Source organism: Jaculus jaculus, chromosome 1, assembly GCF_020740685.1.
Source record: "Jaculus jaculus isolate mJacJac1 chromosome 1, mJacJac1.mat.Y.cur, whole genome shotgun sequence".
NCBI lineage: Eukaryota > Metazoa > Chordata > Mammalia > Rodentia > Dipodidae > Jaculus > Jaculus jaculus.
The window spans coordinates 341,279,062-341,351,150 of record NC_059102.1 but is presented as its reverse complement, the minus strand read 5'-3'; positions in this window follow the sequence as shown (position 1 = coordinate 341,351,150).

Genomic DNA, 72,089 nt, shown 5'->3' with positions numbered 1-72,089 from the left:
TGCTGAGCCATCTCTCCAGCCCAGTTTCATTTTTTTTAAATGTGTGAATATCCAGTTTCCTTATAACCATTACTTGAGGAGGCTGTCTCTCCTCTAATGTATAGTTTGGGCATGTTTACCAAAAATCAAGTGACTGTAGCATGTAGGTTTATTTATGGTCTTCCATTCCATTGGCTAATGTGACTTTTTGTGCTAGTACCATGCTGCATTAGTTAGTCCAGTCTGGCAGTATAATTTGAAGTCAGGTATTGAGATACCTCCAGCACTGTTCTTCCAGTTTACGCTTGCTTTGATTATTTGAATCTTTTTTTTTAACTTTAATGTGACATTTAACATTAAAACATTTTTTTTGAAGAATGTCACTGGAATCTTGGTGAGATTTTATTGAATCTGTAGATTACTTTTGGTAAAAAAGCCATTTTCACAGTTTTAATTCTACCAATCCATGAACAAGAGAGTTCTTTCCATCTTTTGTATTTTCTTCAACTTCTTTCTTTAATGTTTTAATTGTAAAAGCCTTTTACTTCCTTGGTTCATTTTATTCCTAGGTATCATGAGTGGAATTTTTCTCCTTATTTCTTTTTCACAAAGTTTCTTTTTCTTTTCTTTTCTTTTCTTTTCTTTTTTTTTTTTTTTTTCGAGGTAGGGTCTCACTCTAGCCCAGGCTGACCTAGAATTCACTATGTAGTCTCAGGGTGGCCTCGAACTCACGGTGATGCTCCTACCTCTGCCTCCCAAGTGCTGGGATTAAAGGCATGTGCCACCACACCCGGCTCCAAGTTTCATTATTGATACTATATTGTAGAAAAGCTAATGATTTCCACATGTTGGTTTTGTATCCTGTACTTGATTGAAAGTGTTTTTCAGATCTAAGAGCTTTATGGTGGAGACTTTAGAATCTTTTTAAGTAAAGGGTCACATCTGCAAATAGGGATAATCTGATTTGTTCCTCTTGTATTTATATATCATTCATATTTATTTCTTTTATTCCATTTATTTCCTTTTTATAACACATAGTAATCACTATTGTTTCTGAGGTTAGGGAAGCAACAGAAAATAAAAAGCAAAATAATGAAAGGCTGAGACAAGCTTAAAACAGTTGAAGAGGGTGATTTTTATATGAAATTCTCAATCCTGTGCCCGAGCTGCTTCAGGTTGAAATAAAGACACAAGGCCAATAATGGTCCTTTGTTGTAAATACCAATGGAAAATAGAAAGATTGTCTATCTATCTATCTATCTATCTATCTATCTATCTATCTATCTATCTATCATCTCTCTCCCATCAATTTTTCTAGCATCTATCTTTCTATGTGCCTGTTATCATCCATATATCTTCCATATATCTGTTTCTATCTCTCTATATATCTATCCAGCCATCCATCCATAGATTGCTCTTTCATTCTCACTTCATTTAATCTATATTTATTGATGGCTTATGTGGCTGGTGCTGTACCATAGGTGGGATACATTGAGGAATAAGGTATATCCTCTGTTTGCAAGAGGCCCACAATTTAGCTGGTGACTCAGATTCTCAAACAGATGAAACAGCCTGTTGCTCCACAGGCATGGGGCTGAAGGCATGGTACTCAGAGAATCCGGCTGTACGAGGAGGCAATAGGAACCAGACACCTCTCCCCTGGACTTCCTACATGGGACACAGCTCCCCCATCACCACCTGCTACCCCACTCACAAGGGAGAAGCAGGAGAGAAGAATCGGAAATGTGGGGAATGAAGAGAGTACTCAGGGAACTTTTGTGTTACCATCTTGCAGGAAGGGCAGTGTTTACAGTTTATGGAGACTGCTCATCTGCCCCAGGAGTGGCACAGAGGTATATGTTTTCCCCCAGTGCCAAACAAAGGAATCTTCAAGACTGTCATTTGTACCTGTTATAAGGCAGGGATACTGGCACCTCGGAGTTGAAGGGCAACCCTGGGACAATGAGAGGTGGCAATCCACATACTGCAACCTGAAAGGACACTTGCTGGCCTGCTGGGATTCAGAGAGGTCTAAGTGAGTGGAACACAACCTGTGGAAGGTGCTTGGGCTCCAGGTTTTGCTTACACTCCATCTAAGACAGCTGTCCATAGGATGAGGGGACTCTCTGTCAGCAAGGGGACATGAAGACCGTAAGTGCTATAGTGACATGGACCATAAGTGGTAATAGTGGGAGGATAGAAGCGTGGATCCAGAGTGGGATTTCCCACAATCAACTGAAGTGGTCCCTATGGGGTCCTCAAGTCACCATGTCCATAAGCTTCACCAAAGAATAATCTTTGGACATTTTCAAACACGTCTAGTCTTTGTGGATGGTCAGGATTAGCTAGAAAGAAAATTGAAATGATCCCAATTAAATAAGGAGGTGCTCATTACTCACCAGTACTTCTAACCCCCTTCTATGTTTCCATCCCCAGAGAATCCGAACCCAATGAGAAGGGTGGTGTCGGAAGGAAGATGGCTCTTCTTTTCCACTCCAAGGCCCTCCAGCCATAGCTCTCACCTGCAGTGAGGGAGATTTGAATCAGACACATGCCTCGCCTTATTAACAGGACTGAAAGTAGCTGGAAAGTCATGGCACTTGCCTGAGGTGTCACAGGATTTACTATTGAGCAGGGAGGGAAGATTTGACAGAATGTGAATGAAAATAGTAATTGTAAAAAAAAAAAGTTCATTCCTCACTGATTTGTAATTCTAGCTCTTCAATGCAATGGTTGCAAAACAAATGCTGAACAGAATGACTGCATCTATACTGGTGGTGGAGACAAGTACTTTTCCTTTTGTACACAATATCATTTTCTCCCTAATTTTCTCTAGACTTAATAAAATGGTCTTAATTTTTGGTTTGCTCAAGTTTATACTTACATCTTATCAAGTCCAACCCCAGCCATTTCCTTGAATTGCCATAATCTCCTCTCTGTGTGTTGGAAGACTGTGATGGCCCTCTTCCAGAGTCTTTCCAACATGCTCCACTTGGTATCGCTTCCCCTGGTGTGTGCATCTCACAGCTGTCTTCTTGTGTTCATCCTGAGACATTTTTTTCTATAAATTTTCTTTGTGAATGATCCCCTGTTTTATGGATTCTAGATCTTATTTTCTTCCCAATTTACTATTTTGTCTTAAAACTTCTGAATGATACTGTTATGGGTTTTGTTTTTAAATTTTCAAGGTGTGAATCTGGGACAGATGGCTCAGCACTTAATGGCTCTTGTTTTCAAAGCTTGTTGGCCTGGATTCAATTCCCCAGTACTTATGTAAAGCTTGAGGTACAAAATGGCACATGTCTGGAGTTTGTTTATAGTAGCAAGAGGCCCTGGCATGTCTGTTCATTCTTTCTCTCTCTTTATGCAAATAAATAAATATAAAATATTTTAAAGAAGAGTATGCATGTAAACATATTTTTATTTTGTTTGTTTGCATATTAATTCCCTTTCCTGTGTTTACCCTTTAGATGGTCTCTAACCATGCTGACTCTGGCTTATGGTCATCAAACAAGAAGGAACCAGAGCCGGGCGTGGTGGTGCTCATCTTTAATCTCAGCACTCAGGAGGCAGAGGTAGGAGGATCGCCAAGAGCTTGAGGCCACCCTGAGGTTAGAGAGTGAATTCCAGGTCAGCCTGAACTAGAGTGAGACCTCACCTCAAAAACACGAACAAACAAACAAACAAAAAAACAACCCTAAGAAACAAACAAACAACCATGAAAGAAACAACAACTGAAAGTGCTTGCCAATTGGGGTGCATCCTCTTGAGGTACTCTTTGGAACCCTCTAAACGCCATAGGAAGGCTAGTCGGCTGCTGGATGAGAGACTGTGGAGCAGAGACTAGTCGAGTAAGGGAGGCCTCCCGTCGCATGCTCCACTGAGCAGCTTTAGGGCATGGGTACGAGGCCATCCTGTGTCACCCGGCCCCAGCTGGACTGTCACATAACTGTCAAGATTTATTAAGACAAATAGAACCACTCTGCTCATCTATGACCTTCGGATAAATTGTACATGTTTTAAGGTGACTCATTTCAAAGCAAAGGCTTGTTAATACCTGGCTTGACAGGTGATAGTTTAGCTCGGTATTGGCTTGTACATTATAGATCAGTTTTTCTTCAGAAGTTTGAAGGCATTGTGCTACTGTTTTCTTGTCTCTTGTGTAGACAATGAGAATGTTAAGTCATAGGATTCCTGATTTATTTATTTTTTATTTATTTGAGAGAGATAGAGATAGAGAGAATGGGCATTTGTTTATTTGAGAGTGACAGACAGAGAGAGAAGGGGGAGAGAGAGAAAGAGAGAGAGAGAGAGAGAAAGAGGGAGGGAGAGGATGGGTGTGCTAGGGCCTCCAGCCATTGCAAAGGAACTCCAGACGTGTGTGCCCCCTTGTGCAACTGACTAATATGGGTCCTGGGGAATCAAGCCTTGACCTGGGGTCCTTAGGCTTCACAGGCAAGCGCTTAACTGCTAAGCTATCTCTCCAGCCACTGATTCTGATTTTTGCATGTGTTTTTTTCTTTTTTCCTGCTGAATGGCTTCTGTCTCTCTCTCTCTCTTTTTCTTTTCTTGGTGTTTCGAGGTAAGGTCTTGCTCTAGCTCGGGCTGACTATGTAGTCTCAGGGTGGCCTCAAACTCATAGCAATCCTCCTACCTCTGCCTCCTGAGTACTGGGATTAAAGGCATGTGCCACCATGCCTGGCTTTCTGTGTCTTTTTATTTACACTGTTTTTACAGAGATGTGCTTTGGTTTGGTCACTTTTCATTGCTTAGCTGGACCCTGCTTGGAAATGGGAACTTTCAGTCTGAAAGTTCTAATTCTGAAGGTTTCAAGATTTTTTTTCATCATGAATTATTAGTTTGATGATTTCCATCTACCTGACTTCTGTTTTCTCTCTGGTCTTACCTCTTTCAGGATTCTGAGCCCCACTGACCACACCTCAAATTTTCTGATGTATCTTATTTTGTTTTTCATGGCTCTGTTTTTTTGCTCTATTTTCTAGATCTCATTTCTTTTCTCATTCTTTATTGAGTTTATCATTCTGATATCATAGTTTCAACCATTAAGAGTTCTTTCTTGTTTTATTCTAAGTATTTATTTGAAGAACATGGTTTTACATTCCAAGAGGAAATGTCTTTTATTTCTTTGAGAATATTGGGTATTGATTTTGGAGTTTTGCTTCCCTGTGTAGTTTCTGTTTCCTTCAGACTATTCTCTGTTGGCTCATTTTGACTTGGCTCTTGCTTGGAATGAAGCTGTAGAATTTACAGGTGCCTTGAAGCTGGGAGTGATCTCAGATGAGTCAGATCACAGAAGAAAATTCTAAACAATCTTAGAGGAAAAGAGGATATAAATGACAATATAACAAAGTTCTGTAACACTTTCCTTTGAGATCATGTATGTATATATATATATATATATATATATATATATATATATATATATATATTCCTTTGGAGAATATAAGTATAAGCTTGGTTTAGCCTACTCAAGTACAGTATGAGAGAAGTATGGCTGAGAAGTAGGATACATGAAAATGATTTAGAAAATTTAATTGATAATTGACTTAACTCATGGGAAATTCATAGTTTTTTCTCATGCACCACGAGTCTCTTTACATGTACACTAAACACCTGATTATTAAAGTATCATTAATAGAGACATAATGTTTAGAATGAGGGAGGTCATTGCCCATTCTCCTCTGTGAAGCCATATTTTAGTAATAGCAATAATAGCTATGAGTTGATGAGCACTTCCTTTCATTGTGCTTGACACTATTTTAATAAGCTTTGTGGTTACTAACTCAGCTAACCCATATTTTATGGTAAGAAAAAGAAGAAAAAAGGGTCACTTCCTGCCCAAGGTTACAGAAATAGTTATGTGTTCAAGGTCAGGCACATTTTAACTAGGAGTATTTGCATCTGGATGCAAGTGGTATGGCTCCACAATCTATGCCTTTGACCAGCCACCTTCATAGTCTCTCTAATTTCTGTGCTTAAACACTCAAAAAAAAAAAAATCTGGACAGAAGAGAATTCTCAGGCTGGTAAAAGACATAATGCCAAACAGGGCAGGGATTACTGGAAGGACTGTAGGTACTAGACCCAAAGGAGGCTGATAAATTCTCTTAAATATTTGAAAAGTCTTCACTGGAAAGAGAAATTAAATTTATTTTCTCTAATCCTGACATCATAACTCAAATCAATGAGTGGCAACTAGGATGAGGGAGATGTGTAAATATGACAACAAGATTTCTAGTAACCAATATTCAGAGATGACATGGTTTGCCTTGAAAGGAAAGAGATATTCTAGGAAGAGGAGACATGATGCCATAACATTCATACTTGGTTCAGGGACCTGCGAGAGGTCATTTTTTTTTTCTCCCATTTCCAAGTATGTCTTTGTCCAAGCAAATGGAAACCATTTGGAATATTCTCTTAGTCTCTGGCGGTCTCCACAGGGAAGTGTCATAGGACCTTGGCTGTATAAGCATTTAGGGTTGAACAGACAGTTGGGAATTTAGTGTGATCCTCTTTGCTAGTTGAAGGGACTGAGATCCTGAATGGTGACATGATCTTCTAAAGGTCGTACTGCTAATTTGTGACAGAGCAGGAACTAAACTTTACTCTCCTAGCTTTTAAGTTCAACTTTCTTTGCAACACACCACATTATCATTTATAGTCTGCAATTTCTTTCTTGCATTGGAGCTTCAGTTCTTCAGTGTGCATTTGAACCCCACTTTCCTGAGATTCTTTAAAAGGAGTGATGAGGGTTGGAGAGATGGCTTAGCTGTTAAGCACTTGCCTGTGAAGCCTAAGGACCCCGGTTCAAGGCTCAGTTCCCCAGGACCCATGTAAGCCAGATGCACAAGGGGGCGCACGCATCTGGAGTTCATTTGCAGGGGATGGAGGCCCTGGTGTGCCAATTCTCTCTCTCTCTTTCTTTCCCTCTTTCTCTCTCTGTTGCTCTCAAATAAATAAAAACAAAAAAAAATAAAAAAAGAAGAGTGATGAGTGGTGGTTTTTCTGGCAGTGAGAAGTCTTTTGCTCCTCTGAGCTGTTCTCTGCTGCAACAGGACCACGTTCACTTCAGGCTTGCACTCATTTGAAGTCAGCAGCAGTCTGAAGGGTAAAAGACAACATTAGCAGTTAGCACTGTTTGGAGCCATTTCTCAAATATTTGCTTTAAGATCAAGGCTGAGGTCTGACAGGGACAGATGAGTGATCATTTCGTGGCTGACTGAAGGCACTGCGGCAAGACGGTAGCCAGGTGGACAAGTCACAGGGGTCTAGAGCTAAATGGCAGCTTTGTCCTGGTCATTTTTACCACCACTCTGTGCCTTACGTTTCAGGACGTGTATTGACATTCTGCTCCCCTGCAGCTGCACTTTCTAAACAGGCATGTGTATCTCTGTGTGTGCAACCAGACGTCAGTACCTTCAAACTTCTTCCTTCCCCTTCCATATGTAGTTGGACAGATCTTTTTTTCTATTTAAAATATGCAGGATAAATGTGAACCATGATTTACTCTGACTATTCTGAGACCAAGAGTTATTTTGCCTTGCTTTTGAACAAGGAAGGAGGCAGGCTGCAGTTCAGCGTACATTTACCGCGACATAGGAGACTCGTCCATGTGGTAAAACCCTACACAACCGCCAGAGGGCAGGAGAGTCTAAAGAATGGAAAGAGGGCCAGCCAGGAAAACAAACCCGTCTTTGTTCACCTAGAGGCCAAGTGATCTGCAGACCTGGCTACTCCGGAACAATAGAGGCGGGTTGTACAAAATGTGGCAAGAGCTAGCCAGACCATCTGTGGGAAGGCAGCGGGTGGACTCCTGGGCCTGAGATTTACAAGTTGTGATCTTTGGCAAGTCCATTCATCTCTCTTTCAGTTTTCTCCTCTGAGAAAGTGGGCCTGGTCTTGTCCATCACTCAGGCATGCCGGAGACTTAAACAAAACAACACCTGTCGGTCTCCCTCCAGCAGCCTCGGATCAGTGCCCGTGTCACTCTCCCTTCACGCCAACACGAATGTCCGCCTCTGGCTCGTGTGCTACTTTGCCTGACCTCCCAGATAACCTCCTCTTTCTGTGCGCGATTTCTTTCCAAGTTTACTTCCTCATTTGACCAGAGCAATTTGAGAAAAGCTGCTGTGTATCTTTCCAAGGAGTGGGGGCATTTTAGGCATATTTTCCCTTTATTCATTTATATAGGTTATTGAACCAAGCATCAGGGCAGCCATGAGTTTGCAATTTAATAATACAGTGGTCAAAACTAGTAGCATGGGCTGAGTGTGGCGATGGGCATGTGTTGTCCCAGCTACTCAGGAGGATAACTTCAGCCTAGAAGTTTGAGCAAGATTTTCTTTTCTTTTTTTTAAAAAAAATTATTTATTTATCTGAGAGCAGCAACAGACAGAGAAAGAGAGAGAGAGAGACAGAGAGAGAGAGAGAGAGAGAGAGAGAGAGGGAGGGAGAATGGGTGCTCCAGGGCCTTCACAGCCACTGCAAACAAACTCCAGATGCATGCGCCACCTTGTGCATCTGGCTTATGTGGGTCCTGGGGAATCGAGCCTCGAACTGGGGTCCTTAGGGTTCACAGGCAAGCGCTTAACTGCTAAACCATCTCTCCAGCCCGAGCAAGATTTTCTCAACTAACTAACCAGCCCACCCACATACTCACTAACTAACCCACCAACTGACCCATCCTACGATCAGCATGAGAGTCACCTGATAAACACCTGTCCTTGCTGAAATAAGCCAATGGCCCGGGCTGGAAAAGGGGAAGAAAAGGCAGGCCTCATGGGTACATGTTGGAATTCAAATAGCTTTTGGCAATAAGTATTAAAAAGGCTTTTAAAAGAAATACATAAAGAATCTTACTTTTCACTTAATTGAGGATGAGGGAATGAAAGAGATTTCAAAGTTGTGATAAAATTACAGGAAAATTAGAGAAAGGTGGAACTGTGTTAGCCCAGTTGTATGAGAAACATGCAGCAGTGCCAAGAGCCGGTCTGTGGCCAAGGCTGAGCTGGCTTCTTCTCTCGCGTGGATGGCAGGGCACCACACTGTGCTGTGGTATGCTGCAGGAAATGGCTGGTCACAGGTTAAGGGCAGTGGCGGTCATGCCAGGTAGCCCAGGAAACAGCAGCCTTTACTCAGGTTGTGCCATCCTGGTTTGGGTTTGGTTTCATCGCTTCCACTGGCTTTCCACATAGAGAGCAAGCCTTCAAGGAAGGGCCTGGGGACCCCAGGAGTGGCGGCAGTTGTCTCTCTGTTTGCTTAGGCACCTGCAACTATGGCCCTGCACCCTAATGCAACAGCAGCCTTGGTGTCTCAGAGCGAAAGCAGGCTGCCACTGCAGGTGACCTCGTTGCCACCAAGGTCTTCCCACTGAGTCCTCACCCTCTGACTTAAGAAAAGTAGCAAGTCTTCATGAGCTTCACGAGGCGACGTGCACTCGTACGCTACGCAAGGCAGGAGGATCAAGCGTTCAAGGCCAGGGCTGGCTGATGGCTCAGGGATTAGCAGCTTGGGTTCAACTCTCCCCAGTACCTGCATAAAGCCAGATGCGCAAAGTGGAGTTTGCAATGCCAAGAGGCCCTGGTGCACCCATACTCTTTCTCTCTCTTCCTCATATACTTTCTCTCTCTCTTTGAAAATAAATAAATAAAATACTTAAAAAAGAAGAGTTTAAGGCCAGCCTGGGCCACATATAAAGAGCCTATATCAGCAAACTAAAGCCAAGCCCCAACACTCATCATGTGTCTCCGTCATGTTGTCTGAGCAGATCTGCTCTTCCTGATGTTCATTTTGAGAGGAGGCAAAGCCCCCCAGCTGCGTCCCCAGGGGTCATCAGAGCTCCTGGAAACAAACACAACAAAGACGTTCAGATGTTGGTACCACCTCGATTCACTGTCCACATGTTGAAACGCAGCAACAGGTCCGCCAGCCTGGAGGGACAGCCATTGTCACCGCTGTGTGGGACAGGCATGGCAAGTGTCTCTGCGTGGAGGCAGTTCAGAAGGATGTGAAGGTTAAGTCCAACTTCTACCCTCCAGGGGCCAATTCCCGGGAGGAGCGGAGGTTTGCACGCCTGCTCTGGTCTTCTTGGTGTGAGCACACGTCTCACCACACTATGACCTTCGAGGTGGAAGTTTCTGGATGATCGCGGTAGTAGCCAGTAGTTGGTCTGGGTCACCTGAGGAAGGGGAGGCAGTTTACTCTTTTCTGCGTCTTCTAGTACGTGGCAGAGCTGGGTGTCGCTTTCTCTGCCCACTGGAGAGCGAGCTCTCTTTGTGACAGGGACTCCTGTATGCAGGAGGTCCAGTGATTGCTTTGTTCCTGGAGGAAAGACTTAGCTCTCAGGATGAGGAATTCAGCTGAGCTGGGCAGGATGGGCTCCCTTGAGAGTTTGTGGGAGAGAGCGAGGGACTGAAGCAGGAGACTGGGGCACTAGTGAAGTGGGTGAATGTTGGAATCTAATGAGGGCACCCAGGGTTTAATTTTCTCACTGGTGTGTCTGCACCAGGTGACGGCCAACTGACACCTCAGAATGCTTTGGGGTGACTGAAATATTAAAAATGCCAGAAGTCTTTCTATTTTATTTTTCATTGATGAATAATAATTGTATGCATTTCTGGTATTTAATGTGATATTTTGATATCAAGTCATCATGTGGCAGTCTGTGGACAAAGGAACCTGGACTGTACATTCATTTGTAACATAATTTCAGCAGAATGACATTATCAGGCACACCAATTTAATTTAATTGACTTGAATTTTACTGGTTTTAAATTTTATTTGTATTTAAAATTTATTTATATGTATAGTCAATATCTATTTAGATAAGGTCATAATAAAAGTAATTTGAGTCATCACCATGAAGTTGCAAGGTTTTTTTTTATGAGCATGAGTGTGTGTTCATATGTATGTGGGAACATGTATGTGTGTGCGTGTGTGTATGGGTATCTTTCTTGATCACTCTCCACTTTACTTTTTTTTTTAACCCTTAAAAAGTGTATTCACTTTATTTATGAGAGAGAGAGAGAGAGGCAGATGGGGAGAATGGGTGCACCAGGGCTTTCAGGCACTGTAAATGAACTTCAGATGCATGTGCCACCTTGTGCATATGGCTTATGTGGGTCCTGGGGAATTGAACCTGGGTCATCTGGCTTTGCAGGCAAACACCTTAACCACTAAACAATCTCTCCAGCCCTCCACCTTACTTTTTGAGACATGGCCTCTCACTGAACCCAGAGCTCACTGGGACAGTTAGACTAGCCACTCAGCAAGCACAAGGGATCCTCTTGTCTCTGCCTTCTCCGTGCAGGGATTACAGGTACCTGACTCTTCACCCGGCATTTCACAGGGGCACTGGGGATCTGAACTCAGCCCCTCATGCTTTCATAACAAGCACTTTACCTGCTGAGCCATCTCCCCAGCCTGCAAGTTTATTTTTAAGAGTTCCTATGTTATCTGTTGTATTACGTTTGTCAACACTGTAGCTTAACACCTGGTGGAAGAGACTTAAGGGAGGAAGGATTTATTTCGGCTCACAGTTCTCAGGGCCACAGTCCACAATGCCAGACAAGGCTAAGAGGAGTGACTTGGTTTGGTTGTGAGGGCAAGGGTGTGAGGCAGCGGCTTGCTCACTGTCAGCTGATCAGGAAGCAAATATAGCAGGGTGTTCCAGAAATGTGCAGAGCCTTCAAAGTCCCTCTCCTAGGAAACTACTTCCGTCATCCAAACCACACTTCCTACAGGCTCCACAACCTTCAAACAGTGCCCATCTGGGGCCAGAGGGCTTAAAACATAAGCCTGTATGTATGGGGGAATTCCAGGCTCAAACCATCACACCTATAATTTATAAATACTACGTTATGGGATGTTTGAGCATGCCTCATTTATAATTATCATTTTTTTAAAATTTATTTATTTGAGAGCAACAGACACAGAGAGAAAGACAGATAGAGGGAGAGAGAGAGAATGGGCGCGCCAGGGCTTCCAGCCTCTGCAAACGAAGTCCAGACGCGTGCGCCCCCTTGTGCATCTGGCTAACGTGGGACCTGGGGAACCGAGCCTTGAACCGGGGTCCTTAGGCTTCACAGGCAAGCGCTTAACCGCTAAGCCATCTCTCCAGCCCCATTTTTGATATTTGAGACAGCATCTTGATATGTGTCCCAGACCGACCTTGAACTCATGATCCCCTTACCTCAGCTGCCAGAGTGCTGGGAGTCTAGCTGTGGGCTCCCATGCTCAGCTAAGGGTATCTCAGCTCAACCAGGGCAGGAACACCACTAACAGCGACACGGAAGAGGGGAGTCGTTGTCGAGAGTGCACTTATACGGCCGTGGGAGGTGGCCCAGAAGCCTGAAGAAGGCTGCGATCTCTGTCTTATCTGGCCATCCCAACGTTGCTGAATCTTTTCAGAGCCAGTGGTGGATATGGGCATGAAATGGCATGGAAGAACAGGGGCAAAAGCAACCTGAGAGGCAAATCTAGAACCTAACGTTGCTTCCTGCCGCTGCTGAACTTGGCCTGTGTAGCAGGAGGAGCTCTGCTGAGGGGGTCACTGCAGGCCCGCCGTGCCCTCCAGCCATCAGCAGAGCGGCGACACTGGCCCTGGATGCCCATCCCTGCCTGCAGAACATGACCACGTTGCTTCTCTTCTGCTCTCTGAGTCCTGGGCAAATTTCTGCCGAGGTCAACCTTCACCCGCCTCAGATGGAGGAGGGAGCTCCAGGAAACAGTCTTTTGAGTTGCTGTAGCACAAAGCCATTCTAATGACTGAATTTCAGTTGTTCCTTGGATGAATATTTAAGTAGAACCTGTCACATAGTGTATACTGAGCTACTATTGGGTGAGCAAATGGTTTTAAAAAATAAGATGGAGCTTTTAGAAAGTGCTAGCAACATACAGATAATGAGGTTTTATTATGGTGTTTTCAAATAATATTTTTGTTTCCCTTCTCCTTTTCCCTCCCCCATTGTGTCCTCCCAACTTAGCTTCCTTTCTGCTTTCTTACGACATGTTTCCTTTTGTCCTACCCCTTATCCTCACCTCTTGCTTCCCTCTCGTGGTCCTCTATTTTTAATCATAGCCCAGGCTTAGCCTTATAACCCCATATTTCCATACGTACAAACAGTCAAAGTTCGGATCCTTGTAGGAAAGAGAACATATGATCTTTATCTTTCTGGACTTGGATTACGGAATTGGAAAAAATATACTAAGTGAATATTGAGTTTTGATTGGTTTCCAACGTCTTGGTGATCTCGTTTATGCAGATTTGCATGCGTGTGGACCCCAGCAAGTATTTGTCAGTAAGTTATGGAATGTTCATAACTGAAAGAGAAATAGGCTGCTTGCCAGGCAGGAGGTTTTGGGGATGTCCCTGGTCTGGCATGACTCCAGGTACGTCTGGTTGGCTCAGAGGAAGCATCTGTAGGTAGGCTTTTCCTCATGGTTCTATGAGTTCATTGGATTGCTTTCCAGAGATAGGGAGAAAGACTGGCTCATAAACTGGGTGCTTGATACACGGAGTGAAGCTACAGACTGGAGAGACCATTAAGCTGAACAGGACTGGGTAGGGCAGAGTGGACAGCCCTAGAATCCCACTTGACAAAGGCTCGGGTTGCTTGATAAGAAAGGAAGACACAGGTATAGGAAGGGGCACTTCTGGGGAGCTCAGGACCAACTTTGCCTGTTTGATAATCGGGCCTCAGGCTCGGTCTGTTCAATAAAGCCCTGCCTGACTGGTTTCCATCTGGCTTCTGGTGAGTCTGGTTTTCAAAGGAACTAATTCTCCCCTACAGCTGAGCTCTCTGTACCATAGCAAGTGGCAGCGACACTCCCTCGCCTTGAAAATCCTTCTCTCTGCTGGTCTCTCATCATAGGTGTCTTGGTTGATACTGATTATCACCTTGACAGGACTTAGAATCACCCAGGAAGCCTCTGGGCACCCCCCGGCAGGCATCGTCTAGATCAGATTAGCTCCTGGGCACCCTGTGAAGGACTAGTTAGATGATTAACTGTGTGTGGCTGCACCATTTAATGGGCTTGGGTCCCGGACTGTGTAACAGGGAGAGCGCTGGCTAAGCACCGGCATCCAGAGCCGTCTTTTTGTTCCTGCCCTGAATGTGACGAGCTGCCCCAGGCTTCTGCCGCCCCACCCTCTCTGCCACCACGGACCGGAATCTGCAACTACAAGCTGAAATAAACCCTGTTGCCCTTACGCTTAATTTTTTTTTTTTTTGTCAAGTATTTTGTCCCAGCAATGAGAAAGATAACTACAACAGCATCTATGAATGTGACATGCCTTTAGGAAAGAGTGTTCTGAACCTGTGCCATTTGCAGGAAAGTTTTCTTAGGAGTGTCAGGCACGGCAACGAGCCTTCACGGTCAGATAAAAGAAGACATTTACAGTTAGAGGTGTGAGTGACATAGAAATGATAAAAACAACATGAAGTGGAGAGAGAAAGCAAGAGTGTGAGAGAGTATTGAACATGTATGGAGTTGGACTTCTATAATTTTAAACTTATAAATGATCAATACTTTATTTTTAGAGCAGAAAGTTTATAGCAATTGAACAGCAAGTACAGTCCATGCCCAGCCATGACCACCCACTGTTGACATATGCTAACACATGTTTTTAGACTGCTTTTCATGGATATTACTAGACTCTTTTAAAGCAAAACACTGAGAGTAGTATTGGAGCTATATCACACAACCTTTTAAAAATATTTTATTTATTTATTTGAGAGAGGTGGGGGGAGAGAGGAAATGGGCACACCAGGGCCTCCAGCCATTGCAAACTCCAGGCACATATTCTAGCTTGTGCATCTGGAATACATGGGTTCTGGGGAATTGAACTAAGGTCCTCTGGCTTTGCAGGCAAACACCTTAACCACTAAGCCATCTCTGTAGCCCACCACAATCTTGATCTTTATGGAGTGATACAGACAAGTTATTGGAGACTGTATATATTTGGGTATCTATGTGTGACTTTTATTATCAATCCAGTATATTTGAACTATAAGAAGATCTGGAAAATAATTGTTTTGGTCATGTGTATGTGTGTGTGTGTGTTATGTGTGATGTGTGCATATGTGTAATGTATGAACATGTTGGTATAGATGTGAGCATCCCGTGTGCATGGATGTGGAGGTCAGAGGAGAACCTTGGGTGTCCTGGATCGCTTTTCCGCATTGCTTCCTTGGGACAGAGGCTCTCGTTGAAGACAGAGCTTTTTGCTTTTGGTCAGATTGGCTGACCAGTGAGTCCCAGTGATGGCCCTGCCTTTGCCCCTCACAGGACTGGAGTCGCCAGTGTGTGTGGCCACATCTGGCTTTCTACGTGTGTGCTGGGGCCTGAAGTGGGGCCCTCTCAAGCTCTCACGCATGGGCAGCAAGCACTCTTACCTGCTGAGCCGTCTCCCCACCTCAAAAACGTCTTCCTTAAAAGAACGATGGTCTGAATTAACCCACTTGGGTCTCCGGGTCTTGAATCAGACCCCTAGCGCCCTTCTCATTCCTGCTGTGCGGCCCTGCTTCTCGGTCCCTTTGAGTGATTCCACGTCTCCTGGTTGGGGCTCTGAAAGGGCTTTGCAGGTGGCAGGACTGAAAAAAAAAAGTAATGCTCCCTTTTCCCCCTATAAAATACCACTTTAATTTATGCCTTTCCACCATCTTATATAGCTTTCCAAAGTATGAAACACTCACATAAAGACAAGCTACACTCGATATACCGAGTGGGTCAGGGAGCGATGGAGATCTTGATCATTATCCAGGGCTCTGTGGAGGAATTAAGTTGTTTAACTCATAGCTCCAGGCCTGGTGAAATAGGTAGTATTTCATCTCGGTCCTCTGTGGGCTTCAGGCTGCCAATATCTAGGCTTTGAAGTGGTTTCCCCTCCTGTGATGTAACTGGATTCTCCTGCTGGGCCTGAGGGGGCATTTCTCATCCTCTTTCCCTCCTGCGTGCCTTAGGTGATATGGCACTTGTGGGTTTGACTGCATTGCACCCCCAGATTTCATCCATCCTTTCACCTAATGCGCGCTCCCTCAGTAGATAAGCTGAGAAATGAAGATTTTAATCCCTTCTGCCTGTGCGTGTGCTTGTGTGTATGAGGGGCAGGTGTGGGGGTTGAGTTGTGTTGCTGTTAGCTTTTTAAAAATGTTTTTATTTATTTATTTATTTGAGAGAGAGAGAGAGAGGGAGAGAGAGAGAGAGAGAGAGAGAGAGAGAGAGAGAGAGGGGGGGGGGGGGGGGGGAGAATGGGCATGCCAGGGCCTCCAGCCAGTGCAAACCAACTCCAGATGCATGTGCCACCTTGTGCATCTGGCTTACGTGGTCCTGAGGAAGCTAGCCTCAAACCGGGGTCCTTAGGCAAGCACTTAATCACTAAGCCACCTCTCCAGCCCAGTTAGTTTTGTTGTTGTTGTTTCTTTTCTTTCTGCTTCTTATTTTGTGTGTGTGTGTGTGTGTGTGTGTGTGTGTGTGTGTGTCTTCCCATGCACATGGTTGTGGAAGCCAGAAGTGGACACTGGATGCGCTCCTCTCTCACCCTTCTGCTCCCTTATTTCCTTGACAGAGTCTCTGACTGAACCCAGAGCTCTCACAGCCAGAGTCCCTGTGATCCTCCTGTCTCCCCCGCTCAGGGCTGGGGTTTTCCAGGCACGCGGAGGCGTGGCCACGTTGAGAACTCAGGTCCTCATGCTGCGCAGGAAGTGCTCTTCCCAGAGGAGCTGTCGCCCCAGCCTCTTCTCTTCTCTCTTCTCTCACCCTCCCCCACCAACCTTGTTTAAAAAATAAATTTGAGACAGGCCTTTTCTATGTAGCCCAGGCTGGTCTTGAACTTGTAATGTTTCTACCTTCAGTTCCTGAGTGCTGGGATTACAGGAATCTATCACACAATCTGCTTAATTTCATATCTGAATTTTTTTGTTTGTTTGATAATATATTTTTATTTTACTTATTTTTAACTTTTTTTTTTTGGTTTTTCAAGGTAGGGTCTCACTCTGGTCCAGGCTGACCTGGAATTCACTCTGTAGTCTCAGGGTGGCCTCGGACTCTTGGCAATCCTCCTACCTCTGCCTCCTGAGTATGGGGATTAAAGGCGTGTACAACCACGCCTGGCTTTTGTTTTTAACTTTGTATTGACAAATTTCATACGTGTGTACAATGTATTCTGACTATAATCCCCTTCCATTACTTTCTGCTATACCCTCATTCCCTTTCCACTGAACTTCTTCTTTCCATGTAGTCTCTCATCTATTGTGGAGCCACTTTTTTTTTTTTCTTTTGCCCTCCTCCATGAGATACATGGATGGGCACAATATGGTGCAAGTCTTGCACGGGTAATGACAATTGCTGTGAGATCATGGGTGCCATGGCCACTTAATGTCTAGAAGACAGCATTCCAAATCACTCCTCCTTGTTCTCTTACGTCCTCTATGCCTTCTCTTCCGTAATGTTCCCTGAGCCTGGGAGTGTAATAGAGAAATCTCAGTGCTGAGCACTCACGTGTCACTTCTCAGCACTATTAGATGAGTTTTGAGTCTTCCCAGTAGTCACCCCCATCTTCAAAAAGAAGCTTCTTGTACTAAAAGTGAGAATATCCCTAATTTATGGGCATAAACATATATATTTAAAGGGAAATTTGATGGGCTTCTCTGAATTTCTTTTTTTTTTTTTTGAGGTAGGGTCTCATTCTGGCCCAGGCCCACCTGGAATTCACTATGGAGTCTCAGGGTAGCCTCGAACTCATGGTGATCCTCCTACCTCTGCCTCCCGAATACTGGAATTAAAGGCATGCACCACCACGCCCAGCTGAATTTAACTGTCTTATATGTAAGAATAACTACTAATCACCTATAATGTACATATATAGCATGTCCTGTATGTGTAAATAATCTGTTTTTATTTACACTAGCAAAGGGCTTGTTTGTTTAGTTTGCTGTAGACAACATCCACACTACCTCTTTTCTGGTTGACTGTTGAAGAAAATGAATGCCTTACTGTTTGGAATTTTGAGATATCTTTACCCCAAAGTCATCCCAGGAGTGAAAGACTTGGTCTGTCTTCTGTTCATGTATCACAGCCCCTTTTGAATAAAGCCACCCCACCAGACTGCTATGTGCTTGTGATATGTTTTGCCACCATAGCATTGTGTCTCCAGCATAAAGTGAGCAATATTGCAGGGAAACTCAATGTGGCACGTATTTTTTCTAAGGGAAGTTTTGAAAACATTACCCTACATCAGATGATGCCCTGTTACCAGGACAACAATGTCAACAGTAAAAGCAACAAGGACGTGAAGATTGTCTCATATCACATGCTTCTCCTGAACTGTAGCCTCAGAGGAGAAGCAGCTTCGGAACAGATAAAAACAAAATCTCACTGGCGAGATCCCACACTGTTTTGAAACATCGTTTGTACATGTGATTTTGATCTTAAAGCGAGGGTGGCATATCTTGGAAGTTAGGCTCATGGTGCATTCCTTCATCAAAGATTCTTTGGCTGAGTGCATGATCATTTTCTTAATTTATTGCACTTGATCAATGAATGCTCAGTTGTTTTGTCATTTATAAAATAGTTTGTGGTTTAATTGAAAATGGTTTGCAATTTGGAGTTAACTTGTATTTCTTCTACCAACTCCATCGTTGTATTTCTCTTACACCGGGTGGCAGAAGTAACTTATGGAAGTGTTTTGTGTCCTGGTCAGGACTGGTCACTTCTGGGGACAGGGGCACAGGGGGAGTGCTAACTCAGGTACCCACAGTGGACTTGGATGTCTTCCCTGGTGACCTGAGTGACAGTGCCGTTCAGGGGAGGGTCCATGGTGCTGAACGCACAGCCTGACACGTTTTTCTCTCTATATCCTGGTGCCCAAGACCGAATATGTGTCTGTGGGGTGTATATGTGCAATATGTGCATGTATGTATGTGTGTGGGGTGCTGGAACTGCACGGACAGAAAAAGAGAGAACGCTGTCAGTTTCCCTTTCTTTGACCCAGCCAGAATCACATGTTCTAAACCGTAAGTGAGGAGAATAGGCAGCCTGTGAGGCACTTTGCAGGAACTCACATCTGATAGCTGCAGAAGACGGCAACCCTGACACGGCCGAGGTCCCTGTCGTCTGTGTTGGTGACTCAGGGGTCAGGGCTTCTGCTCGCACTCTGATTTTGGAGTCATTCCAGTTAAATAGCTGGCCAGTAGGGTAAAGAAGAACGGGGATCGATGGGCTCACACGGCCTCCTCCGGGTTGCTTTTGCACTGGGCAAGTTCTTTTATCTCCCTGGTAGTAGCTTTTCTCATCCGTGAGACGTGTTAACAACAGTCCTTCATTTATAGTTTTGAGGATGAAGGAGATAATACTTGTGAACCACTGGACACGTATGTGTACAATGTATGCCAGTTATCATTTCTTGATTGATTTATTTCCTATAATTGAGGTTTTTTATTTTGATGTAGGGTCTTGCCCTAGCTCAGGACGACCTGGACTTCACTATGTAGTCTCAGGCTGGCCTCACACTCACAGAGATGCTCCTTCCAACTGGCTTCCAAGTGCTGGGATTAAAGACGTGTGCCACCACACCCAGCAGTAACTTAGTTTTTTATGGTATACTTTTAATTGGCAATTTCAATATGTCCTCTCACCCCGTACCTTTTCTTTTTCTTTTTCTTTTTCTGTTTTTTTTTTTTTTTTTTTTTTTTTTTTGTCTTTCTTCATCATCTGCAAGACAAACTGAGAGACTCAACGGTATGCAGCAACAGTTGCTGTGAGGTCAGGAACACAATGGCACTTTGTGTTTGCAGGACAGCCTTCCAAAGCACTCCTCCCGACCCTGTGGCTCTTAGGTTCTTTCAGCTACCTCTTTTGCAAGATTTCCCAAGCCTTGATGGGCGTGATAAACATGTCTTATTTTGCATTTAATGCTTAGCTGTCACTTCTTCTTGGCACTTTTATGGGTCTTGGGTCTCCCCTGTATCATCACTTAGTTTTTCTCTCATTTACTTTTGTAGGAGATGAGATCTTGCTATGTTGTCCAGGCTGGCCTCCAACTCCTGGACTCAAGTAGTCTTTTTGCTTCCGTCTGTAAATAAGTAGGATGACAGGTATGTACCATGCCTGGCTTTAACTTCAGTTTCATACTTTGTGAGATGACAGTACAATTGCTTAAGGTGATTAGAAGGTTTCTTGTAGCCTTCAAAACTTGGACATTTGCGTACTATGTGACACACACACATATGCACACATACATACATAAGTACATATTGATGGTGTTGTGCTAGTGATCAAAACCAGGGTCTCTCACATGCTAAGCACACGGTATGCCACAGAGCTACCCCCAACCCTGTATGGTTCTTATGTCACTTACAGGCTCACACATGGCTGTGCACACAATAGTTAGTTATGTGCTTGTTAAATGGTTGTTGAGTTCTCGACAAATGGAAACCATCAGGGGCTGTGCTTCTAACATGATTTATTTCACATATAAGGAGGTGATGAGGGTTTAAATGATATATTCTATTTTCCCTCTCTTGTTCATTCATATAAAATTATTTAAAAAATAATGAACATTTATGGACCAAATTCCTTTCTATATCCTAGAACTTGGCCAAAGGCCAGCAGGGAGAGAAAGCTAAGGTACAAAATGACTCACATCTTCAAGGCTCTGACTCCTGGGTGAGGATATGGATAAATGCAAGATGGTGTCACGCCACCCAAGTCTGCAGGATCCTGTTAAAGCCATGGTAGGTGAGGCTGTCCATCAGGGGGTTGCAAGCCAGCTGGTGCAGCTGAGGCGTGGAGAGTGCTTGGTGCCTGGGGAGTGATGGGAGGTTCGAGCCCTGCGGCACAATCGCTAGGTCTACAGCGTACATGGCTGGGTGTGACTGTCCATATTTATAACCCCAGCTCGGGGAGGCTGAAGCAGGAGCACTGTCAATTCAAGGTCGGCCTGGGGTGTTTAATGCAACCCTGTGTCAAAACCCAAAACCACAAAACAAAACAAAAAAGTGTTTGTGTAGGCTGTCAGAACAGCCACATTAGAATTCAAGTGTATTTGAAAGTCTGTATGTTTTAAATTTACTGAGAGAGAGAGAGAGAGAGAGAGAGAGAGAGAGGGAAGGCGGGTGCGGGGAGAGAGAATGGGCATGCCAGGGCCTTCAGCTGCTGTGAATGAACTCCAGACACGTGTGCTCCCTTGTGTGCATGTGCAACATTGCATGCTTGCATCACTGTGTATCTGGCTTAAATGGGACTGGGAGATTTGAACATGAGTTTATTTACTTATTTGTTTGTTTTTCAAGATATGGTCTTACTGTAGCCCAGGCTGACTTATTCACTATGTAGTCTGAGGGTGGCCTTGAACTCATGGCAATCTCCCTACCTCTGCTTCCTGTGTGCTGGCATTAAAGGCAGGTGCCACCATTCCTGGCTGAACATGGAGTTCTTAGACATCTTAGTTAAGCACCTTAACCTCTAAGCCATCTTTTCAGCCCTTAAAAAAAATTAAGTCTTCATTTTATTTTTTATTTTTTTTCTATTTTATTTATTTATTTATTTGAGAGGGACAGACAGAGAGAGAATGAGGCCGAGAGAGAGGGAGGGAGAGAGAGCGAGAGAGAGAGGGGGAAGGGATGGGCACAGCAGGGCCTCCAGCCACTGCAAACGAACTCCAGACACGTGCACCCCCTTGTGCATCTGGCTAACGTGGGTCCTGGGGAATTGAGCCTTGAACTGGGGTCCTCAGGCTTCACAGGCAAGCGCTTAACCACTAAGCCATCTCTCCAGCCCTAAGTCTTCATTTTTATAACAAAAATATAGCTTTAAGAACTTTTTCTATAAGTTTTCTAGAATAGAGTGACAATCACATTTAGACATTATCTAACTTATTTGATTATTATAAGAGCATCTTTTAAGAAGTTTATTTTTATTTATTTATTTGACAGAGAAAGAGGGAGAGAGAGAGAGAGAGAGAGAGAGAGAGAGAGAATGGGTGCACAAGGGCCTCCAGCCACTGCAAATGAACTCCAGATGAGTGCGCCCCTTTGTGCATTGGGCTAACGTGGGTCCTGGGGAATTGAACCTGGGTCTTTTGGCTTTGTAGGCGAACATCTTAACACTAAGCCATCCCTCCAGCCCTATAAGAGCATCTTAATTGAGCATGTGGCTCATGACTCTTGGGTGGCTGAGGTAGGAAGAGTGCTGCGAGTTTTAGACCAGCCTGGGCTACAGAGTGAGAACGTGCCTTAAACAACAACAGTGAAACACTATCTTTCATTTAATAAGGCCAAGTTGATTACCAGGTACTAAGTTTGACACCTCATGTTCACTATCCTGATTGGAACCCGTTTTTTAAGGAGCCCATTTACCAGGAAGGGGTGTTAAGGCTGGGAGAGCCACAATAAGTTGTGTAAGATCAGAGAGTATGTCTATTCATCTGTCCATTGTATTTCTGTTGCCCAGCATGGTGCCTGATATATACACAGGAGATAGGTACTATTTATTGATGGATAAACCACTATGATTTGGTCAGCATGGCATGATCAGTAAGAAGTAAAACCAGCTAAAATGATACTTGATTATCAATATAATCAAGGCTCATGTGGGAGAGAATGAAGCCCAGCATATATTCACTGAGCTTGCTGGGAAAGAATGCAATATTTGTAGTCAATTGTTTCTCTTATATCGAATATGTTGATGAGTCTAGTGAGAATGACTTTGGTTGAATGCACATGACAGAGGATAGCTGAGAAAAACAAATAGGTTCCCTGTTGGACGCTTAACTCTAGCCTTTTCTTCTACTAACCAGTGCTTTTAATCTTTTGTGGTGGCTCAGGGGGACTCAGGAGCTGCTTTTATCTTATGCTGTGTCTATGAGATGTGGGAAGATTTCAAAGGTGCCAATACATGTGCTGTGTTTCAGAGACGTCATCCTCATTCACAGTTTGATCAAATACACGTTCATCAAAGATATTCTATTACTAGTTTAGCTTCTGGTTTTGGAGGTCATTTTGATCAGGGCAAGATCATCAACGTTTTGAGAATTTGACTTTCTAAATAACTTTGGAGACCTATGAGGTTTTAAAATTTATTTGCTTAGTGTGTGTGTGTATGTGTGTGTATCATGACATTCCCATGTCATCGGTATAACCAAAACAGGGTAACTGTTGGGTTGCTCCTCGCCTTCCATCTTGTTTGAGGCAGGGCCTCTTACAATTCTGTGAGCTTCCAGGAAATTCTTCTGTCTCTGCACTGGAATTATAGAAGCCTACCACGTCTACTCGCTTTTATATGACTTCTGCAGATCTGCACTGAGGCATTCAGAATTGTGTGGCAAGCAGTTTATCCACTGAGCCATACACCATTCCCTTTAGAACTTTGAGTTTTAAAGAGAATTTTTAGGCCCTTAAAAATGGTGTCCTTACATTTTGCACAGAGACATTGCCCCTCCCCCACAACTGACTGCTGCCCCCATAATGAATGACCCACAATCCCCATGTGCTTGACCTGCATCTCCAACAAGGAAGGCCTATTCAGAAAAGGGCCAGGGAGGAGGGAAAAGATGGTACCAACACATGTTGCTTAAATAATAAATATGTCCATGTCTAATAAAAATTAAAAAAAAATGATGTCCTTCAGCCAGGCGTGATGGTGCACGACTTTAATCCCAGAACTCGAGAGGTGGAGAGAGGATCACCATGAGTTCAAGGCCACCCTGAGACTACACAGTGAATTCCAGGTCAGCCTTGGCTAGAGTGAGGCCTTACCTCAAAACCATGTCCTTCCCCCCCAAAAATGATGTCCTCTTTAATGAACTTAACTGACTAACTTAGCCTGAGGTAACTACTGCTTACGTCCGATCCTGTGATAGGTGCCGAGGACACAAAGATGGTGAGACACAGCGCTCGCTTTGGGGACCGAGAGGTGGAGGCAAACCGGTATGTTGGTTCCTGTACTTGCTGTGGGTGAGACCCTTGGCAGGGGAACGCTTAGAGGTCCACGGATGCCACAGAGAAGCAGAAACGGCCTGTCAGGAGAGAGGAAAGGCCTTCTTGTGTGGGATGTGCTACATCTGCTGGGTAGGAATGGATGAGTGGCGACTTTCTGCACCCTCTCCCTCATCACTTTGATCACCCAACAGTTCCCCAGATTTTACAGCCAGATTTAGCGCTGGGTATTATTATGATCTGTTTCATATACACCAGCTGCAGGAACCCAGGTCCTAATTGACCCAGATGGATCTCAGGTGGAGAAACTGACGCCTGCTCATTCCTGCAGGGCTTGTCCCCTAACTGTGGACCCTTTCCTGCTTGCCCTGGGTCTAGGCACTGGGGTGGGGGGGCTCATTTGTCTTTGCCCAAGGTCTTTAGTCTGTGACATTTCTCATTCTTAACACTGTGACTTCTTCCCTTTGATCCTCACCTTGTTTTGATTCTCTTGTTCAGCCCCAAACAGAGACGGTCTGTAGTTATTCTAAGAATGTGCCACAAGGGTCATGATGTATCCAAGTACAAAGCTGTTTGCTAAAGCTGATCATCTCACCTATGGCTACATAGTGAGGGATCTGGGCTGGGGAGATGGTTCAGTGGTAAAGTGCTTGCTGTACAAGCATGAGGACCTGAGTTCAACCCCCAGAACCTACATAAAAAGCCACCTGTGAACCTGAAATAAACCTTTTCTCTCATAAAGAAGCCAGGTGTTGTGGTCCACCCTTGTAATCTCAGTCCAGGAGAAGGGGAGTCAGACAGACCTCTGGGGCCTGCTACAAAGCCAGTCTAGCCTATTTGGTGAGCTCTAGGCCAATGAGAGACCCTGTTGCAAAAGAGGTGGGCAGTGCCCAAGGGACAACTTCCTACATTGTCCTCTGCCCTCCATGCACAGGCACACACATGTAGGTAACACCTGAGCACACATGAACACGAACGTGTACATACACATACACAGAAGACAGTGAGAGAGCCCGGGAAACTAGGCAGTCCACAACACATTCACTGATCTGACAGCTTTTCTGTTCTTGATCCCCAATTTTACTTTACGTTGCCAGGCACAATCTATGCTCTTAGTAAGTCCATGTTAAGTGTGGAGATACCAGCACTATGGTTTATCTTCTGATTAGAAGCTAACAGCAGGTAGATTACCACTCAGAAACCCTGACATGGCAAAGTTAGGGAACTGGATTTTGAAAATGACTCACCCAAACATTCCCCCTCCCTCCAAACATCTGCAGGTTGTTAGCCTGATTTATTTTGAATTAAAAAATCTTTTTGAGCTGGCTGACAGCTTATTTTAATTCCCAGCTGTTCAAATGTTTCAGCCGTTGGAATGGGACCATGCATGGCTTTTGATGTGGCGGAAAGTCATGCAGCAAGCAGGTGACACCTGGGGAACCTGCTCCTTCCTATCCGGCTCTTTGCAGTTTTATTCTTCTATGTGAGTGGCTGCTGGAGCCTCTGTTTGCCATCTGATTGCTTGGGTCTCCTAGGCCTGGCGGTCAAGAGGGTTCGGCTCACATTCCACGATGTGTGGCTTTCATCCAGCATGTAATGTTTTGAGGCTGTTTTAGATTCTTTGTAGGACAAGTTGGGGAGCAAACAAATACATAAATAAGTTTGTATTTACTTAGTATTTCCCCCTTCTTTCCCAATAAGCTGAAATAAACTTCTGCTCAATCGTGATTCTTGTGTTTTTAAGATTTCTGGCTTAGTGAAGGCCCTTGACCTTACCTTGCCCTTCACTTTCCTCTGGTTCTAGATGGACATCTTCCCTCCTCCCTGCCAAGTTTTGATGTGTAGTGTGTGTGATGTGTGTGGCATATGCCTGCACATGTGAAGATGGCACACTAAGGCCAGAGGAGAGCGTCAGGTGCCCCCTCCCTCGCTTAACTCGCCTGCGTATTTCCTTGAAACAGAGCCTATCTCTCTTGTGAGAGCCCGTGACCCCCTGGTTTCTGCTTCCTGCAGGCTGGGGCGCAGACGCGCGGGGCCATCCCAGCTGCTCCCGTGGGTGCTGGGCACTGGAACCGGCAGGCTCAGGCCCTTTTACCCGCCGACTCATCTCTGCAGCGCCAGCATCTCCCTTATGTGTGACTTCAGGCTCTTCTCTCACGACGCTACAACGTCCACCTTCCATTCCTACTTCCTCTCCTGGCGCCATCCTGACATTCGCATCCCTTTGCTGCCGGATTTCTCCAGAGAAGTTGCTTCCCTCCGGGCTCAGGCCTTTTCACCCGCGCGCGGCTCACTCTGCCCCGCGGTGACACAGAACTCTCAAAGCTCGCTTGGGTCTTCGAAGTTGGTTTTCAGTCGTTACTTGACTTTCTTGCTTGTTCCAGGGTTTCTGTGGGTCTGCACTGAAGATTTATGAAACCAAACACTGGAATGACAGCGTGGGATATTGCATATGAGAGTCAAGATTAACTAAACTACAATAAACAAAGCAGTAAATAGATGAACCCAAAGATGAAGAAAAGGGTAGAAAGGATCCTTCTGAAGATTCTAGCAGTAATGTAGGGAGAAAAGGGTGCTGAGGTATGAGTAAGGATAATGGTAGAGATTTGAATACAAGGCAGACAATTGAGAGGTACTGAAGGAGTTACCAGGTATGACCATGAGAATGCTGGACATGGAGGGAAAGGAGAGAAACATGTCTACTTTACATTATGTCTTCATTTTTAACTTTCAGATTTCATAATAACTTTTTTGGGTCATCTCTGTTTATAGAACTCTTTTAAAATATCACTTTACCATGAAATCTTTTCCTTCCTTTCCTCATTTTTTGAAATTTTTATTTGTTCATTTATTTATGAGAGAGGGAGAGAGAGAGAGAGAGAGAGAGAGAGAGAGAAAGAGAAAGAGAGAAAGAGAGAGGTAGCTAGAGAGAAAGAATGGGTGTTCCAGGGCTAGAGCCTCCAGCTACTGCAAACGAACTCCAGATGCATGTGTAACCTTGTGCATCTGGCTTACGTGGGACGTGGGGAATCAAACCTGGATCCTTTGGCTTTGCAGGCAAGTGCCTTAACTACTAAGCCATCTCTTCAGTCCCCCTTCCTCATTTTTGAGACAGGGTCTCTTGTATTACAGGCTGGCTTTGAATTAGTTGTGTAGCTGAGAATCACCTTGAAATCCTGATCCTTCTGCGTGCTGGGAGTACAGGCACACCCCACATCTTGATTTTATGTTGATGGGGGTGGCTTTCTGCCTGCTAAGCAAGCCCTCTATCAACTGAACGATATCTCCAAACTCTGAAGACTTTCTTGATGACCCTAGGCAGTTAGTACATCTAATTTCTTACTGATCTGTAATACTTTTTAATATTTCAATTTCAGTCTTATTTTGGGTGAATGATCTTTTTCTGGATGTAGGCTGAAAGGATGTTAATTATTACTTGATTCTGAAAGCATATGAGTAAAGATAGTGAAGAGACCAAGTGTAATAAGGCTAAATCTTTTAAAAAAATATTTTATTATTTATTTGACAGAGAAAGAGGGAGGGAGGGAGGGAGGGAGGGAGAGAGAGAGAGAGAGAGAGAGAGAGAGAGAGAGAGAGAGAGAGAATGGGTGCACCAGGGCCTCCAGCCACTGCAAACGAACTCCAGAAGCATGCACCCCCTCATGCATCTAGCTAACATTGGTCCTGGGGAATCGAACCTGGGTCCTTTCACTTTGCGGGCAAACACCTTGACCTCTAAACCATCCCTCCAGCACAATAAGGTTAACTCTTCAAGTGATCATGGCAACATTTTAAACTCCATCTCATGGAAGGTCTGCATTTAGATTTCTTTCCACTGTGTATTTACTCCAATTAGTTAAAAGTTAAAAAAAAATTATGTATACATTTATTTATTTGCAAGAGAGAGAATGAGAGAAGAGAGACAGAGGGGATGTGCATCCCAGGGCCTCCAGCCACTGCAAATGAACTCCAGATGCATGCACCCATTTGTGCATCTGGCTTTACGTGGGTCCTGGGGAATCAAACCCAGGCAGTTAGGTTTTGCAGACAAGCGCCTTAACCCCTGAGCCATCTCTCCAGCCCTAAAAGTATTTTAATTTACAGCAAAGTCTTAAAGTTAAGGATTCAGGAGCTTTAGTTAGCATAAATAGGAGGGACTCACTTTTCGGTTATACTCTTCATGTTTTTTTTTTAAATATTTGCACCTTTGAGGATTTTAAAAAATTTTTGGGTTCATTTTTATTTATTTGAGAGCAACAGACAGAGAGAAAAAGAGGCAGATAGAGAGATAGATAGAATGGGCGTGCCAGGGCCTCCAGCCGCTGCAAACGAACTCCAGATGCAGGCGCCCCCTTGTGCATCTGGCTAACGTGGGTCCAGGGGAATTGAGTCTCGAACGGGGTTCCTTAGGCTTCACAGGCAAGCGCTTAACCGCTAAGCCATCTCTTCAGTCCTCTTCATGTTTTTTTAATTGACTTTTTTTTTTTAAATAATAAAAAGGTTTTACTCTTACACCCCATTACTCCTACCTCAATTCTGCTGAGGGTCTTCTTTGGTGGTGGTGGTGGGGGTTATTGGTATTTATTGTGGGGACCAAGGAGGCCACAATCAGTCTTTGCAGGGGAGGGGACACAGTGCCTGCAGCTATGTCCACCCACCCTGAGACAATCTTTCCACACCCCCTTTCCCAGTGTTCCCTGAGCCTTGGCGGGCAAGACAGAGATCTGATTTAGTGTTGCTTTCTTTGAAGCTTCTGGACCTCTGTTTTGATGAGATTTTCGCGACCATGGTGTCTATTGCCATCTTGCTGGCACTGGTTTTCAGGCTAGCCGTGACAGAGTACTCATATCACTGCTTCCTCTGCAATGACTTCTGGGCCCCTTGGAGGAGGTGGAGGTGACTGTGTCCTGGCAGACAGTTGCCTCTCTCTTCTTGGGGTGTCCATGTTCTCAGTACTCTGCCCCTCACAAGCACATCCCAGAAACTGATGCCTCACTGTGGCTCTTAACAAACTGGAAGACAGTGCTGATTTTAGTTTCTGGAAATTTAAGGAAATTATTTGTTAGAATTCTATATCAAACAATTTTCTATTATCGTATTTTGAGAATTTTTTTTTCCTGAAAAAAGTATCTACAGGCCTGAATGCAACTGGCTTTTTAGAAGATGTATATGTGCCTGACAAAGCCATGCTCTTTTTCCAGGAGGTTTTTCTTTCTCTAAAGACCTTCAAGACTTGAGTAAAATATGATACTGGTCACTGCGAGAAGGAAAGGAATCGTCCATATTTCTGTTCTTCAGCTTTCAACTTGACTGAACTTTGAGAATCATTTTGGAGAAGTGAGGTAGAATCATAGGTGAGACTCTCCCTGAGGTGGCTGTGTCTGGAACGAGGCTCGTGGGTGCTTTCTAAGTGACACTTGGACACATGAGGACTGTGACTGGCTCTTCTGCCTGGCCTCCTTCTCTCCTTTAGAACATCATCTGCTTTGCGTCTTTTCAGTGTAAATGCTCTTTCCTTCACATTGCTTCACCTTACAACTCTGCTTTCACATTTGGAATTCATTAAGGTGCAAATTTTTGTGAAAAGGCCATTTTTTAAAGTTTTAACTCTATGACTGTTTTAATATGTATATATATTTTAAAGATTAGGCTTTGGGGCTGGAGAGATAGCTTAATAGTTAATGCACTTGCCTGCAAAGTCAAGGGACCTAGGTTCAATTCCCCAGGACCCACATAAGCCAGATGCACAAGGGGTGCACGCATCTGGAGTTCCTTTGCAGTGGTTGGAGGCCCTGGTGTACCCTTTCTCTCTCTGCCTAATTGCTTATTTCTGTATCTCTTTTTCACTCAAATAAATAAATAAAAATAAAATATTTTTAAAAGATCAGGCTTCAAAATTAGGATACAGCACTGGCGAGATAGCTCAGTGGATAAGGCACTTGCCCTTGAAAACGCAAATTTCTGAGTTCGGATCCCCAGAGCCCATGAAGAGTCAGACCCTGTGGCACTAGTTTCTGTAATCCCAATATGCTAATGGCAAAAAGGAAGGCAGAAAAGGAGAATCCTGAAACTTGCAGGTCAGCTAGCCTGGCACGTTCATGAACAGCAAAAGAGACTGTCTCAAACAAGACAGAAGGCCAAGGCCACCACACTGACACTTGTTTTCTGATGGCCACATGCGTGCCATGGCATGCACACACCTGCATTCACACTCACTTGCATGTGCACACACCGAAAAATCAGCATACAAGTATATTTGATTGGTGCATTTTGTAGTACTTTTTTTTGTTTATTTTTATTTATTCATTTGAGAGCGACAGAGAGAGAAAGAGGCAGATAGATCGAGAGAGAATGGGTGCACCAGGGCCTCCAGCCACTGCAAACAAACTCCAGATGCATGTGCCATCTTGCACACCTGGCTTATGTGGGTCCTGGGGAATCGAACCTCAACCAGGGTCCTTAAACTTCACAGGCAAGTGCTTAGCTGCTAAGCCATCTCTCCAGCCTGTAATGCTCTGTTTTTAACCACCCTCCCAATACCTCTCCTCATTCCTCTGACTGCCCTTGTGCTGGCCTCCTGCCTTTCTTCCCTGATAACCCCCTTCTGCTTTCATCTCACAAGAATTATATTACAGTCTTTGTTTTTTCTTTCTAGATAGGGTCCTGCTCTAGCCCAGGCTAACCCAGAACTCACTGTGTATTCTCAGGTTGGCTTCAAACTCACAGCAATCCTCCTAAGTCTGCCTCCTCAGTCTTGGAATTACAAGTGTGTACCACCATGACTGGCCTTTCCTTTCTTTTCTTTTTTTTATTCTTCATTGTTGAAACATGGTAACTTGAAGATCAGCTTTGAAGATTCATTTTAGAATTTCTATGATGAGCTGGGCATGGTGGTACGTACCTATAGTACCAGCACTTGGAGGGTGAGGAAAGAGGATCATGAGTTTGAGGGCAGCTTGGGCTCCATAGAAAGTTCAAGGCCAGCTTTGGTTACATGGTAAGACCTCATCTCAACAAAAAGTTCTGGGGTCGAGTTAGAGATAGATTTCCTTTCTCTAAGGAAATAGACCAGAAAGACCAGCTGGACTCTGCCTATTAGAACCCCTTGTCTCCTCTGTTGACGTGGTCTAAGAACGACCAGCCATCAGACCTGGATTTGTGCACTTCAAACACACCTCTTCTGAAGGGTTGTTCTGGAACTGAAGACCCAGCTCATCAAAGATAAAGGGAACCATCTGGTATTTACATACAAATTGAAAGAAATCTCTAAGGAAACCTCCCTTCAGTACTCCTAATTTCTAATTCTTAGATTGTGACCATTTAACTCACCTTAGGGAATCCTCAAAAATTTTTTTTTAAGTGCTCTATAGAGTAAACTAAAAGTAGAAAGTATTTTAAATGGTGTTCAGGTGTCAGGAAAAGATCTGGACTTGGTAATGAAATTATAGAACTCCATATGAGGCTCTTCTGTAATGTTACATTTCTCTACAAAAGGGACAAATGAAGACAGAATCAAACTTCTTCGTCTCAGAGAATGTACAGCTGAGATTGTGGGATTACTTCTCATTAGTTTATAGCTATTGTTTCTCCTCATTTTTTAATATTTTATTTTTCTTTATTTGACAGAGAGAAAGAGGGAGAGAGAGAGCAAGAATGGGCATGCCAGGGCCTCCAGCCACTGCAGATGAACTCCAGACATGTGTGCCCCCTTGTGTATCTGGTTAACGTAGGTCCTGGGGAATCGAACCTGGGTCCTTTGGCTTTGTAGGCAAATGCCTTAACCGCTAAGCCATCCCTCCAGCTGTCTCCTATTTTTTAAAATATTTATTTATTTTTGAGAGAGAAAAGCAGATAGAGAGAGAGAAAGAGAGAATGGGTGCACCAGGGCATGTAGCCACTGCAAATGAACTACAGGCTCATGCTCCACTTTGTGCCTCTGGCTTTATGTGGCTACTGGAGAATTGAAGCCTGGTCCTTAGGCTTTGTAGGCAAGTGCCTTAATCACTGAGCCATCTCTCCAGCCCTTGTATTTTTCCTATTTTGTGTGAAACACTTCCCTCTATAATTTTGTGTGGAACATTTAGCTTTATAATCTGGCATACCACCAATTTGATGGCTACTTAAATATTACAGCTATTACGGGAAACTGGGCTAAGTACTGGCATCCTTTACCATGTATAAATAGGGAAACTAAGACCGGTCATAGCCTCAGGACTAGGCTGTGATAGTGTCCACCTTGTGGTTGAGCACACATCAAGGATGGAGGGAACCAGCTGGTATTTGTTATAATGGTGTTAATTGTGGCAACTTTTGTAACTTCCTTTAAAAGCCTTCTTCATACTTGAGTCATCTGAGAAAAATACAATTATCCCAGCTTTACAGAGGCGAAGACAGAGACTGAGGTCGTAACCTGACCTGGCTGCATGGGCTAATGGCTTCTAGCTGCCTCGCTTCGCAGCTGGGCTCTTCCCACGGTGCACTTGCTCTGCTCGCTTCAGTGTACTGGATGAGTGAGTCTAAGTAGCTTTGGGATAGCGCATACTCTGTGATGGATGCAATGGTACAGCCATGTTGCCATCCATTTGCCAAAGCCCGTAGAATGGAGCCTGGGCTGTAGCTGAGTGATAGAGAGTTGGCCTAGCCTGTGTGAAGCCCTGGGCTCAATCCAGCACTGGGTAAAAAGCATTTATAGGCCCATTGGCTATGCACCAAGAGTGAGCCCTCCTGTGAACTCAGACTCTGGGTGATGAAGGTACATCAAAGAAGGCTCATCTGTGGAGCCCTGTGTTGGGCATGCTGAGAGTGTGGGAAGACTCACGCTTGGGTACGGGAGGAACAGGGGAAACCAGGGAACCTTCCTCTCAATTTTTTCTGCAAGCCTCATGCCACTGAATAAAATGAAGTCTTAGATAGAAGGTTCTAGTTTGATTCTCATGGGACATAGACTCCTCTCCAAAGTTGCCAGCAATTGAATAGCTAGTGGCTAAGCAAGCTCTGAGTTTCTAGGGTCCCAAATATGGTTTTTTTTTTTTTTAAATAGAAATAGACAAACCCCAAGAAGCAGCACTGGCTGCGTAAGGGGTTTGTAAACCCTTGGCCGACACTCACGTCCTGGGAATGCTCTGATCCCCTCGGCTCTTGCTTCTCAAAGTTCATTCCCCATGTACTGACCCAGACTCTCACCCTTCCTGCTGCAACTCCCCATTCACAAAGCAGACGCCAGATGCAGGAAATTGAAAACCAAACCGTTTTTCGTTGATTGTTCTTATGAGTTACGACCGCAGGCCTCGGTGGTGGCGGTGGTGAGGTTCTGCTCCGAGAGTGGCTTCAAATCAACTGAGAAAATCACATGACTCGATGCACAGAAGATGGGCGTGGGAGTGACCATCAGGGGGCTAACTGGTTCTTTTAAGTTTATCTAATGGCTTACAAGAATAGAACTATTTCTGGGAGACTGTGATGGATTCTCCTAGGAGACTGAGTTTACCAGATAATTCTTCCGAAGCTGCTTTCGTGGGTAGGACAAGGGATGAATACACTGGCAAAGAGAGTCACCTTTGTGTCTGTGACGAGGGGCGTCCCCATCGTTATGGAACTTGGATGTCTCTTCCAGGGCAGAGTGCTTACGCTGAGTGTTTGTCAAAGCTGAGGACATTTCTCAGGCCTTTAAGTAGGCACTCGTTCCCACGGCGGTGCGAAGGCCAACAGAGCAGACCCCGGGCAGCCTTCTTTGCCCCAGGATGTGAATCTGGGGGTGGGGGGAGGTCATCTATTTTTATCCCACAAAGGAAAACTTATTCATCAGTTGCCAATGGAGGCCTTCAGACTGTGCACCTAGGGGAGCCTCTCAGAGCTCAGCCTCACCACCCCTCTCCCAGCCTGAGCCCATCAGGGGATTTGGGGCTCCTGGGTCATTTCCTGCATCAGATGCAAGGGAGGAGTCTGAAGGTCACCTTTGCATCACACTCCTTCCCAATCCAGTTAAAATACACACCCCCAAAACCAGCATTATTGTTGTTGTTGTTTTTCATTTTACTAGCAGAATTATGGGATGGGAGTAGAGGGAGAGAAACAGCGGGTGTAGATTTCAAGCCGCATGTCCTTAAAAAGCCCTGTGTTTTTATTAACGCGCGCGCGTGTGTGTGATGCATGGGTGTATGGGGCACACATGGCATGGTGTGGGAGTGGAGGTCACAGAAAAACCTCATGCTGTTTTTCCTTTCTAATTTTTTAAAAATTATTTTAAATTATTTATTTATGTATGAGAAAGAGGAAGAGAGAATGGGTATGCCAATGCCTGTTGCTGATGCAAACAAACTCTAGATACATGTGCCACTTTGTATATGTAGCATTCTGTGTAGTGTTCTGTGACATTGAGCCTGCGCAGCAGGCTTTGCAGGCCAGTGCCTGAACGACGGAGCCTCTCCCTGGTCCTCCATTTCGTTTTCACTGCATCTCTGCTGCTGCTGCTGCTGCTGTTGGCGAACTTCTGGATTCTCCTGGCTTTGTGTCCCATTGCTGTAGACATGGGATTTCAGACACATGTGCCACTGTGTGTCCATATGGTCACCTCTTCTGGTTGCTTTTCTGCATGTAGAATATGTCACATCAGTGCATTTTCTTCTTTTTCCTTCTCTTTTGGTGTGTGTGTGTGTGTGTGTGTGTGTGCATGCAGGGGTATCTGTGAATGTGTGTAGAAGCCAGAGAACAATCTCCAGTGTCACTGCTCAGGAAGGCTGAGCACTTTGGTTTTTGAGGCAGGGTCTCTCACTGGCCTGGCACTCACTAAATAGGCTAGGATGACTGGCCAGTGACCCCAGGGATCTGTCTGTCTCTGCCTCCCTAGTTCTGAGACTACAGGCCTGTGTTTCCATGCCTGGCTTATTTTACATGGATTCTGGGCATTAAGCGTACGCCCTCATGCATGTATGATGAGCTCTTTACCAACTGAGTTAGCTTCCCTGTGCACACTGCTGGATTTTTCTTGTTCTGGACTGTTGATGCGTCCAAGATCTTGTCACTCTTTCACTCATGGATTAAAGGTGAGGGGTAAGGGAAGGGAGGAAACAGTATTTCAGAATTTGTCCCATTTCTATGACTAGCAATGAAAACATTCCGCGCTCTCCACCCTGGTTATAACAGCAGGGGCCAGGAAGCCACTCCGTTGGGAATTCGACCAAGCCCCAAGCCCGGGCAGTGCTTGTATTCATGAACGGGCCCTGCTAGACCCTTTCTTCTCCCTTTGCCTCACTGAGTGCAGCACTGAGTTCAGTGGCTGCCCTGTGGGCATGCCCTCTTTACCCCAGCCGGAAGCACACTCTGAACCCAATGCATGCACGAACCACGCTGCCCCTCTGCCAGGGCTGACAGAGCAAGTGTAGCGTGACCCTCCTCTGGATGGCAGTGGCTTAGGGCTGCCTCTCTGTTCCAGTGATGGGGGGGGCTTCCTTCTTTTGCATATCATCTTGTGTGCGCAGCAGAGCTTGGACCTGGCCTCTTGGGAGAGGTGAAATTTGGCTACCTTCAGGAACAGCTGAGGTTTGCTCATGGAGGCCTACGCACTGACGTCACCAGCCTGTGGGGTGAGTGACGCCACAGTTCTTAGTAATGAGCTGGCTGACACTTCCCAGAGAGAAAATTAGGGCAAGGCAAGACACAGGAATGAAATTGTTTAAAGGCTAGATGGAGCTTAAAGATTGATTGTTCTTCATGTAGGGGTGTGTGTGGGTCATGCATGTGGGTACACTTGTGCCCAATGTGCCAATGTGCATTGCATGTAGAGTTCAGAGGACAACTTTTTTTTTTTTTTTTTCGAGATAGGGTCTCACTTTAGCTCAGGCTGACCTGCAATTCTGTATGTAGTCTTAGAGTGGCTTCGAACTCATGGTGATCCTCCTACCTCTGCCTCCTGAGTGATTGGATTAAAGGCATGTGCCACCACACCCAGCTTCAGAGGATGACTTTTGCATGTCAGTCCTTGCCTTCCCCCTTGCTTGAGCAGTGTATCTTGTTCAGCTCTTTGAGTATCAGGCTGGCCCACAGCTTCCAGGGCATTCGTCTGTCTCCACCTGTCTTCTTATGTAGGCATGCTGGGATTGCAGTGGCCCCTGCAACCTCTGGCGGTGGTTCTGGGGATTTGAACCAGGTACTCATTGCTTGCACACCAGTGCTTCTCTCACTGAGCTGTCGCCTCCCCCCCCCCCACATTTAAGGCTTTAATGTCTTCTTTTTTTAGGTTGACCCAGGAGCAATGTGGGGTTAGAGGTTCTCAGTAATTTTTAATATTTTATTTTACTTACTTATTTATTAGAGATGGGGGATGGGCATGCCAGGGCCTCCAGCCACTACAAGGGAACTCCAGATGCATGTGCCCCTTTGTGCATCTGGTATTGTGTAGGTCTTTGGGAATTGAATCTGGGTCCTCAGGCTTCACAGGAAAGTGCCTTAAATGCTAAGTCATCTCTCCAGCCCTGACATTCTCAATTTATGCCTACAAGATTTCAGGTCACAGGAGGTGAGAATAGAGCTAGACCATGAGTCAGCAATGCCAGCCAAAGTATAAAGAGAACCTTCTTCACCTCATGCAATTATGAATAACCCTGGAATTTGAGAAGGCGAAACCTCCTTGGCTCTGGTTTTATGGACAGTGGAGAGATAGCAGAACTAATGTTCACCTGGGGGGCGGTGGAGCAGGTACCTCACAGTCACTGCATAATCTGTGACCTAACGACCGAGGAACACTACTTGGCGATAACCTCTGGCAGGGAGTTGTCCAGAGAAGCTGAGTGCAGGCTTATTCTTGAGGGCTGTGCTGATCTGGTCTCTGCTATAGGCACGCCCCTCCCCCCAGTGCACCATGTGGCCACAGTTCTACACAGCTTTGAAAGAAGCATCGGTGAGCAGTGTTTTTGTTCTATTACTCAGTGCAAGCCCAATTTCTCCAACTTATTATTTTTTAAGACAGAGTAGATAGATGATCTCATTTCCAGTGGAGTTGGAATAACCCAAAACAAAGGAGGCTGCATCACTCAAGACATTCTACTTGCCCATGAAGCTCCAAATAGTGATCTAGATGTACAACATCAAGTGATGCCATCTCGAAGACAGCATGTTGCTTGGCAAGGGCACATGATACGGTCATGAGCTGGTAATTTAAAGTATGTCACATTCACATACACGTGCATGCATACCACTTGCACATGCACATACCTCCCCAACAATGCAGTCTCTACACCCCCACTTTCTGTCCACTAACTTTGGGCAGGGTAGTCCTTTAGACTTGGTGGGGGTTTGATATTTCTAGCTCTGTCCTGGATGTGTGTCACACCGGTCAGGGCAGATGTGGGACTATCGGAGTCTGTGAGACCGGGAGAGGCCAGGGCAGATGCTGGCGTAGACCGAGTGTTCCAGCCGTCAACTGAAGTGCAAAGCTAACAAGATGTGGCGTGTGACTGCAGTGTCCTCCCCGAAGCTCCTTGTTCTGCTGCCAGTGGGCCGGAAGGCTCAGGATAAGGTGTCTGGGACACCACAACAACTGTGACATAAGGCAGAGGGCCACACCAAGCCTGCCAACTCGTTTGCATTTCCTTATTGGTTAGGGGCGCTCTTCTGTAGGGTGTAAAGACTATGGGAGCAACACCCAACTTTAGGGACCAGTTTTCACTTTTCCATATGCAAATGTTGGAGCCATAATGGCCTTGTATACAGTTTGGTAAAATTCCCCTGGGTGGAGGGAAGGGGTAACTCAGAACAGATAAGCTCTGGGTTTGCTCCAGTATCTCTCCTTCATCTCAACATGGGGGTGTTGAATGATGCCACAGGCAGCTGGAAGGACTCATTTGTTTGACCTAATTATTCCCCATGTAGACCTGACTCATCCAGAACGGGCTCTTCTTCAAAGGAAATGAGAGCCAGATTGTCTCCTTGGCAGCAATGGAAAACAAATGCTATCCACAGAATGGCTGTTAGATTAAAAAAAGGTGCAACCTGCCTTTGGGCCCAGCCAATATTTAATGATGTTACCAATAATAAAGGACTGGAAACAGAGTAGTGTCAATTTCTGACATTCTAGCTTTCTAAAAATGTTCTTAATAAAATTAACTTGTCCTTGGATGCCATGGGCAAAAGAAATTCAGAACCCAGGGGGAAAAATGGAAGCCTTGGAGTTTTTTTTTTAAATTAATAATTGACTTAATCCCAATGGGTACCGTGGGGGACTTTTTACATGGGGACCTTATTATTTCTTAGTCTTCTTGGATGCTCTGTTGAAGACTTAGATTGTCTCTTATTCAGGAGATGGGGGAATAGAGAAATAATTGAGATGATTCTCCTGTCCTCATAAGCAAATCAAACCCAGAACAGGACCAGCATGTCACATTCTTTTGGTGAGGTCTTGAAATGAGCTGTGTTCGCTCACAGGTACAGTTTTGAGGGTGGCGATGAACCCCAGATCATCCCACAAATGGTTCGTATTGCAAGATGGCTGCAAACGGCTCTTTGCTGTCCCTCTTTCCTGTCCTGCCGTTCAAGCTGAGGCTGCCACGAGGCTAGGAAGGGAAGAAAGGTGTGGCCTCAGCAGACCGTCCCTGTGGCACAGACAGAAGCTCTGCGGCTTTCCAGTAATCCCGCGCTCTGTTGACAGTGTGTTGAAGGTTCTTCTGTTAGGGGCTGGGGCGGCGGCTGAGTGGGTAAAGCTCCTGCCACACACGGTGAGCCCCTCGGTTCAGATACTCAGAACCCATGTGACCCTGGGTCCTGCGCTGGCATCTGTAATGCAGATGGTGTGCAGAGACAGGAGAATTCCCTAGCTCCTAAGCCAGGTAGAATGCAGTGGCGATGGAGTGGCCCTGTCTGAAACAAGGTGGAAGGTGTCGACTGACCCCTGAGGTTATCCTCTCATCTGCACACAAGCACCTTGGGAAATACGTACACACACACACACACACACACACACACACACACACGAAAAAGAAATTCCTTGCTTTGTTATGGCTGTAACCTTCAAGAACACAGGGTTTCGTCTTAGCCTGGGCCCTGCTATGGAGGTGGAGAGGGAATCTCATGAAGTAATTGTGAAAAAGATCCTGTAGCTCGGTCAACGTCTCCGACACTGCAGCTGTGGGAGCGAGCGTGCCGGGCCGTCCACATTCTGGGCGTACATGGGGTTTTCATCTCGTGCCCAGCGTTGGCTCTTTTTGACATGACTCTGAGAAAGCCCCGGATCTGTGTTCCTCTGTGCTCTGCAATAATGCAATAACATCCCAGCTCTGCGGCGCGGCCTGTGTGGCCCTAGTTGGTGAGAGGACTCTTCAATATCAAAAAGAAAACATTTCATGTGCGTTCCCCATAGGTAAGATGTGGTTTGTTGTTCTACACTTTGGGGTGGAGAAAGGATAAAGGACTCGAAAACAATCAAGTTTCTAGTTTTCTTTTTTTGGCTGAAGTGATTTGTGGGGGGGGGGTGGGTAAGAAAGAGAATGTAGCATGGGGCCGGGAAGATGAAAGATCAACAATATATATATATATTTTACAGAGTCATGGTAGAGCCCATGTTTCCTTTGCAGTTAGTTCCAAAAATAGAGGATTCTGAGGGAGAAGCCACTGGTTTCTGATGCTTATCTGAGGGTCCATTAATACCACAGCCAACTGCTGGGATAAGGCAAGGGGAAAGCTGCATATCTGACAGAAAAGGATGACTAAACATCGCTTTGCCTCGAAGACTTCGCAAAGCTAGTTTGTGGCTAAATCTACTAGCTAAGTAAAGGGGATTTCCCCAAAGACGCCTCCTCTGTGCCTCTAACAGCTATTGTGAAGAGGAATTAACCTTTTCACGGAGGAGTGATGACTTCTCACTAGTATGCAGTATGCACGGTAGAGGCGGATTTCCTTTTTGTCCTCTTTTTTTCCAGCTGTAAGAATTGTGCCAGAACCTGCACAAGACCTGTATCAGCTTGGACCTGTGAAAATCCAGTCACAGAGAGGGGAGGGGATCATAAGGCCCCGTTCCTCCCTGGACATCTTTATGTAGTTAATGGTTGATGGTGGAGGGAGAGTGGTGTAGCCACTGATAAGGTACCCATGCTCCTGTAAATAGCCCCAATGAAACTCACTGGATTATCAAACATAAAAAAGGCATGAAGGACTGGAAGATGGCTTAGTGGTCAAGGCGCTTGCCTGCAAAGTCAAGGGACCCAGGTTTGATTTCCCAGGATCCACATAAGCCAGATGCACAAGGTGGTACATGTGTCTGGAGTTTGTTTGCAGCAGCTGAAGGCCCTGGCGTGCCCATTCTCTCTCTCTCTCTCAAGTAACATAAATTAAAAAAAAAAGCATGAAAATGAATAGGGAATACTTAGTATCAGTGGGGGTGGGAGGGTGACAAGAGAGGGCAACAGGAGGTGAATATAAATCAAAATATTTATGTATGAAAATGTTATAAAGAAATGCATCAAGTGTAATACATGCTAGTAAAAACATAGAAGATCAGGACTGAGATACAGTAGGTAGTTAGGAATTGTTGGTCAAGTACATACACTTGGAATCAGCTCAAAAGATCCTGTCTATGAGTCATGTTAAGCAAAACTGCTGTAGTAATGTGCCAGAGTACCTCAGTTTCTGAGGGTGTTTAGGGTTATTTCCCTTTGCACAGTCATTTATGGGTCTGAAATTTTCTTAGAAGTTCACTCTGATTGCCTCCTGTTGCTGTTTAATCTAGAATATGTGTTGTGTGGTTTTCTATGATATGGTAACAGGATAACAGAGGTGGAAACCAACTTTCTCATGATGGGTTTGTCCTACATAGTTTTATTATGTTGAGGAAAAGTCCTTCTATACCTAATCTTTCCAGGGCTTTTTATCAGGAAGGGAGGTATACTTTTGTCAAATGCCTTTTCCACAGCTACTGAGATGATAATGTGATTTGTGTCCTTGATCCTGTTTATTATACTTATTGAGTTATGTGTGTTGATTAATCCTTGCATTCAGAAGTGAAACCAACTTGAGCACAATGTATGATCTTTTTAATGCGTTGTTGAGTTCAGTTTACAAGTATTTCATTGAGAATTTTGCATCCATGTTAAGCAGAGGAATGGATCAATAGTTTTCTACTTTTCTGGTGTCTCTATCCAATTTTGGTTTCAGGGTATTCAGTACTTTCTAGTTCCGTCTCTCTCTTCTTGCTGTGGGCTTTCCTCTTTCCTGTCATCTTTTGCATGTGGTGTAGGATTTCTTTAGGCATGCTCTGCAGTGATGGCTTAGTGGTCAGGAATTCTCTGAGTTTGCTTATGCTTATCATAGAAATTCCTCTTTTCTTACTCAATTTGGAGGGATGATTTTGCTGGCTATTGTAATCTAGGTTGGCATTTGTCCTCTTTTTAGGGACAGAAATGTGTCTTTACTTGATCCTCTGGTCTTTAAAGATTTTCTGTTGAGAAGTCTGCTGTTCCTATGGGTTTGTGTTTGAGAGTGAGATGGCACTTGTCTCAGCATTCGACTCCTTCTCTGCTCTGTACTCTTGACCGTGTGTATGTGTGTGTGTGTGTGTGGGTGGGTGTAAGCACACATGTGAGGGTGCATGAGCACATGCATTTGCATGTAGAGATCAGAGGCTGACACTGAGTGTCTTTCACGACTTCTCTTTGTTTACTGAGGCAGGAGGCTCTCTTACATCAGTGCAGAATTGCCGATTCTGCTAGTCTAGGCAGCCTGCTTGCCCTGGGGTCCCAGTCTCTGCCTCTGAGTGGTCGCCAGGCTCACCTACACTCTGGTGGCATGTGGTTTACCCACTGAGTCATCTGCCAGCCCACTTGACATTTTAGCTATAATTATTGCATGGGGAGGTTGTTTTGTGGCCGTGCTTATTTGGCATTCTCAATACCTTCTGTACCTGGATGTCAAAGTATTCCTAAAGACTTTGAGAAGTTTCCCATCGTTTCATGAAACAGGTCTGCCTTTACTCTGTACTTTAGAGCCACCTCTGCTACAAAATAAAGAACTTTGATTTATTAATTGTGCCCCAGCAGTCTTTGCAATTTCTTTATTATAATATAAAAACTCTAATTTGTTAACATTGTCTTCAATCCTCCAAATTCTGAATTTTTGATCTAGTCCCATTCATAAAGCTGTCCAAGGAGGCTCTTTTATTTATTTATTTATTTTTATGTTTTGTGTTTTTCAAAGTAGGGTTTCATCCCAGTCCAGGCTGCCCTGGAATTAGTCTCAGGATGGCCTTGAACTCACAGTGATCCTCCTACCTCTGCCTCCTGAGTGCTGAGATTAAAGGCGTGCCCCACCATGCCCGGCGAGGCTCTTTTATTTGATTTACTGAGTTTTCTTCTTTTTTTTTTATTTCCAAGGTTCAAAAAAACATAAAACCTCTCTTAACTGAACTTCACAATCATGTCATGTGTTGTCCTTCTTAATTTGTTCACTTGTTTTTATGCATTTCCAGAATTCATTATCTTTTAAAAATCATTCTTTTGCCTTCTCTGCCTGGCATTCATCCACTTCAATATCTTTGGAGTGATCACTGGGGATCATGAGCTTGTGGAGGAGTTTGGATGTTTCACTTTTTTTCACATGTATTGTATTTTTATATTAAGAGTTATGCCTGTGATGGGATGGCTATCTTGTCCAGTTTTATGCGAGAATATTCTCTTGATGATACATCCCAGGATACTGGATGACTACAAAGGTTAAAAATACTTTCAGTGCTGAGTGTGGTGGCTTTAATCCCAGCACTTGGGAGGCCTAAGAGGTAGGAGGACAGCTGTGAGTTAGTTCAAGGCCACTCTGAGGCTCCATAGTGAATTCTGGGTCAGCCTAGGCTACAGCAAGACCCTGCCTTGAAAAACGCCAAGATTTGTTTTCTAACTGGATTTAGCATTATAGTTTCCCTATCTCTTCTTTAGTGAGTAAATTCATATCCATATTTTAATTTTTAGTTATTTGAAAGTGACACAGAGAGAGAAATGGGGGGAGAGAGACATAGAGGGAGAGAATGGGAGCATCAGGGCCTCCAGCCACTGCAAATGAACTCCAGATGCATGCACCACCTCATGCATCTGGCTTTTGTGGGTCCTGGGCGATCGAGCTTTGAACTGGGGTCCTTAGGCTTCACAGGCAAACGCTTAATCACTAAGCCATCTCTCTAGCCTAGAATTAGTATATTTTGATGCAGTTCATATTATTTCAGTGCCTTTTCTGAAGTTCTTACAAGAGTGGGAGTACTTACAGAAATCAGGCCAGTGTTTTGTGGACAAAGGAGTGAGTGTACAAGGGGATCCCTTTGCAGTTGCTTGTCAGGTCTCATCAGCAGTGCACGTTCTGAAGGGGCGTGGAGAGACCGTGTCATGGCAGGTTTGGCCTGAATTCAATCCCCAGCACCCATGAAAAACCTGGGCATGGCCCCTAACCTCAGTCCTATGAGGAGCAGATATGGGAGAATCACAGGAGCTTGCTGGTCAGTCTGACTCAGGTCCAAGTTCTGTGAGAAACTCTGTCTCAAGGAAACATGCAGATAAGCCAGGAGGAGGACACTTACCATTCTCCTCTGATCCACAACATGCTGCCCAGGACAAAGTGCCTTCCTGGTGCAGATATATTGACAAATAGTTCCCTAATGTCACAGTATCCCATTAGCTGTTTTGCTTGCAGGACAAGAACAACAATTTATTAGCCTAATAATCAACCCTGAGCAAGAATTACACAGAGTAACTGTGTGTTAAGTAATGAGTGTTACCAATTCCTTTCTCTTCACTCAGGAGTATACTGAGGGATAATTTTGAAGGTGAGTTAGAATGAAGATGACTAAATTAAAATTTGAATATCCATTTCTGGAAGTTAAATTAAATAGCAGATGTAAAATACCCAATTCCATTTATTAATTTATTGATCTTTAAATTTTTTTATTTTTAGTTTTTCAAGGTAGGGTCTCACTCTAGCTCAGGCTGACCTATAATTCACTCTGTAGTCTCAGGGTGGCCTTGAAATCACGGTGATCCTACTACCTCTGCCTCCCAAGTGCTGGGATTAAAGGTGTGTGCTACCACGGCTGGCCATTTTTTTAATTTTTATTCTTGTGCATACAAGTCCTTTATACATTCTTCTCCCCTGAGGCATGTCAGAGTCTGGACAGTTCCTAACAGTCGAGATAGTCTTTCCTGGGGAGGGAAAAAAAGGGTGTGAACTCTGGACTTCCTATATTCTCTTGGGTGGATCAAAAGCGAAGCTCAAATAAAGTTGGCAAAAGAAAACTCAAAATATATTATAGCAAAAACAAAAGAATCTGGATGAATTCTTGTGATCATTGCCAGCAATCTTGTAAGATGCCTGAGGCCTTGACCTTCCTTTCTCTCCGCTGTTAAGCCCTGGCTCAGGGGTCAAGGCCTGCTTGGGTGGAGCACGGAAGGAGGTGAAAACATTGAGGATCTTTGCCATTATTGCAAGCAGGAAGTGAAATATTAAGGATGTTATTCACGAATTTTCTCTCTGCTTAGTTCTGGGTCACCGTGGTTTCCTGTCTGTTCCTTCTGTCTTGTGTCCTTCCTATCTTCCTTCGAGGCTCTGAATCCACTCAGGTGGCCGAGGTGTTTAGCTCAGCTTCTTAGTTCCTTGGGCTAAGGAAAGAAAGCTCACAGATTGTATGTCCCTCTGAGCCCGCTAACTTAGCACACAAGGTAATCTGCCCAAGTCCTCAGACTGCCTCACTGACTCTTAACAGCTGGTTTGAAAATATGTGGTATGCAGGGCCTGGAACATGGATGTCTAACAAGTAGGCTCTTCCACTGTGCAGCAGAATTCCCACTAGAGGATGCTGCCAGATGTTAGAAGCCACTCATTAGACCCTGGAACTGTTCATTAATCTGGCTGTACTTCGCTTCAAGGCCTGGTGTTTATCTTGAAGTAATTTATGAGTGACTGCATTGTTGTCAAAATTGGTTGTTGATAATGTACCAGCCTACTTGATAAATGATTCCTTGCTTCAGTCTACTGGAATGTGGAATCAACTTGAGGAGATTTAAGGAGCAGGGCTGTGGGCCAGCAAATGGGGACTTCAGAAGTTGACTTATTTATCAAAAACAAAACAAAACAAAAACAAAACACACACAAAAAAACTTCCATTGAGAGCCAGGAGTGGTGGCACACACTTTTAATTCTAGCACTTGGGGGGCAGAGGAAGGAGGATTACTGTGAGTTCAAGACTACCCTGGACTATGTAGTGGATTCCAGGTCAGCCTGGGCTAGAGTGAGACCTTACTTTGAAAAACCAAAAAACAAACAAACAACGAAACAAAAAACCAACTTCCATTGAGTCACTTCTCAAAGGCCAGGCACATTTTAGAGGCCAGAGATTTAAACACTCATTTGTTTATTATTATTATTATTATTTTGAACAGATTTTTTTTTTTTAACCATTGAATGCTGGACATTATGCTGGTTGGCATCATCCTGGTTCCCAAAGACAGAGCGGTGAACATGGTTTATGTCCTCAGGAGGTCTGAGGAAGACGGGAGGCCTTCACGTTTTGTGCCCTGGGTCCCTTTAACGACCTGAGGACGCCTGTGAGACCCTTGCTAGACCCACGATTGTAGTGCTGTGCACGCAAGCACGAGAGAGGATGGGGGAGCGGTCATCATCAAACAATACAGCTGGCAGCATATTAAACAACCACATCAGCACTCAGTGCTAAGTATCGAACATGTAAACCGTGGTGCGCGCTGTTCAGAACTGCGTTTCGGGAGAACTGCCCCATGCCAGGTCTTGCTGCGGGGGTGGTCCTAGCTACCCCCCCCATCCTCCCAGGCATAAATGAACAAAGGTAGGGAAGAACGAGACACGGAGGCTGCCCTTTCCCCTTTAAACAACTGAGATGTTTCAGTCAAGCAGAAAAAGAGCTGACAGTACCAAGGAATTTAATACCTTAGAAAAGCAAAAATGGACATGTTAAGATAAGGGTTTGGATGAGGCTGCTTTCGAGCAGATGGACAAGAAGGTTGCACTTCCGTAGGAGGTGATATCTGAGCAGAGATCTGAGCTGGAAAAGCCGGTCGTGGGCCAAGCTTCGAGGAGAGGGGATGTGAGGGCCCCTGGGAGAGGAGGGTGAGATAGAAACATGGAGAGAATAACGTGAGTGAGGCTGCAGACAAGGAGGGTGAGGAAAACAACAGTATACTGAAGGCCCGCAATGGACCAGGCTCTGCCATTGATGCAGCATGAAGAGCAGAGACAAACCCTGCACTCCTGGACCTTGGACCAGGTTAGCGCACACCCTGTGTGTCATGACGAAATGTTAGCTTTTAATCTGAAGGTGATAAGGAACCTTTGAGGTGCCCAAGGCTTGTGAGCAGCAATCAGATTTGCATTCCAGGGACACCGCTGGTGGAGCGTGGGATGGGGCAGTTAAACGAGGGTGGTGGGGGCTGGAGAGATGGCTTAGTGGTTATGGTGCTTGCCTTCAAAGCCTAGCAGCTCAAGTTCTATTCCTCAGTACCCATGTAAAGCCACATGCACAGTGGCTCATGCATCTGGAGTTCATTTGTAGGGGCTAGAGGCCCTGGAGCACCCATTCTCTCTCTCTCTCTCTTTCTCTCTCTGTATGTCTCTTTTATCTCTTTCTCTCTACTTGGAAACAAATAAATAATTTTTTTAAACTGGGTGGTGGAAGAAAGACTAGATGATGCCACTGGGCAGTGCACAAGCTGGAAATAAATGGAGGAAATCCAGGGGTCAGATTGGAAGATGAATGATCTAGGAAACAGAACCTGTGATCAGATTTCTCATTTTAATAATTAAGGAATGTAGTGCCTGTTACATGCATGCACACACATGAGTACATGTGTGTCTTTGATGTGGATCCCTGGTACTGCAAATAAGAAAAAGAAGAAAAAGAAAGAATGGAGTGGGTGCCGTCACTGCCGTCACTGGTTAGTTGTTGGGCAAGGCAGCAGGAAGAGCAATTTATAATTTATACATACATATACATACATACATATATATATATATATATATAAATTTATTTTCAAGGGGGGAGAGAGAGAGAGAGAGAGAGAAAGAGAGACAAAGAGAGAGAGAGAGGTGACAGACAGAATGAGTGTACCAGGGCCTCTAGCCACTGCAAATGAACTCCAGATGCATGCACCCCCTTGTGCATCTGGCTTATGTGGATACTGGGGAATAGAACCTGGGTCCTTTGGCTTCACAGGCAAACACCTTAACCACTAAGCCATCTCTCCAGCCCCCAAGAGCAGTTTTTTTGAGAATAAATTATATCATTCTACCCTTGATGAAGTTTACATATTGATGAGACAAACTCGTAATAAAACCAGTCCATCAACCAACAAACCAGCCAGAGTAAGCTGGATTATGCCATGGCAATCAACAACCATCCGAACATCAGGTTCATGCAGAGTGGGGTTATTTCTTTGGCATTTTGCGTAACTAAAGAGACAGAGTAGAAAACAAGCAACCCCCCAAAACAAAAAGAGTGGTAGTGTATCACATGCCCAACTCTTAAATATTAAATGAGATTCATGGAGGATTTCCGTGGCTTCTCTTTCCCAATTTCAGTCTCCGATGGATTTATTTTGAAAAGTAGATGTGAAGTCCATTAGCCCCAATCAGAGTTCTCTAAGGGGAAGTGATTTGCAGCACTTCTGCTAACAATACATCAGGTAAAACAAGGCACAGGATCACACCCTACCTTCCAGGAATGAGGGGAAAAGTAAATACCACGTGCCACGGAGGAGAAGCACGTTTCTGGTCATCGTGTTCTGTCAGGCGGTACACGCTGTCACTTTGCCCCTTATTGACATAGTCATTCTGATAGCTTGATTAAGGCAGTGTTTACCAAACTTTGCTGCAAAATTGTTTTCCCATGTGGAAAAAAATATACATATTATATGAGTTACTTTGGAATAATGGAAACTTCCCACTCCTCACTGACTTTTTTTTAAAAAAATTTTGTTTAGTTTTATTTATTTATTTGAAAGTGACAGAGAGAGAAAGAGGGAGAGAGAGAGAGAGAGAGAGAGAGAGGGAGAGAGAGAGAGAGAAAGGGAATGGGTGGTGTGTCAGGGCCTCCAGCCACTGCAAACGAACTCCAGATGTGTGCACCCCCTTGTGCATCTGGCTAATGTGGGTCCTGGGGAATCAAGCCTTGAACTGGGGTCCTTAGGCTTCATAGGCAACTGCTTAACTGCTAAGCCATTTCTCCAGCCTTCCTCATTGATTTTTAAACCTTTTCTTTTTCTTTCTTTCTTTACTGGCTGGGGGGGGGGAGCATGCCAGGGTCTCTAGTCACTGCAAATAAACTCCAGAAGCATGTGCCACTATGTGCAGCTGGCTTATGTGGGATCTGGAGAATCAAACCTGGGTCCTTAGGCTTCATAGGCATGCTCCTTAACTGCTAAGCCATCTCTCCAGCCCTTCTCATTGACTTTTAAAAATTAATAGCTGAGCAGAGTCCTGTTTTCTTCTGTATTCAATAGGTCTTGCATTTATGGTTATCATTATTGAATTCTGTGGTGCTCAGTCTTCACTGTCAACTTGACTAGATTTAGAATCTCCGAGGAGACACAGTCCTGGGTCTGTCTGTGCAGTCATTTCCAGTGAGGATTAACTAAGCAGGGAAGACCCATCTTGAATGTGGGTGACATTATCCCATGGGTTTGGGGCCCAGGCTGAATGAAGGGGAAGTAGGAGAAAGCCAGAAGAAATCCCACCCTCCACCTTGCTTTGCATTTCAATCAGCCCAGATGAGAGCAAGAGGTCTCAGGCTCCCCACACCACTGCCAAGAGCTACTCCTGCTGCCTTCCCTTCCCTCCGCGCAGCGCCCTCAAACCATGTGCCCAAAACCAACAGCAGCAACAACCAACCTCTTCCTCCCTTAAATTGCTTCTTGTCAGGTATTTGGTGACAGCAATGAGAAATGTGACTGGGAGGATTTTGATGCTCAGGTCAGATTACCCCAGATTTGGCAAATCTGGTGTTTGAGTCCCTCTGCCCCAGCCCCCGTGCTCTCCGGACACTTCCTCACCTCTGGGTTCCGTCTCCCCTTACTTGCTCAGCTTTAGCCATGTCCCCAGCCTTTTCTGCTGAGAACCCTGCCTGTGCTTGGTGGAGAAGGGCTTTGCAGTTCTTAGTGTGGATTTCTCAGTGCACAAAGCATATGGCACATCTATGCACATATGCTCACAGACACATAGGAACATGTCTACCTCTGGATCAGTCCATTGTTAGCTGCTAGTAACACATTACTGTAGGCTTGGTAAGTTATTTAAGCAAGAAGTTTACTGTGGCTCATCATCTGGCCATCCAGTGATAGCCTTTAAAATTAATTGTGTTGTTTGTGTTGTGTGTGTGTGTATGTGTTTCATGGCATGTGTGTAGAGGTCAGAGGACAACTTTGAGGTATCTGTGTTCTCCTACCTTCTTTGAGACAGGCTCTCTCTTTTTCTCTTAACATGTAGTATGTGTGGTGTGGTCTGGTGTTTGTGTGTGTGCATGTGTGGCATATGCACATGTATGTACAGATGCATTTGCAGGCACTGGGAGGCCAAAGGAGAACATCGGGTGTCCTTCCTGTATCATTTTATCACTCATCTGCAAATTTCCTTCAGACAGACGCTCTCTAAACACGAAGCTGCAATTTTCACGAGCTCCAGTATTCTTTGGTTTCTGCTCCCCACAGGTCTGGGTACAGACATGCATGGCCATGCCCAGCTGTTCATGTGAATCCTGGAAATTCAAGTTCAGGTAGTCTCAGCCTGTGCCAGACCCTCATGCTTGTGGCAAGCACTCTTCTCCACTGATCCATCTCCCCCGCCTTGGCGATGGCTGTTTTGGTGGCAAAGACAGGAAATGTGCATGTGTGTTGGGTCTCCTGTCTTCTTGGAAAGCCACCTGTGGTGGTTCATCTTCATTGTCAACTTGAGGGACTTTAAAATCCACCCTAAAAGCACATCTGCAATAGTGTCTATGGGGGATTTTCCAGAAGGTTTAACTGAAGACACAAGACCCACCCTTAATAAGGGTGTCACCATCCAATGAGCTGGGGTCCCAGGTTATATAAGAAGGAGAAAGTGAGGGGAGCCCCAGTATTTATCTTTCCCTGCTTTCTGCCTGTAGATGCAATGCTACCAGCCACCTCATGCTCCTGCTTCCCTGCTATCATGATGAATGGTACCTGAAAACTGTGAGCCACAATAACCTGTTCCCTCCTTGAGTTGCTTTTGTCACAGCAATGAGAAAAGTAACTAATGAGCCAACAATATTAAGCCACAGGGGCTCCATCCTGGTAACTCTGGATGACCTCACAGAAGCTCCACCTCTGCATAACATGTTCTTGTTACGTTTACATCCTGACACATTCACAATAGAGATGATATGAAAGCCAGACATTATGGTCTCTTCCCTGTGCTTCCTATGAAGGTAGTTCGTGTGTGCCTGTGAGGAGATGGTCACCCAAGGATCCCACTCAGTGGCTTTCCTCTTCCACCATGGCAACTACATTTCAGTGCATGAATTCATGGGGGATACATTAAAGCCACGTCACAAGGACCCTTGCTTATATCTACAGTTATCTACGATGTATGTCTATTGAGAATTGTGACTTCACACTGATGTCTCCAATCCTAACCCCGCACCACCAGGTACATTCTATTTCTCTCTCTTATGTATTTATAGATCCTTTCTCCTCTATTGAGAAGTTGGTTTTTAAATCCCAATATATTTATCTATTGTATAAGCTTCACCATCTGCAACTGAATTCCCATGGGCACTGCTCCTCTGTTCTTTGCAGTAGGCCTCCCCTGCTGGGCGCCATCTTTACTCTGCTTACTCTATGGCCCCTTGTTCCCACATAGTCCTTGTCACCTTGACTTCTGCTTGGGTGGAAGGAAGTTCTCTTTAATTCACTTGATTCTAACTTCTTACTCCAGGTTGACGGAGGCATTGCACTGGAAAAGATCAAATTCAGTTTGGTCATATTACCATGTTGTACCAGGTTTCTACTCTGGACTCATTTTTACAGACAATAAATGCTCCTGATAATTGGTCTCAGCCAACTAGGATAATTGGTCTCAGCCAACTTTTTGGATTCCCAGTTTTCACCCCTTCAAATGCCTGACATCAGCAACTATTAATGGAATTCATAGATGATTTCTGTGGCTTCTCTTTCTTAGTTTCATCCCCAAATGGATTTATTTTGGAAAGTAAATGTAAGTCCACTTACCCATTTCAGAGTTATCTAAAGGTGAAAAAAAGGCTATTTTTCCAGCAGTTCAGAAATTTTTCAAATGCTTTTTTGTCTTCAGATTACTAAAAAGCAGCTTTGTTTGGAAATTTCAAACTTGGCATCATGGGTATGTAACCCCGAGAGAGGAATGTGTGCTTTGCCTTGTTTGAGACATTTGGTTTTGAAATAACAAAGCTACGTATGTTTAACAATACTGCACTGAGCAGACACCATGGTTATTTTCCTTTGCTCTGTATTGTAAGGCTGGTACATTTGACGGGCTGAGAGTTTAATGGCATGTCCTTACTGATGCAATATGAGATCATTTTATCAGTGACATGGGGATCTAGTAGAGGCATCATTTCAGTTTTCACTCAGTGAATTCATCTGGTCTTGGGGTTCCTCAGAGCCTGTGGGCGTCAGGCCTGTGCAAACACCAGGTGCTCAGTCACCACTGGGCAGATGGGGGATCAGAATGCATGTTCTTACTTGCTATACATTTTCCCTCCATCTTCAATTTTCTTCCCTTTATCCTTTATCCTTCCCTTCCTCCTCTCCCTTCATTTCTTCCTTCTGTCATCCATTCTTCCTTTTACAGCTGTCCCAACCTGGCCTTGAACTTACTATGTAGCTGAGAATCTCCTAGAACTCCTGATCCTCCTGCCTCCTTCCTGCTGAACGCTGGGATTACAGGCCTGCTCCTCCACACCTGGTTTATGCAGTGCTGGGATTTGTCTGGGCTTGTCTAGTTAGGCAAGCACTCTACCAACTGAACCACAGCTCTGGCCCTTTAGTTCCAACTTTCTAACTGTTCATGGACTGATTAGACCTTCCTGCTAAGTTTTTATTGTTGTTGTGTATTTGTTTTGGGCCTGCAGGCCAAGTGAGTTTTAATTTTTGCATAAAAATAAATCAAAAGAAGACCAATAGTTTGTGATATGTAAAATGATACAAAATTTAAATTTCTATATCTATGAATACAGTTTTCCCAGAAGACAGCCGTCCTTATATATTTCCTGCTGCCTGAGACCACAGATATAACAGTGGTGAGACTGATCTGCACAACTAACATCTCACTCTCTGGATAGTTACAGAGTTTGCTGACCCTCCATGGAGGAGAAAGGACACACAGTGTTCAATATGATGATTGCTTCTTTTAGAAGGCAGCACTTGAAAGTTCAGTCCTTAGAATATATCGGTATAAAGCCTCGAGCAGTGACATTTGTTGGCTTGGTGAATGATTTCACTCAGCTTTCATTTGGCAACTGTTAGTTCTGCACTTTGTGTTAGCTGCTGTGTTTGAAGGAAAGCAGGGTAGATTACATTACCTCTAGGAGAGGTAGACAAGCAGCGGAGGCCTCTTTAGCTAAGAGGCACATAAGGAAATATGTGAACGGAACTGAAGAATGCGTAAAAACAAGAAGCCAGTACAGGAGCAAAAGAGAGCAGTCCAGAATTTAAACTCCCCGAAGTTAGGAATTTATACTTGGTCTGCTTCATCCTCATGACTAGACTAAGGCCCGGCACAGAGTTCATCTCAAAAGTGAGCTGTGGGGCCGAGGAGGTAGCCCAGTCCACAAAGTGCTGGCCTTGCGAGTATGAAGACGCAAGCTCTATCCCAGCACCTGTGCAGAATGATCCAGGCATGGCGATGTGTGATTTGCATCCAGTGCTGAGAGAAAAAGGGATTATGGGCTCTCTGGGTTTGCTGGTCAGTCAGGGTAGCCTACTTGATGAGTTTCCAGCCAGTGAGAGATCCTGTCTCAAAAATGTTGAGTGGCTGGAGAGATGGCTTAAGGGTAGGGATACTTGCCTGTGAAGACTGAGGACCCAGGTTTGATTCTCCAGTACCCATGTAAGCCAGATGTACAAAGTGGCACATGCATCTCAAGTATGTTTTCAGTGGCTAGAGGCCTTGGAATGCCCATTCTCTCTCTCTACCTCTCTCTCGCTCTCTCAAATAATAAATAAATATGTTTTTTGGTTTTTCAAGGTAGGGTCTCACTCTAGCCCAGGCTGACCTGGAATTCTCTATGGAGTCTTAGGGTAGCCTCAAACTCATAGCAATCCTCTTACCTCTGCCTCCCGAGCACTGGGTTTAAAGGTGTGTGCCACCATGCCCGGCAAATTAAATAGTTTTAACAACACCGTCAACAGGCTGGCCCTTGAGGGTGACACCCCTGTAGAGCTGCTCCCACCAGAGCCCACCTCCGCCCACTTTCTGTATTGAATGCTTCCATTTTAGGAATTCAGAATTCACTTCCAGAGAGGAAGCTGGTGTACCTGGTATCTCATTAGAATATGTACCCTAGATTTTGATGAGAAATGGCCTGGTTTATCTCAGTCACAGCTTAATGCCAGCACCTCACTGTTATCTAGTTGACCCCAGTGGTATAGAAGACTTCTATACGGAGTGAGACAGTCACACGTGATACCTGGCCCTGGACAGAGATGACTCACAGAGCTGACCAGTCACACATACTCATCCCTGATGGGCTGGACAGGGAATGCCACGTAGTGTCACTAGATTCAGGACAGGGACGTAGCAGGGTCTGTGAGAGATGGGCTTTGTCTTGGCAGTGTCTCAGGGTGACCCATGTTTTCTTCATGAGGTTGTGATTGTTCAGTTTCAAAGATTTCAAGGCTGGTGGGGGATGAAATCTTTTCAGTTGAGGACTGGGTAGGGTGCAAATGGTTTAACTGATTGTGAATGAATGGAGCAGAGACTCTTTCCTACTGAATGGGGCGGGGGTAATATTTGTTAAAAACTCATGGCCAGGCTTTTAGGTCCTAGAAAGCTCAAAGAGGTCAAGATAACACATAAGTAGAGATTACAATTTACTACCACAAAACTTGGAACAGTTAGTATGTGTTGAATGGATGAACTTAACCTTTGGTCAGTATGTGTGACGTGCCAGGCTCTATGCTAGCTGCCATGGACAGGAGAGGGAGGAGCAATTATATTATCCATGGATGCTGTACAGTTACAGTGAGTGCTCTGACAGAAAGAGGTGTGTCCCAGGGCAGGTCAGATCACTGATGAGAGGGCAGGCATTTGGGTAGGATGAAAACAAAAGAAGAGGTCTGGAGAGATGGCACAATGGTCTTGTCTGCAAAGCCTGACAACATGGGTTTGGTTTCCCAGATCCCACGTAAAGCCAGATGCACAAAGGGGTACATTCATCTGGAGTTCACTTACAGTGGCTGGAGACCCTGCCATATTCATTCTTCTGCCTGTCTCTCTTCTCCCTATGTCTCTCTGCTTGCAAATAAATAAATAAAATTAAAAATAAGAGAGTTTCAGCAAATTTTGTGGATTATCTTTAGCCTTTTGTTCTTATCCACCCATCCTTTAACTCAGCTATCCTCCCACCCATCCGTCCATCCATTCACCCATCCATCAACTCAATGTTTTTTGAAGGTCTATCATATACTGGCCTAGTCAACTGAACTTAGTTTTCTTTTTTTTTTTTTTTTAATATTTTTTGTTCATTTATTTTATTTGAGAGCAACAGAGACAGAGAGAAAGACAGATAGAGGGAGAAAGAGAGAATGGGCGCGCCAGGGCTTCCAGCCACTGCAAACGAACTCCAGACTTGTGCGCCCCCTTGTGCATCTGGCTAACGTGGGACCTGGGGAACCGAGCCTTGAACCGGGGTCCTTAGGCTTCACAGGCAAGCACTTAACTGCTAAGCCATCTCTCCAGCCCTGAACCTAGTTTTCTTTTATGTTATTTAATGCAGGAGACAAGCTATGGTCATAAAACACAAAGTCCAGATTGGAATTAACACATGATAATGGGCACACTGACATGATCTTTGATTTGGGTGATACTGAGGATAGAGCCTAGGGCCTTGGGGATTCTATTCTACCTTTGAACCACATCTCAAGCCCCAATGTGGTCTAAATAGTCTCCTGGAATGTGGAGGTGAGTCAGGGAACACAGGAGGGGTGTTTTGAGTTCACAGGAGTGATGGACATGGGTTGGCAGAAGGAGCGGTGAGGCAATCCAGGTACGAGTCAGCCTCTGGTTGCTTTCCTTGTTCAATAGTATAGGGATAAGCCATAGCAGCCTACCTGCTCCCCTCTGTCGGGTCAGAATGGCTGTGGACCACCCCACGACTGTTTATGAGCACTCTGAACCTGTCTTTACATTGAGTTTTAGTCAGGCAGAACATGTTAGGATTCAGAGCCAGTTCACAGCCATCAAAATAAGCAGAAAAGAAGGAACGACAATCCCAGGGCTTTCCTGGATCAACATTATTTTTTAAATTTTGACTCTATAGTGTTCATTTTTTTTGTATGGTGGGAATATAGATACTTATTAACTTGTCAAACATTTTGATCAAATGTTGATAGTGCATGACAGGAGGAAGACCAAAGGAAAACAATAACAGCATTTTGGAATACAAACAACAAAAATAATAAATAAATATAACACGACAAGTGTAAGATATGGATTCTCAAACTAGAGAATTCTAGGTTAAGGTTTGATTGGCCAGCTCCTAGCTGTTAGACTTAAGAAATAGCTTAACTATTTGCTCTTTTCTAAGTTGGGAATCACAGTATACTCACCTCATAGTGTTCATGAGAGGATAAAATAAAAGAAATTAGAATAGGGCTTGTACCTAGCAGTCAACAAAATTGTCATTACTTCTGTGACAGAGACACTCTTGGGGTTCAACCTGTGAATATGGAATGGGGACAGAATGTGGAAGAAACAAGAGACTGAGAAAAGTTTAGTATAACTGGTGACACTTGATGTGAATCTGGAGATATAGCTGGAGTGTACAGAGTGCTAGCTGACCATAGCCAGATTCCACCCTGAGAACACAACATGGGCCAGTTCTTCTCATTCTCCCAATAGCCTTCTGAAGGGTATGTGGATATAGTATCCATTATTGCAGATGAAGACAAGTGTGACTTGACCTGGAGAAAAGGGGATTTTGAGGAAGGCACGTTGGACAATGCTGTACATGACAAGGGCTGAAATGAAATGACAGCAGATTATTGGGACAGGGAGAAATGAATCATGGCAGGAAAAAGAAGGACATGTGGACTTGGAGCAGTGCAGTGTGACTGGAACAGGAAGGACATGTGGACTGGAGGCAGTGCAGTGTGACTGGAACAGGAAGGACGTGTGGACAGGAGGCAGTGCAGTGTGACTGGAACAGGAAGGACATGTGGACTGGAGGCAGTGCAGTGTGACTGGAACAGGAAGGACGTGTGGACTGGGGGCAGTGCAGTGTGACTGGAACAGGAAGGACTTGTGGACTGGAGCAGTGCAGTGTGGCTGGAACAGGAAGGACGTGTGGACTGGGGGCAGTGCAGTGTGACTGGAACAGGAAGGATGTGTGGATTGCAGGCAGTGCAGTGTGACTGGAACAGGAAGGACGTGTGGACTGGGAGCAGTGCAGTGTGACTGGAACAGGAAGGACTTGTGGACTGGAGCAGTGCAGTGTGGCTGGAACAGGAAGGACGTGTGGACTGGGGGCAGTGCAGTGTGACTGGAACAGGAAGGATGTGTGGATTGCAGGCAGTGCAGTGTGACTGGAACAGGAAGGATGTGTGGACTGGGAGCAGTGCAGTGTGGCTGGAACAGGAAGGACTTGTGGACTGGCGGCAGTGCAGTGTGGCTGGAACAGGAAGGACGTGTGGACTGGCGGCAGTGCAGTGTGGCTGGAACAGGAAGGACGTGTGGACTGGGGGCAGTGCAGTGTGGCTGGAACAGGAAGGACGTGTGGAGTGGTGGCAGTGCAGTGTGACTGGAACAGGAAGGATGTGTGGACTGGGAGCAGTGCAGTGTGGCTGGAACAGGAAGGACTTGTGGACTGGCGGCAGTGCAGTGTGGCTGGAACAGGAAGGACGTGTGGACTGGGGGCAGTGCAGTGTGGCTGGAACAGGAAGGAAGTGTGGAGTGGTGGCAGTGCAGTGTGACTGGAACAGGAAGGATGTGTGGACTGGGGGCAGTGCAGTGTGGCTGGAACAGGAAGGATGTGTGGACTGGTGGCAGTGCAGTGTGACTAGAACAGGAAGGACGTGTGGACTGGCGGCAGTGCAGTGTGGCTGGAACAGGAAGGACGTGTGGACTGGCGGCAATGCAGTGTGACTAGAACAGGAAGGACGTGTGGACTGGCGGCAGTGCAGTGTGGCTGGAACAGGAAGGACGTGTGGACTGGAGGCAGTGCAGTGTGGCTGGAACAGGAAGGATATGTGGATTGGGGGCAGTGCAGTGTGACTGGAACAGGAAGGACGTGTGGACTGGCGGCAGTGCAGTGTGGCTGGAACAGGAAGGACGTGTGGACTGGTGGCAGTGCAGTGTGACTGGAACAGGAAGGATGTGTGGACTGGGGGCAGTGTAGTGTGGCAGGAACAGGAAGGATGTGTGGACTGGGAGCAGTGCAGTGTGACTGGAACAGGAAGGACGTGTGGACTGGGGGCAGTGCAGTGTGACTGGAATAGGAAGGATGTGTGGACTGGTGGCAGTGCAGTGTGACTGGAACAGGAAGGACGTGTGGACGGGGGGCAGTGCAGTGTGGCTGGAACAGGAAAGACGTGTGGACTGGCGGCAATGCAGTGTGATTGGAACAGGAAGGATATGTGGACTGGGGGTAGTGCAGTGTGACTGGAACAGGAAGGACGTGTGGACTGGGAGCAGTGCAGTGTGACTGGAACAGGAAGGACGTGTGGACTGGGAGCAGTGCAGTGTGGCTGGAACAGGAAGGACTTGTGGAATGGTGGCAGTGCAGTGTGACTGGAATAGGAAGGATGTGTGGACTGGTGGCAGTGCAGTGTGACTGGAACAGGAAGGACGTGTGTACTGGGGGCAGTGCAGTGTGGCTGGAACAGGAAGGACTTGTGGACTGGTGGCAGTGCAGTGTGACTGGAATAGGAAAGATGTGTGGACTGGTGGCAGTACAGTGTGATTGGAACAGGAAGGATATGTGGACTGGGGGTAGTGCAGTGTGACTGGAACAGGAAGGACGTGTGGACTGGGAGCAGTGCGGTGTGACTGGAACAGGAAGGAGGTGTGGACTGGGAGCAGTGCAGTGTGGCTGGAACAGGAAGGACGTGTGTACTGGGGGCAGTGCAGTGTGACTGGAATAGGACGGATGTGTGGACAGGAAGCAGTGCAGTGTGACTGGAACAGGCAGGACATGTGGACTGGAGGCAGTGTAGTATGGCTGGAACAGGAAGGACGTGTGGACTGGGGGCAGTGCAGTGTGGTTGGAACAGGAAGAATGTGTGGACTGGCTGCAGTGCAGTGTGGCTGGAGCAGGAAGGATGTGTGGACTGGGGGCAGTGCAGTGTGACTAGAACAGGAAGGACGTGTGGAGTGGAGGCAGTGCAGTGTGACTGGAACAGGAAGGATGTGTGGACTGGGAGCAGTGCAGTGTGACTGGAACAGGAAGGATGTGTGGACTGGGAGCAGTGCAGTGTGACTGGAACAGGAAGGACGTGTGGACTGGCGGCAGTGCAGTGTGACTGGAACAGGAAGGACGTGTGGACTGGTGGCAGTGCAGTGTGACTGGAACAAGAAGGATATGTGGATTGGGGGCAGTGCAGTGTGACTGGAACAGGAAGCACTTGTGGAATGGTGGCAGTGCAGTGTGGCTGGAACAGGAAGGACGTGTGGACTGGGGGCAGTGCAGTGTGACTGGAACAGGAAGGACGTGTGGACTGGGAGCAGTGCAGTGTGACTGGAACAGGAAGGGCGTGTGGACTGGGGGCAGTGCAGTGTGACTGGAACAGGAAGGATGTGTGGACTGGGGGCAGTGCAGTGTGACTGGAACAGGAAGCACTTGTGGAATGGTGGCAGTGCAGTGTGGCTGGAACAGGAAGGACGTGTGGACTGGGGGCAGTGCAGTGTGACTGGAACAGGAAGGACGTGTGGACTGGGGGCAGTGCAGTGTGGCTGGAACAGGTAGGACGTGTGGACTGGCGGCAGTGCAGTGTGACTGGAACAAGAAGGATGTGTGGACTGGGGGCAGTGCAGTGTGACTGGAACAGGAAGGACGTGTGGACTGGGAGCAGTGCAGCGTGACTGGAACAGGAAGGACGTGTGGACTGGTGGCAGTGCAGTGTGACTGGAACAGGAAGGACGTGTGGACTGGCGGCAATGCAGTGTGACTGGAACAGGCAGGACGTGTGGACTGGGGGCAGTGCAGTGTGGCTGGAACAGGAAGGACGTGTGGACTGGGGGCAGTGCAGTGTGACTGGAACAGGAAGGATGTGTGTACTGGGGGCAGTGCAGTGTGACTGGAACAGGTAGGACGTGTGGACTGGCGGCAATGCAGTGTGACTGGAACAGGAAGGACGTGTGGACTGGGAGCAGTGCAGTGTGACTGGAACAGGAATGACTTGTGGACTGGTGGCAGTGCAGTGTGGCTGGAACAGGAAGGACGTGTGGACTGGGAGCAGTGCAGTGTGACTGGAATAGGAAGTATGTGTGGACTGGGAGCAGTGCAGTGTGACTGGAACAGGAAGGACTTGTGGACTGGTGGCAGTGCAGTGTGGCTGGAACACGAAGGACGTGCGGACTGGGAGCAGTGCAGTGTGACTGGAATAGGAAGTATGTGTGGACTGGGAGCAGTGCAGTGTGACTGGAACAGGAATGACTTGTGGACTGGTGGCAGTGCAGTGTGGCTGGAACAGGAAGGACGTGTGGACTGTGGGCAGTGCAGTGTGACTGGAACAGGAAGGACGTGTGGACTGGAGGCAATGCAGTGTGACTGGAACAGGAAGGATGTGTGGATTTCAGGCAGTGCAGTGTGACTGGAACAGGAAGGATGTGTGGACTGGGAGCAGTGCAGTGTGACTGGAATAGGAAGTATGTGTGGACTGGGAGCAGTGCAGTGTGACTGGAACAGGAAGGACTTGTGGACTGGTGGCAGTGCAGTGTGGCTGGAACAGGAAGGACGTGTGGACTGTGAGCAGTGCAGTGTGACTGGAATAGGAAGTATGTGTGGACTGGGAGCAGTGCAGTGTGACTGGAACAGGAAGGACTTGTGGACTGGTGGCAGTGCAGTGTGGCTGGAACACGAAGGACGTGCGGACTGGGAGCAGTGCAGTGTGACTGGAATAGGAAGTATGTGTGGACTGGGAGCAGTGCAGTGTGACTGGAACAGGAATGACTTGTGGACTGGTGGCAGTGCAGTGTGGCTGGAACAGGAAGGACGTGTGGACTGTGGGCAGTGCAGTGTGACTGGAACAGGAAGGACGTGTGGACTGGAGGCAATGCAGTGTGACTGGAACAGGAAGGATGTGTGGATTTCAGGCAGTGCAGTGTGACTGGAACAGGAAGGACGTGTGGACTGGGAGCAGTGCAGTGTGGCTGGAACAGGAAGGACGTGTGGACTGGCGGCAGTGCAGTGTGGCTGGAACAGGAAGGACGTGTAGACTGGCGGCAGTGCAGTGTGGCTGGAACAGGAAGGACGTGTGGACTGTGGGCAGTGCAGTGTGGCTGGAACAGGAAGGACGTGTGGACTGGGGGCAGTGCAGTGTGGCTGGAACAGGAAGGACGTGTGGACTGGAGGCAATGCAGTGTGACTGGAACAGGAAGGACGTGTGGACTGGCAGCTGTGCAGTGTGGTTGGAACACAAAGGATCTGTTTACTGGAGTCTCTCCAGTTCGCTTGGGGCTTTGGATTTAAACACCATTGCCTTTGTGTAATTACAAAATTTTATTAAAAATTTATAGCACATCTTTAATCCCAGCTCTTGGGAGGCAGAGATATGAGGATCGTGGTGAAAAAAAAATTACAGAATCCATTCTTACCACCTTCTTCTCTTCCCCTACCCCAACCCTCCTCCACTGGGCCTCTTCTTTCCATTTTGATATACTCCTCTTTTCACCCTTCTCCATCATCCATGTCAGCATGTTTTTGGACCCACCATTATGCAGAAAAATCCTAGTTCCAGGAGTAGATTACCTTCCAGTGAGTTGATGGTCAGGGAGGTCACTGAAGACCCCAAACAATACAGGCTGTTTCCAAGGCTCTTGGTTGTCCACCAACACTGATGGTAAGACCCTATTGCTGAAGCTACCACATGGTTTGGTTGCAGGGTGCTGATAAATCAACCTAGAGCTAAGCTGGGAGTCTCCTCTCTGCTGACTAGGTGTCAGTGCTGTAAAGAGCTATGTATCCTGATGGGGGAGAAAAGTCATCGACAGTGTGAACCATAGTACCCTGCAAGCTACATGACTGGCCAGCCAGGCAAGATGTATCCACTGTGCAATAGTGGCATGTTCATTATGGGGGTAAGCAACTGCTCTCTTATTGGATCACTGCTTTTTTATTGCCCTCCTCTTTCCATATCTTAGGATGTTATTTCTGGAAATTGGTTGTAAAGTAAGGAGTATTTCAGCACCTTGCTGAATCTAGTGAGTCTTGGTTATTGAAAATACCCGTGGATTTGGCAAAGATGCAGAAAGGATAATATTCAAATGGAGGAAAGGCAGAATATGAAATACTCAAAATATGCCTTTTGCAAGTCTCTTCTTCCTTCCTTCCTTCCTTCCTTCCTTCCTTCTTTTCTTCCTTCCTTCCTTCCCTATCGCCCTCCCTCCCTCCTTGCCTTTCTTCTTTCCTCTATTTCATTTGCTCCGAATTATAGTTTTAGGGAATGAAAATAATTGAGAATGTCATGTGATTGATTTCATCATGAATATGCAATTTTTAGAGTAATTTTCCCTATTCCACCTCTCCATACCATCCACTACACTTCTTAGCCTTTACTCTGCTTCACAGTTTGGTCAATGACATACCCAAGGCCCATGTGGGATGATTGTGGAGCATCGTCCACTCTTCCCATCCCACTTGTAACTCCTTTCCCCAATCTCATTGGCAATAAGTCCTAGTGGCCCTCCTCTCTGTGTGTAGTTCTTCAACTCTTCCCTTCCCTGATTCCCACTGCCATCACTACATGCTACTCTTGTTGTTGGCCATATGGCTCCTAATTGATTTCCATCTTTCCCTCCTATTCCTCTACTCCATTATGTTGAAAACAAAAAAGAAATGATGACTCCTTATGACCTTGAGAATCCAGTGAACTGTTTTTGATACGTGAGTTGTGCAGCTATTTCCTCCTAGAGGCAGGAGGCCTTTAAGACTCAAAAATCCAACAAGACTTTAAAGGAACAGGAAGCTCATGGAAACTTCGAGGCTCAGGAAACTCAGAAATCTGTTCTAAGGTTCATAAAGCTCCCCCAGAATTTATGAAAGCAGTAGATAATTTCTGGGGAGAGGAGAGAGGGACACTTGCGTGGAGCGAGCTGTGTGCATGTTGAGCAGGGAGCTCCAGGGCTGTAGCTTTCATGAATCGTCTCCCATGCAGGGCTGGGCTGCTCAGCACTGAAGGTGCCTTTGAGCCACCCATGCTCCCATAAGGAAACTCAATCACTCATCACGCTAGACCGGGGTGGAATTGTTTCTCTGGTCTGTTCGTGAGACTTGCTGAGGGCTCCTCAGGAAAAGCCACACTGTGTGTGACATGCAAGTACCTTCATGACCCAAGTCTGGGTTGGCTTGCCCTGGTTACCCATTGTTCTCTCTCATGTCTAAGTCCACTTCTTGGTACCCACATCCTCTGGGTCAGCTTGCCCTGGTTACCCATTGTTCTGTGATGTCTAAGTCCACCTCTTGGTGCCTCATCATCTTCTGGGTGCTACCTTGGGAGCTGCCATGGAAGGGATGAGGCTGGCTCAGCTGAGTCCTCAGATCACAATGCCATGTCTCCAGCAAGTTCTTCACACTTTCAGGGTCCAGCTCAGGACCTATCTCCTCTCTTAAGCTTCACTCCCTCTCCATTGAAAACAATACAGTTGTTATAGCATTACGAATGTTTTGATATAGTAAATTATGTCTGTGGCTCCCAATAACCAAAATGAATTTCTCTTGTTACTCTTCCAAATGCAATGAATACACTGTAGATGCTCAACATATGTGTGTTGAATGCGTATAGATATGCCTGGTTGTTTATTATCATATGTGGGACGTGTTGCAGTTACCTTTTCATTATTGAGACGAAACACACAACCCAAAGCAGCTTGTGTGGCTTAGTTTTGAGAGGAAGTTTCATCAGGACAAGGAAAGTGTGCATGGTATGAACAGGAAGCTGGCTCACATCCTCATATACAGCAGGGAGGCACTAGAGCTACCTGTGAGCACCCAGTGGGCTGGACTAATAAACCTCAAGTCCATCCCCAGTGACACACCTCCTTTAGCATGGCTTCACCAGCTGAGGATCTGGGGTAAGGCTTAATCACAAACACATGAGGCTGTGGAGGACACTTTCCATTGCATTCAAACCACTATAGGGCTGAGTAACTTTTCTTTAGAAAATACAACTTTATATTCAGTTCTACATATTTTGTTATACATCTGTCATGAGTTGGGATAGCTTTTAATGGAGGAAAGAAAGACAAACTGCCAGTTATCACTTATTTATTTATTTATTTATGCATGTGTATGTTTGTATATACATGCATGGGAGCATGAGTGCCATGGTGCGTGTGTGTGGTGTGCATGGGTGTAAGTTGGGACAACCCTGGGGCATTGGTCCTCTCCTTACACCTTCTCTGAGACAGTTTCTCTTGTTTTGCCAATGGAAAGGTCCATCTAGCTGGCTCATGAGCTCTGGGATTCTGTCTCTGCCTCTCATTGCTATAAGTATGTTAGGCTTCCAGACTTGTGTACTACTTTGCATCCACCTTTATGTGCATGCTGGGGACTGAACTCAAGTTGGCAGGCTTGTAGACCAAGCACCTCTAACCACTGAGCAATCTCCCAAGCCCTACATTGTCTTTTCATAGACATCTTTTTGTTACCTGTAGCTCTTAGCCAGTGAACAATCTTTATAATTAAGTAAAATGCTAGACATTGGCATCATGAGAGAGATCTATCACTACTCCTGAATGAATGATAGCACAGAAGCATGGAGAGGTTTTATATTGGCAAAAATTTCACATCACTCCTGTGACAGCCAGTAATAGGAAACAGATGTGGGAGAGCGGACTCTCAGATGCCCAGGGCAGGTAGGGGGAGACGACAATGAATTGGCCGCCCCTGAAATGACTCAGAGTGCAAAACGATTATCCAACCTCAGTGCTGACATAAACAGTAGGTGATTTGGAGCTGCTAAACCACTGGGGAAGATTAGCCAAGCTAAACAGGCTCTTGGTGTGAGAGCTAAGGAGGTGCATGCCAGGGGTGTGGTGGGGTCTCACTCTCAGTTAAGGATGAGACTGGCCCAAATCCAGAGCTTGACTCAGAGATGAGTCCAGGTTGTTGAAGAAGACTCTTCCTAAGGGAACTAGGAGGCAGAAGATATGCTTACATTTGTAGCATCTGGGACAAAATACAAACCACCAGCAGAATATCAGCTAGAAGGAGCTTTGCTTAAGTGTCTTAAAGCTGATGCTTACTGTCACCTTTTCTTTGTCACTTCTAGGAGGTGTCAGGGCCTTCTTGCTGAAGACAAGCACAGTGGGGCTGGCGTGAGTTTGGACCCCAGAACCCATGCGAAACATCTGCGATCCCTGCACCTTACACGTATGATGGAAAGGCTGGACAAGGAGAATCCTAGAAGCTGGTGCACCAGCTAGCCTGACACTTGCAGCTGTGAACAAGAGGCCCCGTCTCAAACAAGATTGTCTTCTGATCTCCACATGAACACCATGATGTCAGGCACTGCCAGGCACAGGCTGTAGCCTTTAGGAGACAGGCCTGAGCTGCCAGGCATGGCTAAGGACCCCCTCGGACTACATGAGGAGGTCACTCCCTCTCCAAGCCCGGCACACCTGAAGTGAGGCTTTGCCCATAGTCCTGTGACCTGTGGCCAGTTGCCTAGGAAACTGCTTACCATCCAGCAGCCTTCACACAGCCCCTCCCCCTGTGACCCTCTTCCCACCACTGTGTAGATCACCCGACTCTCCCTACATGCTGCACCTGACCCTCTCCATACATGCTGGAAGGAACATCCCTAGGCATTGGCTAGCAAGCTTTGAACCCACCAATCCCCTTAGGACCCTCTTCCTGCACTCAACTGCTTATAAACCCATTTTCCTATTGTGTAAACCCAGCTGTTCACAGATACTGCCTCCTGAAAGGTTCTTTTGTCATGTTTAGAGCTGCTCAAGACCCTGCTCTCCATAGTTGCCTGGATGCCTTTGGGGAACCGCGGCACCGAGGATCCAGGGACCCACACCATGACATGAACACACACACACACACACACACACACACACACACACACACACACACACACAAACACACACACACACACGACTGATGAGTGGGGAGGAACATGTCTGTGTCTTCCTGTGTGTTCTACTGAACCAACTTCTGCCGAGGAAAGAGCTTTACAAGTTCAGAAGAGGTTCAAGTGAAGGGTACTATTTTGCTGTTCTTCACACCCCTTCCTCATCCTGGCCTGTGATGGCATATGGACGTATGTGAAGGATTCTTTCCCCTCTGGGTCACACCCAACACTGTCCATGGGTTCTGGAGCTGAGAAGGAGCCAGGTTTCGCCCATGGAACACTTGCAGACTTTTGATTTCATTCAACTGAAAATAAATAATGCAGGCCTCCTTGAAGGAACAGACGAGAGCGGTCAGATTTCGAGGGCACCCTTTCTTGGCTTGCTAGGGCACAGTCTAGTTTGTCATTTACTTGAGTGACCTACTGTGTACAACGTTGTTCATTCCCTTTTCTCTCTATGCTGTGAAATGTTGCTTCCTCTGTTTCATTTTCTGGAAAGATAACAGTAATGTTCTCTCTAACTCCCCTTCGTCCTCTCCATCTCTCTTTCTTTCTCTCCTTCCTTCCCTCCTATACTCACACGAGAACTGTGAGCATGCTAGGAAATGTTCAGTTATGAGTTATATTCCCAAATCTACTTTCACATTTTTTTTTTTTAAATCTTGAGACAAGTTCACACCATGTTGCCTGCAGTGGCTTTGAACTCCCTTGGTAGCCCAGGCAAATTTTGAATTTGTGATTTTCTTGCTTTACCCTCCTGAGCAGCTGGGGTCCTGCAGCACTTGTATGTTTTAGCAATAGTATCCTTGAAGGGAGATGGCGAGCAAAGGGGCTTTACCCATCTTCAGCAATGAGTTTCAGTTTTCCATATGCTGGAAGTGAGTCTCTGAAGCACAGGTCACACAGTGCCTAGCAGACATGGGATTTGAACCCTGGCCCTTCGGCCTCCAAAGCTCAGGCCTTTACACAGCAGCCACTTCTTGTTATACAACCACTGCATTCCCTCGTCTTGGCTGCCAGAGAGCTCTGTTCTAAGTGAGCACACATGGGCAGCAATCACTGTCTTCATATTTCATCTTTAGTTACCTCTCTTATTTTATGCCAGATTATTTTCCATGTTTCTGATTTTGCTTGAACATGAAACATTTACTGAATATGTTTGGAGCTTTTCCTGTAATCTGCCTCAAATTCCCCTACTTTTTAAAGTTTATGATATAAATAGATGACTGCTACTATTATTGACTAATCAGCTCTTTAGCTAATAGACATTTCTGGCTGTATGGAATTTTGTTTGAGGACTCACTCGCCACACACTGCCCGTGCTTCATGGACATTTCCTTGGGCCTGTCTTCTCCTCTCTCCCTGCAGAAGCAATTGACTGTGTGACAGTCCTGACCCTATTTTCTTCTCACATATTTAACCCCTTCTTCTCTTTTACAAGAAGGCCAGGCCTTTGACATTCCTCTGGAGTGTTTGCAATCATTTTCTGATTAATCTTTCTGCTGCTGGTCACACTCTTTTTTTAAATTAATTAATTAATTAATTTGAGAGCAACAGACAGAGAGAAAGAGGGAGAGAGAGAGAGAGAGAGAGAGAGAGAGAGAGAGAGAGAGAGAGAGGGAGAGAGAGGGAGAGAGAGAAAGAATGGGCATGCCAGAGCCTCCAGCCAGCCACTGTAAACGAACTCCAGATGCATGCCTCCCCTTGTGCATCTGGCTAACGTGGGTCCTGGAGAATCGAGCCTTGAATCAGGGTCCTCAGGCTTCACAGTCAAGCGCTTATCTGCTAAGCCATCTCTCCAGCCCTGATCACACTCTTTTAACCATTTAAATCTGTAAAGTGCTGCTTCATTTTCATTATTATTACCATGGAGAAGTAACTTAAAGAGGAAGGGCTCATTTTGGCTTACAGTTCAAGGTTATAAACCCATATCATGGCTGGAAGGCATGGCTACATGCACATCAGGCATCTGGTCACACTGTGTCCATGCCGAGGACAAAGAGATGAACGTGGAGGCTCATCTTGCTCCTCCTTCTGCAGTCTGGAACCCTAGCCAACGACAGGGTGCTACCCATGGTTGGAGTGGATCCTTTCACCTCAACTAACAATCTAGATACTTCCTCACAGACATGCCTAGGGAGTAGTTTCTATGGTGATTATAAATCCTGTCAGGTTGATAACCAAAGCCTGACTATCACAAGTACCTATCTTGTTTCTTCCTCTTACTGCCAATTGAGTGGTTTATGATCAACAAATCAAGAGTGCCCACAGGGTCATCAAAAATCTTGTTCACACTGGACATCCCCACCTCACATTTCATTGCTCTTCCACAAGCTCTCTGATAACATGAAGAACTTCAGGTCCTACTGTTGTCCAAGAATGCCAGGCTCTCTCACTCTTCACATCTCTCTATGTCCTGTTTCTCTGGGGGAATGGCTTCTCACCAGCCTTCACTCACCAACTCAAGCAAGTGCTTCTACTTGACAAGTCTTACACCTACCATTTTTTTTTTTTTGCCTCAAATTCATTTAGCCAATCTCTGTTATGTTCATCTTGGATATGGTCCCTGTACTCATTATTGTAGTAACCCCATAGAGAAGTCACAGTTGGCTGTTGCTTATGCATCTGTTTCCCCACAAGTTTGTGACCTCTTCATGGTTGAGGCAATATACAGTGTGGAGGCTGTAAACTGGGAGTCATAAGGCTAGATAGGGTTCCTATAATGGATTTGATATATTTTACATAGTGTTTACGCCTTTGAAAAATTACTTGGCAACGTTGATAAACCAAGAAATTCAGGAAATAGACTCCTGGCTTTTCTTTAAAAATCTGCAGATAAGGGCTGGAGAAATGGCTTAGAGATAAAGGCACTTGTCTGTGAAGCCTAAGAATGCTTGTTCTAATCTCCAGACCCCACATATAACCAGACGCAAAAGTAATGCAAGCATGCAGTGTCGCACATGCACACAAGGGGGCACACGCATCTGGAGTTCATTCACAGAGGCTGAAAGGCCCTGGCGTTCCCATCCTCTCTCTCTCTCCCTCTCTCAAAAAATAAAACTCTGCAGATGAGCACCACAGGGATCTCATTCCTGCGTAGACACTACCCAGCTGTGTTCTGCAGCAGAACGTCGCAGAAGAAGCTCACAAGGGGCCTAGAAGGAGGTGTGCAGTTCACGTGGTGATAATTTTCTTCTCGGCTAGTGCAGTTCACAGGGACCATAGTCAGCTTCCACATCAGGGACACTGGACTATGGTCTCTTATATTTACATACATGGTATTTTCTATGTCTCATACTATATTTTGTGTAATGCACCAAAGGCTGGCTAAGGCAACAGAGGCTAGGAACATTGGAACTGGCATTCTCTGTTACAACTTGAACAAAAAGCTGATTGTCGTTTCAGTAGATGACCTAGCAAGGCAGGAGAGGAAGCTAGGAAGGGGAGGGACTGGGTCTAGGAGTGTTAACCTGATGACAAGCTGGATTTTTATACATGTGCAGTATATTTTTTTGAACACAATTTCCTCCTATTACCTTCTCTGGTCCTTCATCCTTGTCCCCCTTCCACTGAACCCCTTATTACTCTCCAGTTAGCCCCCCTTCTACTTTAATGTCCTTTTCCCCCTAGTCTGAGTGATCCATTGAGTTTAATTAGGGTTGCCTGCATAAGAATGGTTGGGGTTTATTTATTAGAACACATGCAATTTATGAGTGACTGCATCACGGAAGGAAATGTCTCCCATTGTCCTCAAAATCACTGGCTGCTAATTACCATTCAGGGAGGGATGAGAGCTTCACGCCTTCCTCCACCATACATGATGTAATGTGGGTGGATCCAGCATCAAGAAGTTCGTGATAGTAGCTGTGAGGCCATGAATGCAAGAGCCATATCATGTCCAGAAGCCAGTGTTTCAAAGCATTTCTCCCCATCTTCTGGCTCTTACATTCTTCCCATCTTCTCTTCCACAATGTTCCCCAAGTCTTAGAATGGGTGATATGGATGTCTCATTGAACGCTAAGCACTCCATAGTAACTTATTCTCAGTGTTTTGGAGAGTTTTGAATCTCCCCAGTAGTCACCGTTCCATCCACAAAAAGAATCTTCTCTGGCCGAAGCGGAGCTCAGCACTAGTCCCTGGGCGTGAGCATAAGTATGTAGAGGAAGATTTGATGATCATAACATGCCCATTTTGCCAATCAATGGTCGTTGCTTCCCCAGTGCCTGGATCTAATCCAGCCACAAGCATGTTTTTTGAGAGAGAGGTGTTGGTGCACCAGGGCCTCAGCCACTGTAATCGAACTCCAAAAGCTTGCACCACCTGGTGGGCATGTGTGGCCTTGTGCTCTAATGTGGGATCTGGAGAGTAGAACATGGGTCCTTAGGGTTCACAGCAAGTGCCTTAACTGCTAAGCCATCTCTCCAGGCCAGCCATAGGCTTTTGACTAGGTTTTTAGTACTAGGCAGGAATTCCCTCCCATAAAGTGGACGTCAGATGCAATTATAGAGCACTGGGTTCCCCATGACGGTTATGCCACTGTTGCACCATTGGGCACATCTTGTCTGGCTGCTTGGTTATTTAGCTTACAAGGGTCAATCTGGGTAGGAATATATATATATTTTTAATGACTTTTCTGCCCCACTAGGCTGCACAGTACCTCCCTACACTACAATAGTTTGTTAGCAAGAAGAAAGCTTCCAGTTCAGTCCTAGGTTGATTGCTCAGGATTATGCAACCAAAGCATGTGGTCTCTAACAATAGCATCTTACTATCTAGATCTAGGGAGCAACCAAGACCAGTGCCAATGAGGGTGGCTTTTTTTTAATGAACCGATGATAACAGTAATTCAAACAAAATAGAATACACATAATGGAGTTTTATTCAGCCATAAAGAAGTACTAAATTATGCTATTTGCAAGAAAATAGATGGAATTGGAATCATCATGTTAAGGGAAATAAGCCAGACATGAGAAGACAAATACCACATGTTTTCTGTCACATGTAGGGTCACAGTATCTGTATCTGTGTCTATATCTATATGACATAAAGGTGGAAGGATATTTGGAAGGAGGATGGTGACCAGGGAAAGGAAGGACAAGTGAGGGCAATGGGGATGAGTAAGAACAAAGTACGTGATATGCATGTATGAAAATGTCATAATGAAGCTCATTGCTTTAGCCAACAAAGACACACTAATATATAAAAATCCAACCGAATAGAATAAAATGATAGGATATCTAGTTTATCACAGAACAGAGCAACAGGGGTTTCTTAGAAATGCTAATACTTATAATCTGATAGCATCCTTATCAAATTTGTAGCCAACTGAATCCCAGTGGGTGCAGAGGTTGAGTTCTTTCAAGGAGTTTGACAAAAGCTTGAGAGGGAATCTTACCAGGTAGGAGGCGGGGTAGAGCTTGAGTGTCTGATAAACAAATGGAGACAGAAATCAAGAGGTGAAAATAGCAGCTATGACTTAGGGCGGGGCAATGCGGTGCTGAAAAGACATCCAAGGTATGATGGTGTTCACCAAGAGCAGGGCAGGCAGCCATGTTTTCCAGGGACTCCCTCTGTTTGTTAGCTCACATCCCCACATGGCTGTGGGCATGTGGTTGTCAGTGTGTTTGTTGCTCCAAGTCAGCGGAGAAAAATATGTCCAAGACCCTGAGGGATGCCAGGAGATTTAGCTACTCAAGTTCCTTATATAAAATGGCATAGTATTTGCATATAACTTATGGATCTCTCCCAGCTGCTTTAAATCATCAACAGATTACATGTAATACCTAATGCATTGTAGATGCCATGTTGACAGTTGTACTTCATGTACATTATGTAGGCAATAATGACAAAGAAGTCTACACATGTTCAAGTAGAGATGCAGTTGTTTTTATATACTTTCTGTCCACAGTTGGTTGAGTATGGGAATGTGGAACCCTTTGTGGGCTGACTGAATTGATTTAGGACCTGGACAGTGCTGACCCACCATTATCATCTACAGAACATTGCTGAGGGGGAAGGAGCTGAGTACCTTGTCTTAATGCCCTACAAATTCACCACCCTTACACCCCTGCCTTTTCTGTCTTGTCTTAACCAAGTTCACCCTTTACTCTATACAGCCATGGGGAAGCGTTCTCCTGAGAAGAGTTTCAGTATGTTGTACAGAAGGTTGTCTTGCTGACATCAGGATTCCGGTGGGACCAGGAATGATCTGTTAGCTCACGATGAACCCCAATTCCCCAAACTGCCAAAACTGCCAGTGCTTTTTCTAGTCCCAGAAGACTGGAGAGACACCTCCATTGATAGACCAGCATCTTTGATGTTGAAGCAAGCTGACACTCTCATTTAGTGAGAGGTTGCTCTTAGCTCAGTGAGGTGAAAGTCCAGGAGGGACTGATAGGTGGAGAACCAGCTGGAAAGAAACAGGGGATGTGCTGGCTCAATTATGGTGCTTTAACCTTTCTTATTTGATTTTTTTCCCCGTTTTCCCTCAAGGGGTGTGGTGGTTATTGAAAGACATGTTTCTTGTGATGATTAAGTTCTGTTGTTATTTTGGTCATATTAGGAATCAAGTAAGAGACATGCCTCTTGGGCAGGTCTGTGAGGGTGTTTCTAGGCAGGATTGATGGAGGGAGGAAAATCTCCCCTCAGAGTGGCCCTTTCAG